This window comes from Scyliorhinus canicula, chromosome 18, assembly GCF_902713615.1.
Source record: "Scyliorhinus canicula chromosome 18, sScyCan1.1, whole genome shotgun sequence".
In the NCBI taxonomy this organism is placed as follows: domain Eukaryota; kingdom Metazoa; phylum Chordata; class Chondrichthyes; order Carcharhiniformes; family Scyliorhinidae; genus Scyliorhinus; species Scyliorhinus canicula.
This window is the reverse complement of record NC_052163.1, coordinates 11,073,769-11,145,857: the sequence shown is the minus strand read 5'-3', so window position 1 is coordinate 11,145,857 and position 72,089 is coordinate 11,073,769. Positions and strand designations below refer to the sequence as shown.

Below are 72,089 nucleotides of genomic sequence, written 5' to 3'. Positions count from 1 at the left end.
CTGGTCCACCCACGTCAATGCCACGACCAAGAAACTACAACAGTGCCTATACTTCCTCAGGAAACTAAGGAAATTTGGCGTGTTCTCAGACTTTTGTATCTCCTGCCCGATGGAAAAGATTGGAAGAGAGAATAACCCGGGTGGGAGGGGCCTTTGATTCTGCTGCCCGCTTTCCCAAGGCAGCGGGAGGTGCAGACAGAGTCAGTGAATGGGAGGCAGGTTCGTGTGATGGACTGGGCTGTGTTCACAACTCTCTGTAGTTTCTTATGGTCTTGGGCCGAGCAGTTGCCATACCAGGCTGTGATGCAGCCAGATAGGATGCTTTCAATGATGCATCTGTAAAAATTGGTAAGAGTCAATGTGGACATGCCAAATTTCCTTAGTTATAGAATCATAGAGGTTTGCAGCTTGGAAACATGCTCTTCCGCCCAACTTGTCCATGCCACCCAGATTTTACCACTAAGCTAGTTCCAATTGCCCGCATTAGGCCCATGTCCCTCTGTACCCATCTTTCCCATAGAACTGTCCAAATGCTTTTTAAAAGACAAAATTGTACCCGCCTCTACTACTGCCTCTGGCAGCTCGTTCCAGACTCTCAGCACCCTCTATGTGGAAAAATTGTCCCTCTGGACCATTTTGTATCTCTCCCCTCTCACCTTAAACCTGTGCCCTCTACTTTTAGACTCCTCTATCTTTGGGAAAATATATTGACTCTTTACCTTATCTATGTCCCTCATTATTTTATAGACCTCTATAAGGTCACCCCTGAGCCTCCTACGCTCCAGGGAAAAAAGTCCCAGCCTATCCAGCCTCTCCCTGTAACTTGGACCATCAAGTCCCAGTGACATTCTAGTAAATCTTTTCTGCTCTCGTTCTGGTTTAATAATATCCTTTCAATAATAGGGTGACCAGAACTGTACACAGTATTCCAAGTGTGGCCTTACTAATGTCCTGTACAACTGCAGCAAGACATACCAATTCCTGTATTCAGTGTTCTGACCAATGAACCAAGCATAGCGATTGCCTTCTTCACCACCCTGTCCACCTGCAACTCCACTTTCAAGGAGCTATGAACCTGCACTCCCTGATCTTTGTTCTATAACTCCCCCCAACTCCCGACCATTAACTGAGTAGGTCCTGCCCCAATTCGATCTGCCAAACTGCATCACCTCACATTTATCTAAATGAAACTCCATTTGCCATTCATCGTCCCACTAGCCCAATTGGTCAAGTTACTGTTGCAATCCTAGATAACCTTCTTCACTGTCCACTATGCCACCAATCTTGGTGTCATCTGCAAACTTACTAACCATGTCTCCTAAATTCCAATCCAAATCATTAATATAAATAACAAATAACAGTGGACCCAGCACTGATCTCTGAGGCCCACCGCTGGTCACAGGCCTCCAGTTTGAAAAACCACCCTCCACAACCACCCTTTGTCTTCTGTCGTCAAGACAATTTTGTATCTAATTGACTCCCTCACCTTGGATCCCGTCAGATTTAACCTGATGCAACCACCTACCATGCGGTACCTTGTCAAAGGCCTTGCTAAAGTCCACATAGACAATGTCGACTCCACTGCCCCCATCTAACGTCTTGGTTACCTCTTCAAAAAACTCAATCAAACTCATAAGACATGATTTTCCACTCACAAAGCCATGCTGACTGTCCCTAATCAGTCCTTGCCTGTCTGGTTGGCGAGATGCTCCAGGGAGTGTGTGTGTCCCCCCCCCCCCCCCCCCCCCCGTCCCCCCGTCCCCCCAACCAACCCTGCTACCCTCATCCCACTAATCCTGTACCCCACTCACCAATCTTGTCTTCATTTATTATATTAAACAGTGTAACTGAATATAATGGAATATATTCATGACACATCCACCATCCATTGGTGACTGAGTGTCCAGCGGCCTGGCTGTGAGTTTTACAGTCCCAGACCATTGGTGACTGAGTCTCCAGCCGCCTGGCTGTGAGTTTTACAGTCCCAGACCATTGGTGACTGAGTGTCCAGCGGCCTGGCTGTGAGTTTTACAGTCCCAGACCATTGGTGACTGAGTGTCCAGCGGCCTGGCTGTGAGTTTTACAGTCCCAGACCATTGGTGACTGAGTCTCCAGCGGCCTGGCTGTGAGTTTTACAGTCCCAGACCATTGGTGACTGAGTCTCCAGCGGCCTGGCTGTGAGTTTTACAGTCCCAGACCATTGGTGACTGAGTCTCCAGCCGCCTGGCTGTGAGTTTTACAGTCCCAGACCATTGGTGACTGAGTCTCCAGCGGCCTGGCTGTGAGTTTTACAGTCCCAGACCATTGGTGACTGAGTCTCCAGCCGCCTGGCTGTGAGTTTTACAGTCCCAGACCATTGGTGACTGAGTCTCCAGCGGCCTGGCTGTGAGTTTTACAGTCCCAGACCATTGGTGACTGAGTGTCCAGCGGCCTGGCTGTGAGTTTTACAGTCCCAGACCATTGTGGATTGCAGAAGGTTTCTGGTTTGGCACCAAGAATCGGCTGCCCAGTGACGACACTGGAGACTTTATCGCCCATTCACTGTCATTTCAGAGAATTTTAAAAGGGGGCATTGCTAGACAGATGTGCACGCGGTTTAAAGAGTGAACACATTGGCAGTAAGTTGGTGACATTGCCAAAGTTAACTTTCGACACAGGTCCTCAACAGCGTGATCCATGGACATGGCGGAATGTGACTCGAGGGAAGTCGGAGTTAACAGGCGGCAGTCATCTGCTGAAGCAAATGAGCTGCAGCTGAGTAGGCCGAAGGCCCAGATAATAGCAGTTTGTTGGAGCAGAGGTACAACAAAGTCCCATTACCAGTGCTTGGGCCAGGATTGGGTAGGGAGTTGTCCAACTGTTAAGGCAGAGTGGCACCTCTGTAAGGAGAAGGGTCATCTTGCCAAGGCATGTCGATAGAATGTAAACAGTGAATAAGCTGGCTGGAGGAAACGGCTGCTCACTCTTCATGGTTGTCGATCAGAACCAGATCAATGAGGGGATCGGTTGAGACCCATACGATCTCCAGGATTTCCAGTGGAAATTCACGGAGGATTACGTTCCAAGAAACATCCAGCAAACATGGTGGTCGACATGATGGCGCGATTCCTGAATCGCTGTACCACCAAGGGTTGAGACAGCGTCAGCAGACAGACGTCAATGGTCCAGGTTTGCAGCCTGACTCAGCAAAGCCTCCCCTTAATAAAGAGGCCAAAAAAGCAAAATACAGCCCAGCCAATGGAAAACAGGCACAGCAAGACGGGCAACAATTCTTCAGGAATGGGAGTATTCACCCACCTTGGGTATTGGATGCTTTGCTTACCCATAGTTTACCTTTTTTTAAATAAATTTAGATTACCCAATTATTTTTTCCAATTAAGGGGCAATTTAGCGTGGTCAATCCACCTACTCTGCACATTTTTTGGGTTGTGGGGGCGAAACCCACGCAGACACGGGGAGAATGTGCAAACTCCACACTGACAGTGACCCAGAGCCGGGATCGAACCTGGGACCTCAGCGCCGTGAGGCAGTTGTGCTAACCACTGGGCCACCGTGCTGCCTTACCCATAGTTTACCTAATGGTATGGTCACTGTTTGAGGTTGTTTTATTCACCATTCGAAGGAGGGTTGGAATGTTTGAATTCTTGGGACGTGGGTGAGGATGGCAGTTATGCCCACCTCTGGTTGGCATGTGTTAATTACATCCTGATTGGGCAGCACGGTGGCGCAGTGGGTTAGCACTGCTGCCTCACGGCGCCGAGGTCCCAGGCTCGATCCCGGCTCTGGGTCCCTGTCCGTGCGGAGTGTCTTGTCATGCTCTGGGTGTAGCATAAGCTGCTTCCTTGATGTTCACTCTGACAAAGGAAGGTTCAGACGTGGAGATAACTTCAACACGTTTATTGAACTATTTACAATTCTCCTACTTGGGTTTGCAACTACTGTTAATCCTTCTATAGCTACTCAGACTGACAAACCAGTCTGCTACAATCCACGTGGTGGGTGTGATGTTGAAACAACCCTGTGTCTGTACTCACTGAGTGTCTCCACTGGAAAGAGGAGGATCATGTGTGCTGTGTCCTTTATGTATGGCTTGGTGTAATGCCCCCTGTGGTAGTGTCACCTCTGTGTGTATCGTGAATGCCCATTGGTCGTATCCTATCTTACTGACCTATTGGTTGAGTGTCTGTGTGTCATGTCTCTGGTGCTCCCTCTAGTGTCTAGCTAGTTTACGTGTACTTACATTAATCCCTTGTGTGTCTATAGCAGGGGTGGGCAAACTACGGCCCGCGGGCCGCATGCGGCCCGCCAAAGGTATTTCTGCGGCCCACCAAGTCATTAAAAAAAAAAAATTTAAAAAAATTTTTTTTTTTTAAATTTTTTTTTTAAGGTTAATGGGGGGGGGGGGGGGCTGTTGGGTTACTTACTGGTATAGGGTGGATACGTTGACTTGAGTAGGGTGATCATTGCTCGGCACAACGTCGAGGGCTGAAGGGCCTGTTCTGTGCTGTACTGTTCTATGTTCTATATGAGGCGCCCAGAATCATAACCGGGTGAAGTAATTATTTTACTTAATATACTATGCGGCCCTTTGTGAATTGTGAATTTCTGAATGTGGCCCTTGCACGGAAAAGTTTGCCCACCCCTGGTCTATAGTGATGCATATCACCACATGGAGTTTGTACATTCTCCCCCTGTCTGCGTGGGTTTCGCTCCCACAACCCAGTGATGTGCAGGTTAGGTGGATTGAACATGCTAAGTTGTCCCTTAATTGGAAAAAATGAATTGGGTTCTCTAAATTCATATTAAAAACAAAATTACTTCCTGATTTTGCAGAAGTTAACAGGCTCTCAGGTTATGTTATAATTTTAAATTCAACCCTACTGCAAATTCAAGAAAACAGAACTTGCCTCATCAAGTTCAAAGGGCTGAAGAACACCGAGGAGATGGAGATGCGAGTAAAAATAAAAGTCAAGCTGCCATTAATCCCACAAAATGAAGGAAATACTTATCGACAGCTGATTGAGTTTCCCTTGTGTGTAGGCTGGAAGTGGAGATGTACCTTAGCAGCAGGGTGTAACCTGTACAAAGGTCAAGAATCTTTGAAGCCATCCCAATTCCAAAGAGATAATCAGCATCAAGTAGGTTAGGAGAAGTAATGTTCGTTTTTGTAATTGCGCCGTTAACATTTAGACAGGCCTTGTGACACAGGGGGTCCGTGAATATTTGATAAAAAGGGAATGGAGACTCTGAAGCAAACAGATTGAGAAGGCCCGACTGCAGCTCCCCCTGCTGGCTGACATGTGTCAACACCACTCCGGAGAGCAAGCCATCAAAACGGCAAGTTTCCTGTTCAAAGCCTTCAGGCGACTTATTGGCATTGAAAGGGCTGAGCCTGAACTCGTCTGGTGTCAGGTTCATCACGGCAGCCTCTGATACTTCAGTGGGTTTCCCCAACCACAACACATAGTCCTCAAACATCACAGCATACGGTCCATAAATTACTACAATGTATATTATAAAATTAGTACAGATTTTATGACCAAGCGGGATTTAGGGAATAGAGCAGGTGTGTTACAGATTATGGGGGTGATAATAATGGCAATCTAATAGCAATAGCAAAGGCGGCACGTCGGCAGAATGGTTAGCATTGCTACTTCAGGGACCTGGATTCAATTCCAGCCTTGGGTTACTGTGTGGAGTTTGCACATTCTCCCTGTGTCTGCGTGAGTTTCCTCCAACAATCCAAAGGTGTGCAGGTTAGGTGGGGTTATGGAGGCCTAGGTAGGGCGCTCTTTTGGAGGGTCGGTGCTGACTTGATGGGCCGAATGGACACCTTCTGCACTGTAGGGATTCTCATGGGGGAAATTAGATAAAGCTTTGCAGATAACTGATAGTGATGGGGTGACATCTGATAGTGAACAAAGAAGAACAAAGAACAAAGAAAAGTGCAGCACAGGAACAGGCCCTTAGGCCCTCCAAGCCTGCGCTGACCATGCTGCCCGTCTCAACTAAAATCTTCTACACTTCCTCGGTCCGTATCCCTCTATTCCCATCATATTCATAGAGTATTCATTGTGATGGGGTAATATCATAGAGTGATGGGGTGATATCTGATAGTGATGGGGTGATATCTGAGAGTGATGGGGTGATATCTGATAGTGATGGGGTGATATCTGACAGTGATGGGGTATATCTGATAGTGATGGTGATATCTGATAGTGATGGTGATATCTGATAGTGATGGGGTGATATCTGATAGTGATGGAGTGATATCTGATAGTGAAGGGGTGATATCTGACAGTGATGGGGTGATATCTGATAGTGATGGTGATATCTGATAGTGATGGGGTGATATCTGATAGTGATGGGGTGATATCTGATAGTGATGGTGATATCTGATAGTGATGGGTGATATCTGATAGTGATGGAGTGATATCTGATAGTGATGGAGTGATATCTGATAGTGATGGGGTGATATCTGATAGTGATGGTGATATCTGATAGTGATGGGTGATATCTGATAGTGATGGAGTGATATCTGATAGTGATGGGGTGATATCTGATAGTGATGGAGTGATATCTGACAGTGATGGGGTGATATCTGATAGTGATGGGGTGATATCTGATAGTGATGGAGTGATATCTGATAGTGATAGGGTGATATCTGACAGTGATGGGGTGATATCTGATAGTGATGGGGTGATATCTGATAGTGATGGGGTGATATCTGATAGTGATGGTGATATCTGATAGTGATGGGTGATATCTGATAGTGATGGGGTGATATCTGATAGTGATGGGGTGATATCTGATAGTGATGGGGTGATATCTGATAGTGATGGGGTGATATCTGATAGTGATGGGGTGATATCTGATAGTGATGGGGTGATATCTGATAGTGATGGTGATATCTGATAGTGATGGGGTGATATCTGATAGTGATGGGTGATATCTGATAGTGATGGGGTGATATCTGATAGTGATGGTGATATCTGATAGTGATGGGTGATATCTGATAGTGATGGAGTGATATCTGATAGTGATGGGGTGATATCTGATAGTGATGGTGATATGGTGATATGGTGATAGTGATAGTGATAGTGATGGGGGCCTCACGGTAGCATGGTGGTTAGCATCAATGCTTCACAGCTCCAGGGTCCCAGGTTCGATTCCCGGCTGGGTCACTGTCTGTGTGGAGTCTGCACGTCCTCCCCGTGTGTGCGTGGGTTTCCTCCGGGTGCTCCGGTTTCCTCCCACAGTCCAAAGATGTGCGGGTTAGGTGGATTGGCCATGCTAAATTGCCCGTAGTGTAAGGTTAATGGGGGGATTGTTGGGTTATGGGTATACGGGTTACGTGGGTTTAAGTAGGGTGATCATTGTTCGGCACAACATCGAGGGCCGAAGGGCCTGTTCTGTGCTGTACTGTTCTATGTATATCTGATAGTGATGGTGATATCTGATAGTGATGGAGTGATATCTGATAGTGATGGAGTGATATCTGACAGTGATGGGGTGATATCTGATAGTGATGGAGTGATATCTGATAGTGATGGGGTGATATCTGACAGTGATGGGGTGATATCTGATAGTGATGGGGTGATATCTGATAGTGATGGTGATATCTGATAGTGATGGTGATATCTGATAGTGATGGGGTGATATCTGATAGTGATGGAGTGATATCTGACAGTGATGGGGTGATATCTGATAGTGATGGGGTGATATCTGATAGTGATGGAGTGATATCTGATAGTGATGGGTGATATCTGACAGTGATGGGGTGATATCTGACAGTGATGGGGTGATATCTGATAGTGATGGAGTGATATCTGATTGTGATGGGTGATATCTGACAGTGATGGGGTGATATCTGATAGTGATGGAGTGATATCTGATTGTGATGGGTGATATCTGATAGTGATGGGGTGATATCTGACAGTGATGGGGGATATCTGATAGTGATGGAGTAATATCTGATAGTGATGGGGTGACATCTGATAGTGAAGGGGTGATATCTGATAGTGATGGAGTAATATCTGATAGTGATGGTGATATCTGATAGTGATGGGGTGATATCTGATAGTGATGGGGTGATATCTGATAGTGATGGGGTGATATCTGATAGTGATGGGGTGATATCTGATAGTGATGGGGTGATATCTGATAGTGATGGGGTGATATCTGACAGTGATGGAGTGATATCTGATAGTGATGGGGTGATATCTGATAGTGAAGGGGTGATATCTGATAGTGATGGAGTGATATCTGATAGTGATGGTGATATCTGATAGTGAAGGGGTGATATCTGACAGTGATGGTGATATCTGATAGTGATGGGGTGATATCTGATAGTGATGGAGTGATATCTGACAGTGATGGAGTGATATCTGATAGTGATGGAGTGATATCTGATAGTGATGGGGTGATATCTGATAGTGATGGAGTGATATCTGATAGTGATGGGGTGATATCTGATTGTGATGGTGATATCTGATAGTGATGGGGTGATATCTGATAGTGATGGGGTGATATCTGACAATGATGGGGTGATATCTGATAGTGATGGGGTGATATCTGACAATGATGGGGTGATATCTGATAGTGATGGAGTGATATCTGACAGTGATGGGGTGATATCTGATAGTGATGGGGTGATATCTGATAGTGAAGGGGTGATATCTGATAGTGATGGAGTGATATCTGATAGTGATGGGGTGATATCTGATAGTGATGGGGTGATATCTGATAGTGATGGAGTGATATCTGACAGTGATGGGGTGATATCTGATAGTGATGGAGTGATATCTGATAGTGATGGAGTGATATCTGACAGTGATGGGGTTATATCTGATAGTGATGGGGTGATATCTGACAGTGATGGAGTGATATCTGACAGTGATGGGGTGATATCTGATAGTGATGGGGTGATATCTGATTGTGATGGTGATATCTGATAGTGATGGGGTGATATCTGATAGTCATGGGGTGATATCTGATAGTGATGGGGTGATATCTGATAGTGATGGGGTGATATCTGACAGTGATGGGGTAATATCTGATAGTGATGGAGTGATATCTGATAGAGATGGGGTGATATCTGATAGTGATGGAGTGATATCTGATAGTGATGGTGATATCTGATAGTGATGGCGTGATATCTGATAGTGATGGAGTGATATCTGATAGTGATGGCGTGATATCTGATAGTGATGGTGATATCTGATAGTGATGGAGTGATATCTGATAGTGATGGTGATATCTGATAGTGATGGAGTGATATCTGATAGTGATGGAGTGATATCTGATAGTGATGGGGTATATCTGATAGTGATGGGGTGATATCTGATAGTGAAGGGGTGATATCTGATAGTGATGGGGTGATATCTGATAGTGAAGGGGTGATATCTGATAGTGATGGGGTGATATCTGATAGTGAAGGGGTGATATCTGATAGTGATGGGGTGATATCTGATAGTGATGGGGTGATATCTGATAGTGATGGGGTATATCTGATAGTGATGGGGTATATCTGATTGTGATGGGGTATATCTGATTGTGATGGGGTATATCTGATAGTGATGGGGTATATCTGATTGTGATGGGGTGATATCTGATAGTGAAGGGGTGATATCTGATAGTGAAGGGGTGATATCTGATAGTGATGGTGATATTGATAGTGATGGGGTATATCTGATAGTGATGGGGTATATCTGATTGTGATGGGGTGATATGATAATAATGTGTGATATCTGATGGTGGAGGTGTGATATCTGATAGTGATGGGGTGCTTTCCGATTGTGATGAACGCTATCCCATAGTGATCGGATTATAGATCATAGAATCTCTACAGTGCAGAAGGTGGCCATTCAACCCATCAGGTCTGCACCGAAAGAGCACCCTACCTATGATATGATAGTGAAGAGGTGATATCTGATAATGATGGGTGATAGCTGGCTGTGATGGGTGATATCTAATAGTGATGGGGTCATAACTGATAGCAATGGTGACATCAGAGAGCTATGGGTGATATCTGATAGTGATGGTGGCATCTGATAGTGATGGGGTCATATATAATGGTAGTGTCATATCTGATAGTGATGGCGTGATATCTGATTGTAATGGGTGATATCTGATGCTCATGTGGATTATCTGTTAGTGATAGGGGAGCTCTGATAGTGATGCCTGATAACTGATAGTGATGGGTACTATCTGGAAATGATGGGCAGATATCTAATATTGATGGTGATATACGTCAGTGATGAAGTGAAATCTGATTGTGACGAGTGATATCTGATAGAGATGTGTGATAGCTGATAATGATGGGTTGAAACCTGATAGCGATAGGGTGATATCCAACATTGATAGGTTATATCCGATAGGCATGGGGTGATAGCTGATTGTGACGGGGTTATACTGATAGTGATGAGTGATATCTGATAGTGATAGGTGATATATGATAATAATGTGATATCTGATGGTGGAGGATTGATATTGGATAATGATGGGGTGATATCTATAGCGATGGGGTGATATCGGAAATTGATGGTGTGCTTTCCAATTGTGATTAACGCTATCCCATAGTGATGGGATTATAGCTCATAGAATCCCTACAGTCCCTCAAGGTTCAGTGTTGAGCCCACAATTGCTCACAATTTACATAGATGATTTGGAGTTGGGGACCAAGTGTAATGTGTCCAAGTTTGCAGACGACACTAAGATGAGTGGTAACGCAAAAAGTGCAGAGGATACTGGAAGTCTGCAGAGGGGTTTGGATAGGTTAAGTGAATGGGCTAGGGTCTGGCAGATGCAATACAATGTTGACAAATGTGAGGTTATCCATTTTCGTAGGAATAATAGCAAAAGGGATTATTATTTAAATGATAAAATATTAAAACATGCTGCTGTGCAGAGAGACCTGGGTGTGCTAGTGCATGAGTCGCAAAAAGTTGGTTTACAGGAGCAACAGGTGATTAAGAAGGCAAATGGAATTTTGTCCTTCATTGCTAGAGGGATGGAGTTTAAGACTAGGGAGGTTATGTTGCAATTGTATAAGGTGTTAGTGAGGCCACACCTGGAGTATTGTGTACAGTTTTGGTCTCCTTACCTGAGAAAGGACATACTGGCACTGGAGGGTGTGCATAGGAGATTCACTAGGTTAATCCCAGAGCTGAAGGGGTTGGATTACGAGGAGAGGTTGAGTAGACTGGGACTGTACTCGTTGGAATTTAGAAGGATCGGGGGGGATCTCATAGAAACATATAAAATTATGAAGGGGATAGGATAGATGTGGGAAGGTTGTTTCCACTGGCGGGTGACAGCAGAACTAGGGGACATAGCCTCAAAATAAGGGGAAGTATATTTAGGACTGAGTTTAGGAGGAACCTCTTCGCCCAAAGGGTTGTGAATCTATGGAATTCCTTGCCCAGTGAAGCAGTTGAGGCTCCTTCATTAAATGTTATTAAGATAAAGATAGATAGTTTTTTGAAGAATAAAGGGATTAAGGGTTGTGGTGTTCCGGCCGGAAAGTGGAGCGGAGCCCAAAAATGATCAGCCATGATCTCATTGAATGGCGGAGCAGGCTCGAGGGGCCAGATGGCCTACTCCTGCTCCTAGTTCTTATGATAAGATGATTGTGTCAGGGTGATGCTGATAGTGATGGGTGATATCGGATTATAATGGGGTCATATCTGATAGTGATAGGTGATATATGATAATGATGTGAATTATCTGATGGTGGTGGGTTGATATTGGATAATGATGAGGTATATCCGAAAGTGATTGCAGTGAGTGATATCCGATGCTGATGTGGTTTATCAGATAGCGATGTTTGTGGAAGAGGTGCAAATCAAGCGAGCTGCTTTGGTCCTGGATGCTGTTGGAGCTGCACTCACCCAAGCCAGTGGAAAGTATTGCATCACATTCCTGACTTGTGCCTTGTAGGTAGGGACAGGCTTTGGGGGAATCAGGATGCGAGTAACTCGCTGCAGGATTCCGAGCCTCTGGCCGCCACAGAATTTATATGGCGATCCCAGTTCAGGTATTGGTCAATGGTAACCCCCATAATGTTGCTAGTGGGGGATTCAGCGATGGTAATACCATTGAATGCCAAACGCTGATGCTTAGATTCTCTCTTATTGGAGATGGTCAATGCCTGGCACTTGTGTGGTGCGAATGTAACTTGCCACTTGTCAGCCCAAGCCCTGATATTGTCCAAGTTTCGCTACAGTTGAACATGGACAGCTCCATTATCCGAGTCTCGAATGGTGCTGAACATTGTGCAGTCATCAGTGAACATCCCCACTTCTGACCTCATGTTGGAAGGAAGGTCATTGAAGTAGCTGAAGACGATTGACACATCCCTGAGGAACTGCTGCAGTGATGCCCCAGGACTGAGATAACTGACCTCGAACAACCCCGACCATCTTTCTTTGTGCTAGGTATGACTCCAACCAGTGGAGGGTTTTCCTCATGATTTCCATTGACTCGTTTTGCTGGGGCACCCAGCCAAGCTCGGTCAAATGCTGCCTTGATGTCAAGGGCAATCAAACTTACCCGATATCTGATAAAGTGATATCTGATGGTGATGGGGTGATATCCAATGCAATGGAGGGGGGGGGGGGGGGTGATTGGTGGTGATGTGGGATATAGGAGTGACATTGGGTGACTCTTGTGGTGTTTGCACTTTCTCCCCTTGGCTGTGTGGGTTTCCCCCCAGTCCAAAGATGTGCCGGGTCAGTGGATTGGCTAGGCTGAATTACCCCTTAATTGGAAAAAAATTAATTGGGTACTCAATTTATTTTTAGAAAAGTGATGGATTGATATCCGATAGTGGTGGGTGAAGTCGGCACAGTGGTTAGCACGACTGCTTCACAGCACCAGGGCCCCAGGTTCGATTCCTGGCTTGGGTCACTGTCTGTGCGGAGTGTGCACGTTCTCCCCGTGTCTGTGTGGGTTTCCTCCGGGTGCTCCTGTTTTCTCCTCCAGTCCAAAGATGTGCAGGTTAGGTGGATTGGCCATGGTAAATTGCCCCATAGCACCAAAATGTTGCATAGGGTAGGCGGGGTTATGGGGGGGGGGGGCACTCTTTCAGAGGGTTAGTACAGACTCGATTGGCCAAATGGCCCCCTTCCACACTGTAGGGATTCTATTCCATGATATCTGGTAAAGATGAGGTGATATGGTTGCGATGGGGTGCTATATGCGAGTGGTATGAGGTATGTGATTGTGATGGGGCGATATCTGACATCCCCCTGGTGCCTTCCTGGTCAACCTTCTCCCTCACACCCTCCATAAACATACTCATCTATTCCTCTGCTGTCCCTACGCTGCCAGTGATCCCCATTTACCGTCACCACTGCACTCGCTGACCCACATTGGCTTTTGTCCAGCAACACTTCAATTTCCAAATTACCATTCTTGTTTTTAAATCCCTCAATCAGTAACAATAAGCCAAAAAGTAGGTTTATTGACTGAGTCATTGTTGCAGCTCATCCCAGTAAAGATCAAAGGCCCTTGTGCCCCCAGTCAATGCTTAAATCTTGAGCGACTTCACCAAAAAAAGCCTATCTGCTCATAATCATATCGCAGTTTGAGAGCACCGTTTGTGTGCAAACTGGTTGCTGCACTTCTGATATTACAACAGCAATTACAGTTCAATAAGTACTTAATTGGTTCCCGTACCAGCCTCCCCGGATAGGCGCCGGAATGTGGAGACTAGGGGCTTTTCACAGTAACTTAATTGAAGCCTACTCGTTACAATAAGCGATTTTCATTTTCATTTCATTTTCAAAAGTGAATTCAAAATCAGTCTTTATTCTATAACTGCACTATACCACTAGGTGGAACTAGAGTACCTTATTTCACACTAGTGACAGCTCAATTAACTACTAAAGTCAAAAGTGATAAAGTAGTGAAATAACGTTACTGTAATCAGGATCATTTACTTTTCCATTCAGCATTTGTTCTAGTATTATTTTAGACACCAGTGAGTGATGCCTTGGCAATGTTTTTCTGCATTATCATTGTATGTAAGTAACGGAGAATTCAGGGTCCTCATTCCTGACCCATCAAACCAGGAACATAACTGACCAATTACCTGACTGAGGTACATCACTCCACAAGCGTTACTAATCATGGTCTTTGCTTATATGTAATACTGGAATGTTATTAAGTCTTTAAGTTGGCATCTCTTTAAAGTGCATAAATACTGTAATGTAGCTTTAAGAAATAATGCATGGAGTTAGAGTTGGGTCACGTTTGTACATTTGGGCACCAGTGTATCTAGCATTATTACTAACCCAGAAGTCCAAACTGGAAGATTTATTGACTAGAAGAACAGCCTGAGGGCTAGAATTGTAAGTAAAGGGCACTAAGGGCAATTTATCATGGTCAATCCACCTAACATGCACATCTTTGAACTGTGGGAGGAAACCAGAGCACCCGGAGGAAACTTAAGCAGACACGGGGCGAATGTGCAGACTCCACAGTCACCCGAGGTCAGAATCGAACCCCGGGTCACTGGAACTGTGAGGCAGCAGTGCTAAGCACTGTGCCACCGTACCACCCCAACTCCATTTTATTGCCCCATACACCTGGTGCCAAATAAATCCTTCAATCACTGTCATTAATACATTCAATGACTTGAGCATCCACAATCCTTTGGGGATGGACTTTCAAAGATCCATAATCCCAAGTGACGAAATTCCTAATTGTCTAGACTTCATAGTTGTGGAAAACGGGCTCTCAGCACTCAAGCTCTGGACCAACCTGAAATGTTTAACCCTTTCCCTCTCCACCGATACTGCCTGCGTTTCCTTAATTTTCTGTACACGTTTTAGAATTCCAACAATCATCCAGTCAACCTGCGTGCACTGGTGCTGAATTCTGTCTGATAATGCATGTGAAGAAGCCTTGGGATCTTTGACAATATTAAAGGCATTATACAATGCTGACAGACAAAAGGCAACAAGTATTTAGTCTGAATATTTTATTATTTTGCTGTGAAAATGAGGATACTGTTCTTTAACCTGTTATGTCCAGTCTACACAGGAGTCACATGAGAACATAAAAAAATCCATTATTTTAAAAGGGGAAGAGCAGGGATATGGCAAGACAAACAGGTAAAAATCACATTTGGTCCCAGTTCTAACCTTAATGGCTACAAGACGCCCAATGATGCATGCTGACGGCTTAGAATGCTATTTCTTCAATACGCCACATTCAGAAATTGAATTAATCAACCAGAAGTAGCTAGGCGAGAGAGCACAGAATCCAGGAATGGAGGCACAAAATACAAGAGGCATAATGTGAGTTCCATCATCCCTTCCAACACACCGAGGCAACGTTTCTTTCATATTTTTTTGTTGCTGAAGCTTCATCTACTGCTGAAATGGTGTTCTGCCAGCCCCATTTAGCAAAGCTCTTTGCAAACCTGTACAGGATTCTTACCTCTGCTGCAATATGCCAAAACACTGCACAAACCTCTCTCCTTAGGAGCTGTAGGCCCTCAATACTCAGTTTTGTACATTTGGAATACTACTTTTAACAGGTATGCACTCATATCACAAACGTCAGCAGTGATCAGACTAGCCCCAGAGCAGTGCCATCACACCCAAAGGCAGCTTAGTCAGACCAAAATGGGTTCTGGATCTATGCTATTGGTATAAAAGACTTGATTAAGAAATTCTATCATGATTTTTTTTTTCTCTTCTGCCATTATTTCCAAAAACAATTTTAGCATACTTAAGGCAACATGGTTACACAGAATAAAAATTACAGGATTTTTTTTTTAAATCCGAGAAAGTACTGCCTCTAAAGATTATATTATATTCTTCTGCCTGGTTGAAACATTATTGTGATCATTCACATTTCCAAGCTTAGCATCGCATTTATGAAACAGATGAGAAGTGGTCAAATCCCCACTGCGGAGTGTCAAGACATCCAATTTGCTCAATGCTTCCTCTTAAAGCAAAACTGCAGTCCCTCTTCCCCCCTCCCCATCAAAGAACAGAAACAAATTAAAATGAGACTGGGGAATGAAACATGTAGCCATGCCTCTGACCTAGGTACAACTAAAAAAAAATGGGTTTGATTTTCTTTTGCCAATGATCTCGCTGTGCAGTATAAATCTAACATTTTTTGTTCCTTTCCAAAAAAAAAAAAGAAGATAACTTTGGTACAGGAGGTGTATTTTTTTTTTTTTGTTTTGTTTCCTCTATCAGATGGACTACTGGTCTTGCATTGATTACTCTTTCCAATTCTTTGTGATATTGAGTTGCCACTCCCAATAGAGGTGGACGTGATTATCATCATCTGTGAAAGTGGATTCGATATGGTAGTTGCCCCTCGCAATCATTCCTTTGGGTGCTTCCTCCTGTGGTGTCAGGTACTCGTATTCGGTGTCGCGTGGACCATAGCTCCCCACCATGTACTGAGTCTTATCAACTGTTCAAAATGTACAAAAGAAAGCATTTTAATGAATCATCCATTTACAACCCAAGTGCCCATGTACCTGTTACTAGCAAACCAGTGGGATACGTGGTTACTTAGCAATTTCCTTCCACTTGCCCCCAACCCAGCATGTACTCAAAAGGCTCTTTTTGTATCGACCCTCGAGTACCCAATTCTTTTTTTTTTTCCCCCAAATAAGGGGCCATTTCGCTTGGCCAAGTCACCTACCCCGCACGTCTTTTTTGGGGTTGTGGTGGTGAGACCCATGCAGACAGACTACTGACCCTTTTCACCACTTAGAAATATAGGTGGTCATTCAGTATCTTGTCCCTGTTCCACAATTCAAGTCAGCCACCTTGGTTTAATCCTCAATATCATTTTCAAACAAAAACCAGCGTTTTGAAGCTTTCCAACTTGCCCAACTGAAATGTTTATGGGGAGGGGAGTTCCCCATTTAACTGAAGAGATAGGAGGATAGAATAGGCCAGCGTCTCGAGCCTGCTCTGCAGTTCAATAAGATCATGGCTGAACTCCTAAATCTCTTTCCTGCTCAATCTTCGGTGCTTAAAACCTTTAGCGTCCAAAGTTCTATCAATTTCAGTCCTGAATAATACTCAACGGAGCATCCACTGCCCTCTGGAGCAGAGAATTCAAAAGATTCACCATGTTAAGTGAAGACATTTCTCATCTCCGCATTTCTCATTCACCTGAAGAAGGAGCAGTGCTCCGAAAGCTAATGTTTGAAACAAACATGTTGGACTTTAACCTGGTGTTGCAAGACTTCTTACTGTTTCCAGAGACAGTCAGAGGTGTTGTGCTCTTGTGGCAATCATCTTCCTTATAGATTTTCAGGGTGTTTTAAGTCTAAATCAGATAACCCCCTTTTGAAATCTACCCTTGAGTAACGTAGAACTCAAAATGTTATGGCTGATTTGCGATTTATTACTTGCAAACAGAACAAATATGATCCCAATCAGCACAAGATTCAAATCACAGCAATGTTAACTATTAATTCCAAATGTATCAAAAATTTGCAGCACGGTAGCATGGTGGTTATCACAGTTGCTTCACCGCTCCAGGGTCCCAGGTTTGATTCCTGGCTGGGTCACTGTCTGCGCGGAGTCTGCACGTTCGCCCCTTGTCTGCATAGGTTTCCTCCGGGTGCTCCGGTTTCCTCCCACAGTCCAAAGGCGTGCAGGTTGGGTGGATTGGCCATGCTAAATTTCCCTTAATATCCAAAACATGTTAAGTGGGGGTTACTGGGTTAGGGGAGATACATGGGCTTCAGTAGGCCTCCTTGTAAGGGCCGTTGCAGACTTGCTGGGCCGAATGGCCTCCTTCTGCACTGTAAATTCTATGAAAAAAATGATCAAAATAACATCCTGTTTTGTCTGAAAGAACAATGCTGTTGCATTTAACATTTGCATTATTGTGAAGAGGAACTAGAGTGTGTTTGTATTTGGTTGGGAAGGAGGATGAGACTGCTTTTCGGAACGGTTAAGAAAAAGCTTTAAAAGATTTGATTTTTCATGGCAATTAATATTATAAACAGACATCTCAAGAGAAAGTGACACACTTGTACTCACTTCTTATTCCTTTCCTCGTTGATGCCTGAACATATTTCAGCCCAGAGACTATTTCTTTATTAACCTGGAGAAACAGAGAGGCTCAGTAAACACACGGACTCTCAGCTATTGATACAATACTTGCTAATCCTTGCAGTAGTTCAAACTTTTGTCACAAGTCTTGGACATAAAACACCGCGCTCGTTCCCGAGAACCAACCTCTGTACTTCAACACACTGGTGTGAAGCACATTTAGTTAAGCTTCAGATCCACCCCATTCTGGGGTAGGAATGGACCCACAAAATTTAAATTGTGTATTAAATAGAGTGGATACAAGGATGACGAGGTGATTTTAAAAAAGTCAAAGAGTAGGCTGCTGCGGAGAGGCTCACGCAGGCTGAAGGCGGAGAGTTGTCACCATTAGTTTGTTTCAACCTACATGGGCAATAGCAGCAAATCTTTGTTTAATTCTTTGACGGGACGTGGGTGACAGTGGCAAAACCAGGTAAGGATGGAAGATTTCCTTACTTAAAAGGAACCATGATCACTGTGAGACTAGCGTTCAATTATAAAATGTATTAATTCAAATTCCACCAGTTGCCACGGTGGGATTTGAACCCATGTCCCCAGAGCATTACCTCGAGCTTCTGGATTGCTGGTGCAGTGACGTTACACCATGTCACCATCTCCTCCAAAATATTAAAATAACCTCCATGAATACTGGAGGATTTTATTTATACCAACTCCCTATATATCCCCACTGGGTTATATTAAGTTTTCTGCCAATTTTCCAAGCTATTCCATTCCATACAGGAAGGAGATGGGAACAACAGGAACAAATCTAAAAATAGAACCAGTCAGAATTCTGAATTTTAAGCTACTTTAGCATAAAGTGGCGGCAGCTCTACAGTCATAACAATGGAACCATTTGTCGATCTGACAAAGCCGGCCATAACATTGCAAATCTGTTCGTAAACTAATGAATCGCTTGGTCCAGACGACTAACGGGTAAGGGGCTGCAGAGGGTGAGGAGTTGGAGGCTACAGCAACAACGCCCAAGTTCACAAAGCCTGGTAACATTTAAACCAGGGGTCTCACTATCACGTTTAAGGTTTTATGTGCAGAAACATACCTTGAAGCTGATTTTTATCCTGTATTCCACGCCCTCTTTCAGTACAAAAGGATTCTTTTTAAAGTTACTAAGGTCACCTGAAAATAAAGACATTTAGTCAAACACACAAGGACAAATTATTTTTTAATTTAAGCAGTTTCATCTTGCACTCTCATTCTGAAAGTGTGCCTGGATAGAATTACACTTTGGGGTGAAAATCACCACAGCACCTTGAAAGAAAAGTGACAGAGGGGGGGGGGGGGGGGGGGGGGGAGGAACGACAATTTAAATCTATGTTTTGAGAAAGCCTTTCGCCTTTCACAGAGATGTGTCTTGACAGAGCTCTTTCGGAAGGGAGCCCTCGATACGGCATGGTGGCTGAAAATAGATCCGTAAGTAGAGGAAAGGAGGGCACAGGCAACCAACCAGTAGAGCGGGCTGTGAGAGCAAGGACAGAATGCATTAGTGGAATGATAAGTAGAAAGGAACAAGGATTTTGAACTCCAGTGGGATTAGTGCAGGCAATCCTGCCAAGAGATAGTTACCTTGGGTGAGTAATCAGATACAGTCTGAAGTTCAGCATCAAACACAAATCTGTGAACAAAAGGTCTAATTCTAAACTTCTCTTGTGTTACAACTTCACAGGCTAGTTTCTGGCCAATAGTGGTTTCCGAAAACACATTCTTAACAACAAGCTTGATGATTGCTTAAATAAGACAGGCTACTGAACTGGCCAAAATCCAAATGGAATTTAAAAAAAGAGACCCGCTTCAACATTTAACAGCTCTTCCCTTTTATTGCTACGTACAAATGTTTGTTCTGAAGCCAACTTAAACCGGGTATCCCCCCAAAATGGAACGAGGGAACCTTCTTTTCAACTTGCGCTAGCGGTTGGAATCCAGAATTCCAACTAAAATGGCAACTGAATTTGCAGAGGTAATCCAGCCAAATAAATTAGACCAAATATTAAATCTTTTTCTTTTCATTAAAATGAGAACAAGTGCAAAACACTGCCTTAGGAAGGAAAAGTGAAAAGCAGAGTTCATGAAATATTAAAATGGGTAAAGATGAAAAAAAGATTGAGGGGTTTAACCAGAATTTTAGATTCAACGTGGCCAGTCATTGTGGAGCTGTAAGTGAAGCTAACATAGTGGGTGCTTATGATGCCTAAACAGTACATTCTAAAGTGCCTTTAACATATTAAAATGCCCGAAGATGCATCAGAGGGATATAAAGTGACATTTGGCACAAGCAATATTAATTAAGGCAGATGGTCAAATGTTTGGCCAAAGTGGTAGGTTTCAAGGCACATCTTAAAGGAGGATAGAGAAGCAGAGATGTTCAAGGAGAGGATTCCAGGACTTAGAACTTAGGCACCTGAAGGCCAGGCCACCACTGGTGGAGCACTTAAAATTAGGGATCGCAAAGCGGTCTGAATTAGATGGACACATATATGTGGAGATGGAGGAGATTAGCGATAGGGAGGGGTAAACCGCTGAGGGATTTTCAAAGGAGGGTGAGAATTTTTAAATTGAGGCTTTGATCGATCAATGTAGGTCAACGAGCACAAGGGTGACAGGTGAACAAGACGCAGTAGAACAGGCAGCAGTTATGGACAACATCAAGTTTAGAGATGGCAGGGTGTGCCAAGGGTGTGCAGAATAGTCAAATCTGGAGGAAACAAAGGTAGTGAATGAGGGTTTCAGCAGCAAATGTGCTGAGACTGGAGCAGATGTTAAGAGTCAACCTAAAAAAACGTACAGTGCTTTGGTCACGCCTTAAGGCTGTACTTAATTCTTTGGTCATCAAGGCACAAGGAAGATATTCAAGATCTGAAAGGGGTGGGACTGATTCTTTGCCAGAGAAGTTAAAGAAAAGCTGGAGAAATTTATTATCAACCTTTAAAGATGAAATGGCAGTACAAACCAGCAAATGGGACAGTAAAGATAGGTCTGAAACATTACTTCAAATTAAACTGCAACCACCATACAAGGAGACAGATTCAAACTAGTAAAACATTGATCAACTTTGACACCTTTTGAAAATGACACACATGGGCACATTTCATGATTATGAAGACCTCGAGCCGGGGGCTTTACTCACCTGTTAAATCCAAGACCAAGGGGTGAGGTGCTGCTGCACACACCAATGTTAATCGAACCACCTGAACATTTGGAACATTTGGGTCTGTAAATGAAGAATAAAACACCACTTAATGAAGGCTGATTGCCAAACACGTTTCTCAATACAAAGCAAATTTAAAGTGGTCAGAACACTATAAAGATCCAAATATCACTTCTCTGATACGGGTTTACAGTCATATTCAATACTATCCTCGTGGAATCGGCAGTTTGTCCAAGTTCAACTCCGTACGAAATCGGAACTGAAGTTTACCATGAGTATATTCAGCTTCTATGTCCTACATTATCTCCACAACGGCTTTTCTAAGCGATACGGCAGCAAAACCTCCTTCAAATAGAGAAGTAACAATCTTTGATCTCAGATTTGATGGAACAGAATTTCTTGGTCCCCTCCCTGACATTTCTCCTCAACCCCTGGCCAGTATCTGATTATACCACAACCATGGGTTACTGAGACACTATACAAGTTGCTGTTGCAACAAAAGGAGTGAAAATTTCCCTTTAAAAGCGACAAACCAGAATGCTATGCACTTGCCTGCGATGAGAACAGTTGGAAACTGTTGACCAATCAACACAAGCTACCAATGCGTTTTTTAAAATGTTAAATGTCCACCTTCCAGGAAGTGCAGTCTCCAAAGAGCCAAATGCACATTAAGATAGTGGTTTTTATTCAGTCAAAGTTTATTCCCCCCCCCCCCCCGCCCCCCCATTTTATCAAAACGTTCCAGGAAATTCAACTGAAGGACTTCAGAATTGCCACACCTTTGAGAATTTGTACTCACAACCACTTACTACAATGCCAGGTCACATTGCCAAAAGTATAAAATTACTCAGTACCTTTGAAAGCAATCCTGCATATTAGAAACACTTCTCTGTCCCAGAGCACCGAGAGCAGATAAAACCATTCTGCCTCCCATGTTAAACTAACACTGAACAAACCAGTTTATCCCATGTTCTACTGTGAACCAAGACAGAAATTATATGCAAACGAGTCTTTGCAGGTAATTAAGTATACAGGTCCAGACAGAGTCCCAGTTTACTGCAACCCATCTGTACCACCGCTTCCCGGTAACAATATCATCTGAAATAACTTGTTTTAACATTGTACGTTTTCACAAATGAGGGAATTCCATTAGGCGTGACAACTGCCTGGGTTGATGACATTACCCCTTTCCCTTCTGAAGCCTGACTGACGCCACAACCTCAGAATTACACCACCATCCATTGTGTTGTGGCACTCAAATCAGGATACCCACGACGCCAGTCACACCTTGCAATAAGCATGGCACAAAATCATATCAATCCCCAACACAGGCTGTACAAATGTAGCTGCAAGGATCCTGCACAACCTGTTTAACGCTTTGAAGAAAGTTACTGTGCTGTTTCCTTTTCCTCCTCCCACTTGAATTGAAGCAAAATTTGAATGGCCTTCAAACCCCACACCCACATCACACACCCGCAGCTAGGTGCAAGTTCAGAAGAAATAGATGACAGACTGATTAAATTAAACCTATTCTCTAGAGTTTAGAAGAATGAGGCGCAATCACAATGAAACAGAAGATTCTGAAGGAGTTTGATAGGGTAGACAGATTGTTTCCACTGGCCCAAGAGTCTAAAACAAGGGAGCACAGTTTGAGGATAAGGGCCTGATTAGGACTGAGACGAGGGAAAGGTTCTTCACTCAAGGATGTGAATTTTTGGAATTATCGACTCCAGAGATTTGTGGCTGCAATAATTGAATACATTTAAGGCTGGGATAGACATATTTTTGTTCTCAGTGAATCAAAGAATATAGGGAGCATGCAGGAAAGTGGAGATGTGAAGACCAAGATCAGCCATTATCATATTGAAGTCTCAGTGGGTCATTTAATCTTCTCCTGCTCTTATTTCTTGTGTTGTGAGGAGGCGGCCATTTGGCCCCATCAGGCCCGCTCGGCCATTCGATAATATCATGGCTAATTGGATTGTGACCCAACTCCACTTTCTTGCCTGATCTACATAAACCATAACTTCCCTTCCTTATCTGTCTTAAACGGAAGACCCCTTCTCTTTAAATTGTGCCCCCTAGTTCTAGATTCCTACACAGGGGAATCTAGAACCAGCATCATTTAGGTTTTAGGCACTAGTTTCAGACCCAAGGTTCTCACCTTTAAACTGAATCTGAAAAGATTACTCCTACCTAGAGGGTCCTTTAAATTCATTCATGGCATGCGAGTATCACTGGCTAAGCAAGCATTTATTGCCTATCCCCAGGTTCCTCAAAAAGGTGGTGAGCTACCTTCATGAACTGTTGCAATCCATGCGGTGCAGGTGAACCCACAGTATTGCTAGGGAAGGATCTAGGATTTATAGCCAGTGATGGTGATGGAAATATAAAGTCAGGATGGGAACTTCCAGGTGATGGTGCTCCAACTGGTCTGCTGCCCTTGTCCTTCTAGATGATAGCGGATGTCCATTTGGAAGGTGCCAAGGATCCTGCAGGTCATCTTGTAAATGATACACACTGCTGCCACTGTAGGTTGGTGGTGGAAAGAGTGAATGTTTGTGGATGGGGTGCCAATCAAGCAAGCCGATTTGTCCTGATGGTATCAAGCTCCTAGAGAGTTGTTGGAGCTGCAGTCGTCCACTTGTGCCTTGTAGATGGTGGACAGGCTTTGGGGAGTCAGGTGATGAGTTAACTACTGCAGAATTCCCAGCCACTGATCTGCTCTTATGGCCAGTGTTGTGATATAGCTAGTCCAGTTCAGTTTCTGGTAAATTGTAACCTCCCAAAATGTTGATAGTGGGGATATAGTGATGATAATGCCATTGAAAATCTTGTTAAAGAGTCATTGACCGGCACGTGTATGGTGCAAATGTTACTTACCAGCCCAAGCCTCAACATTGCCCATGTCTTGTTGAATTTCGACGTACATTGCTTCAGTATGAGTCACCACGAAGGGTGCTGAACATCAGTGAACATCCCCACTTCTGACATTATGATGCAAGTAAGGTCATTGATGAAGGAGCTGAAGATAGCTGTCCTAGGACACTACCCAAGGAGCTCCTGCAGTAATGTCCTGGATCTGTGATGATTGACCTCCAACAACCACGACGATATTCCTCTAAGCCAACTAGATCTCCAATCACTGGGGAGTTTACCCCGATTCCCATTCACTCCGGTATTGATAGGACTTTTTGATGCAATAGAATTTACTGTGCAGAAGGAGGCCATTCGGCCTCGCGAGTCTGCACCAGCCCTGGGAAAGAGCACCCTACTCAAGCCCACACCTCCACCCTATCCCCGTAATCCCACCTAACCTTTTTGGGCACTAAGGGCAATTTTTCATGGCCAATCCACCTAGCCTGCACATCTTTGGACTGTGGGAGGAAACCGGAGCACCCGGAGGAAACCCACGCAGACACGTGGAGAACGTGCAGACTCCGCACAGACAGTGACCCGAGCCAGGAATCAAACTTGGGACATGGAACCCTGGAGCTGTGAAGCAACTGTGCTAACCACTGTGCTGCCATACTTGGCAGCAAGGGGGTGTGGTGGGTGGGTGGGTGGGGGGGGGGGGGGGGGGGGGAGGGGCAGTCATACTCACCTCACCTCTGTAGTTCAGCTCTTTTGTCCATGTTTGGATCAAGGCTGTACTGAGGTGAGGAGTGTAGTAACCATGGCAGAGGCCAATCTGTGCATCACTGAGTAAATTATTATGAAGCAAGTGCCACTGGATAGCACTGATGACGACCCCATCCATCACTTTATTAATGATCGAGAGTAGACTTATTGGATGGTAATTGGCCAGGTTGGGTTTGGCCTGCAATGTGTACAGGACATACTGGGCAATTTTCCACATTGCTCTTAGTGATGGGACATTGAAGCCCCCCACCCCCTCTCATCAAGTGTACATTCTGCACCCCTGTCACGCTTCCTCCAAGTGGTGCTCAATATGGTGGAGCACGGATTCAGCAGCTGAGATGGGTGTGGTAAGTGGCAATCAGCAGGCGGTTTCCTTGCCCATATTTGACCTGATTCCAAGAGATTTCATGAAGTCCAGAGTCAATGCTGAGAACTTCCAGGGCATCACCCTCCCAATTGCATACCCACTATGCCACCACCTCTGCTCTGCCCAGTCAGTGGGACAGGGCACATTCAGGGATAGTGATGGTGGTGTACATTATTTGTAAGGCATGATTTCATCAGGATGACTAAATTATGCTGCTGCTTGATTATTCTGTGAGACAGTTTGTCCATCCGACTCTCAAATGTTAAGTCAGGGCTTTGCAGGGTCGACAAGGATGAATTTGCCCAGTTGATGCTATAATTGCATGGGAAAATCCCAGAATAGAATTCTGGTTCAAAAGACTACAACTTTAAAAAAAATAAAATGTGGAGGAACAAAGTCACAGGATCGCAAATTTGTTTCAATAAGAAAAAAACATTTATTAAACATGAAAAGATTGGGTTATGATACAATACGCCTCAACTCTTCCCCACCCCCTCTCTCTCTCCCCCCCCCCTTAATAACGACACGGTTTTAGGATTAACATGGATTACAAAATTACTTTAATCTACAATGGTCCCATTAGCACAAAGTTCCTTTAAACTCACAAGATGACTGTGGGCAAATACATCTCTACACTCTGAACCCCAACTGAACTTTTGTGGATGTCTCCTCAGAATCCCACAAGATGATTGCCACAGGAGTTTCCAAACTACACTCCCAAAAACATGCTTTAAAATTTTCTCTCATAATTATGCTTTCCCTTCGAGATTTGCATTCAGAAATCCAGACCAGATTTTCCAAATGACACTTGGACAAAGCTTCCACTGTACATTTAAAAACAATCCCCATCCAGGATTTTACACCAACCCACTTGAGATTTCTATGTCTCGGGGCAGCATGGTGGCAGTGGTTAGCACTGCTGCCTTACGGCATAGAAGACCCGGGTTCAATTCCGGCCCCGGGTCACTGTCTGTGTGGAGTTTGTACACTCCCACAACCCAAAGATGTACAGGGTAGGTGGATTGGCCACACTAAATTGCCCTTAATTACAGAAAAAAAATTGGGAACTTTAACAAAACAAAAGTATTTCTTTGACTTGATTGCTGTGTAAACTGCTCACAATTGCTTCAGCTCTCGATTCTCAGACAGTATTAAAAGGGCAGCAGACATTTAATTCACCTTTGATGGCTTCTGTGCCACTATAAATCTGGTTACTGCAATTGTCTCAAACTGCAAAAACTACAGACAACCTGGCTCCTCCCATTAATTCTATAATCTGTATCCCACTAAATTGTCCCATGACCAATCCCGGCCCCGGGTCATGGTATGTGTAGAGTTTGTACATTCTCCCCGTGTCTGTGGGTTCCACCCCTACAACCCAAAAATGTGCAGGTTAGGTGGATTGACCACACTAAATTAACCCTTAATTGGAAAGAAAAATAATTGGGGACTTTTTTTTTAAAACTTGAGTACCCAATTTATTTTTTCCAATTAAGGGGCAATTTAATGTGGCAAATCCACCTACTCTGCATATCTTTGGGTTGTGGGGGCGAAACCCACGCGAACACAGGGAGAATGTGCAAACTCCACACGGACAGTGACCCAGAGCCGGGATCGAACCTGGTTCCGTGAGACAGACAGCAGTGTTAACCACTGCGTCACTGTGCTGCCCGGGACTCTAATTTTAATAAAATATTATCCCATGACCTGCTTAGCTAGGACTGAACACCACTCCCTCACATTATCTAGACCCCAGGGAATTTCCAGCTATTACCTCGTCTTTTCTCTAACTAAGTCCTCTGCAGCCTGGTTATGCGATTCGGCAGTACACTGGACCTAACACTGCTCAGGTGAAGTTGCTCCTAGCAGTTCTGGAACAATCACTTTCCGTACAGCAGTTTGCCTGTGTGCGTGTTCAAACTTTCAATCCCATTTCTAAAGAGGGATAGCGTCTAGTTATTTGACAAAAAAAAACACACCAGCATGTTAGCATTTGTTCAGGAGCAATTCAACGAGCATTCCAGGGAGGCCAGTCTTCAAATATGCATCTTAAGAGTGAATGCTGACAGGTTATTGGCTATGGATGTTGGGTTGGTAGAACAGCCAAGACTTAACCAACCTCACCTGATTGCTATTCATATATTTTCCAGCATGAGTCATTGGATAACAACCCGGCCAAATTTCCTTCTTTCCATAACAGAGACAATAAAGTCCACTGTGATGTCCATACCACTGTGTAGCAAATTTAGTATTGATCGAAGGTTTATGTTGGGGTGTGCACTGGTATTTTCCAGTATCGCAAGATGTAGTGAGCGTGTTAGCTTACTGAGTTAGAGTTCAATAACGTACACTACCTTGCATGAAAAATAGTTGGGAAATGTGTGCATGTCAGTACAGAACATTGAAGTATGATCATGCTGACGCACAAGGCAAATTTTAAAAAGTAATTACACCCAAGGAAACATTTTATAATAATGTTAATTATGAGATGGCTTAATTACAGCATATTGGATTAGCATAAATAGGTTTACTGGAAAACGCATCAGTTTTGTGTTCTGTACAATCTCTGAACATCCAGCTGGCAATTTATCCAGTCTTAAGAAAAAAATCTATTAACGGGTTGTGACATGTCAAACCACTTTCTACCACAAATGGAGGCGACTTACAAAATCTTGAGAATGGCAAAGTCGTGCTGTATGAAATGGCTCAGTAGAGTATTGCTCAGAAACTACACTTCACGTTTTACATCAGCTTCACATTCATTTCAAGCTCAGCTCAAGAATTACTATAATGTGGCCAACTGGGGATTACAAACCATTAACTTCTTAAATTGGAAAACACTGCAACACAAACAAAATAATACATTCGCTGAGAAACACATTCAAAACGTTAGACACACCTGGATAAAGGGGAGAAAATGAGGAGGGCAAAATGGGACTATGAGACACCAAAAGCTGCCGTTTTTATGGTGTAATGATCAACTTCTCCCACAACAACAAGTAAAAGACTAAATGCTGGGCTGATAAAAAAAGTGAAATTAATAACCGAATCTTCCATTCTATTCAAAGATAATGAAGACTGATCTTTTTCAGCAGCCACACGTTAAGCAAAGAGCTAACTTCCATTTACTAGAACCTTTAATGTAGTATAATGACTCAATGCATTTCACAGGAGCATTGTGAAATAAAATTTGACACCATGCCGAATAAGGAGATGTTATGGGGGGAATTATCAAAAGCTTAAAGTATGCGACTGGAAGGGAGAGAGATTTAGACTTAGGGAGGGAACGCCACCTTTTTTAAAGCGGGTGAGTAGGATCATTACGGGCTTTGTGTGGGGGAATAAGGGGGGGGGGGGGAAGAGAGTTGGCGCTGCTTAGGAAGTGGGCGATGGGGGGGCAGCTGGAGGCGACATCATGTAATGGTACTAGCCTGGGAGCTTTGATAACGGCTCCTTTGCCATTCTCGCCATTACTCCACAAGTACGGTGGTGGTGGCGACACTGCGGATCTGGGGACAGTGGAGGAGATACAATAAGGTGGAGGGAGCATAGGTCTGGACCCCGATATGCAACAACCACAGGTTTGTCTCGGGTAGGATAGATGGTGGCTTCCAGAGCTGGCAGAGGGCAGGCATCAGAAGGATGGGAGATCTGTTCATAGATGAAAGCTTTCCCAGTTTGAAGGCGCTAGAGGAAAAATTTCATATGCCGCCAGGAAACGCCTTTAAATATTTGGAAGTACGAGCCTTCCTGAAAAAACAGGTAGTGGCCTTTCCGATGCTGCTGCCACGGAGGATACAGGACAAGGTGGTGTCCGGCACCTGGGTGGGAGAGGGGAAGGTGTTGGATATCTACCAGGAACTACAGGAGGCGGAGGAAACCCCGGTGGAGGAGCTCAAGGGCAAATGGGAGGAGGAGCTAGGTGAGGAGTTGAAAGCGGGTCTGTGGGCAGAGGTCGAGGGCAGGGTTAATTCCTCATCATGTACCAGGCTCAGTCTAATTCAATTTAAGGTGGTCCATTGGGCACACATGACAGCAGTGAGAATGAGCAAGTTTTTTGGGGTAGAAGACAGTTGTATGAGGTGCAAGGGCAGCCCTGCAAACCATGTCCACATGTTTTGGGCATGCCCGGAGCCGAGAGTGTTCTGGCAAGAGTTCACGAGGGCAATGTCCAATGTGCTTAACACACGGGTGGTGCAGAGTCCAGAGATAGCGATCTTTGGAGTGTCAAAAGGCCCGGGAGTTCGGGGGGGCCGAAAGAGGCCGACGTCTTGGCCTTTGCCTCCCTAGTAGCCCGGAGACAAATTTTATTAATGTGGAGGGACTCGAAGCCCCCCCGAGTGTAGATACTTGGGTTACCAACATGGCTGGGTTTCTCAGCCTCGAGAAAATAAAGTTTGCCTTAAGAGGGTCTATGCTAGGGTGTTCTCGGAGGTGGCAGCCGTTCGTCGACTTTCTCGGGGAAAAATAAAATGTCAGCAGCAGCAGCAATCTGTAAGGGGGGGGTGTGGAGTGAGTGCTTCATTGGGATGGTGTGGGAAGACTGGGTTGCGTGGGGTTATGTCTATTTAATTGATATTGTATATTCTCTTTTTGCACTATGATAATATTCACTCTAGTTTGTTTTGTTTTTGGAGTGCTGTAGGAGGCTACGCGTGGGGGGGGTTTAATTGAGGTGTTGCCAAATCAGTCAGCATGCAAGGGTCTATTGGTAAATGTGATTTGTTGCAAGATTGGATCTAGGCTGTCGAGTTTTGGATCAGCTCTAGTGTATTATGCAGTGGGCACAGCCCAAGGAGGAACACATCCCAGCTCTGAACTGTCAACTAAAGAGTCTCTGAACAGCGCTCTATGTTAAAGTTGAAGCCAGGCATTTATTCATCATAACCTAATAAGGAAAAACCTGACTATCCTCTCTCCCACCTGAAGAGCCATTATTAGTAAAGTTTCATTTTCATAAACAAATATGTTACAGGATCTAACTAGGCAAACACCTTACGATATTTAAATTAAAAGGCAGTACTAATTTGGGAAGAAAATGGGAATTGTATTATGACAAACGTTACTGGCAAGAAACTCAGACAGTTCGTTTTCACAGCAAAGGTTACATCATCATTGGAATCTCGGTCCTCTGGAAAGATGCACAAGTATCGAGGGATATAAATCAATGCCAAAATAATCTGTCCAAAAGGTGCAGTCAGTCATGAACCTCATATTAGTGTCTTATTGTAAAACAAATGTAGCCTTCAAGTGAAGACTATTCTCAATGCATGCCCTGCTATTGACAGGATCTATTTCAATTCAAATCAATAAGTGTTTTGATGGGTGCCTCAAGTGAAAAATGTATGGTACAGATCTTTTTTCTTGTGGAAACTATGTGACTTTGTTAGGACAAAATTTTGGCTATTTTAGGAAACAATAATCAAGCCAAGTGCCCAAATCCTTTCCTCTACTTTGTAGCTGTTCACATTCAGCTCGGAGTTGGGACTGTCATTCTGAAACTATAGTTATTAGGTACGCTTGGCAAAAATACTGCAGCTGGAGTCACATCGCAACCACTGCAAAAGCTTATTTCATTGGGTTACCGTTTGGACAACACATTTTGGCTGCTATATTTATGCAGATAAATGCATGCTTTGTTGTGAATCATGTTCAAGAGATACTTTTGCCCAAATTAGGTAAATATCAACTGCACGTCAATAAAAAAAATACCCGAAAGAATCCTGAACAACAAATAAAAACAGAAAATGAGGAACGCCCAATCGCTCATCAGCTGGATGTTAAACCGTTACACAGCCCTTAATCAGAACGAGCGACGGGCTACATCCAAAACAGTTAGCCCATCTGTCAGGTCTAGATACTAGTCGTCTCTCTTCTCTTTCCTCCCCCCCCCCCCCCCCCCCCCCAAACATTCCAGTGACTCCCCCAACCGTGACCTCACAGCACATTAACAACGATTTCTCACCGGTATTCAGTTTTGACAGTACATCTGTAGGATGCATCAGATTGTTGCTTTAAAAACTTGAAAGAACAGATTACAAAACAGAACTTTGGGTATCCTTCAGTACAAAGTTTTAACTTCCTTTCTATCATAGAATTTACAGTGCAGAAGGAGGCCCATCGAGTCTGCACCGACCCTTGGAAAGACCACCCTACTTAAGCCCCATCCCCGTAACCCCATCTAACCTGTAACCCCACGTAACCTTTTTCGGACACAAAAGGCAACTTGGCATGGCCAATCCACCTAACCTGCACATCCTTCGACTGTGGGAGGAAACCGGAGCACCCGGAGGAAATCCATGAATGAAACAATAACAGGAAGATTTGATTTAAATATCTCAGTAAGCTTTGTAATCAATTCAAAGCTGGATCACAATCAAGTAACAAATTGAGTGAGTGCATAAACCAGTTAGAATGCATATTGCCAGAGCTCTTTTATACAGTAATACTAAAATATTTAACAGTAGATGATCTGATAACTGATTACTACACAGCAAGGCAGGCATGTTCTCGGGCTGCAACATTTTTTAATTTATAAAATGATTAGCTTTGCACAAATCTGAAAACTAAGACCAGCAGGTAAGAGCAACCAGTAACGTTTTGAGAGTGGGAAAGCAGAGTGTACCTTTGAAATAATCACCCTCAAACAACCAAAGTGTCCAGGCATAGACAGTCCCCCGATTCAGCCACTTTCATCAGCTTTAAAGAACAGACCTGAAACAATAGAATGCTGGCTTTCGTCCCAAGGGTTCTGGAATACACAGCTGAGGAACTGATGCTTCAGTTATGCCCATCCTTGGTCAGACTCCCGCATGAACTGAGTGTTAAATTTTGGGCACCAATATCCAGGATAGATACATTGGCAGCAGAAGGGGCGCAGTGCAGTCTGATACCAAGGCTGATGCCAAGGCTTAACCACTTTGAAAAAAGGCTTGCATAAATTTTGGTTTTTAAAAAATAAGGGATTGTATAAGGTACATACGGCTCCACGGTTGGGGAATCCAGAGCAAGATGGCATAATCTTAAAATTAGAAACGGGTCATCAGGACTGAAACCAGGAAACACTCTTGCGACAATGATCATGTAAATCCAGAACGCACACTCAGGGCTGTGAATTCTGCCTCAATTTAAATTTTCAAGACTGATATCAATAGATTTTTGTTCGGTCACAGTAATGGGGCGAGATAAAAATCAGAGTTGTAGAGCACAGGGTGGCACAGTGGCTCAATGGTTAGCACTGCTGACCCACAGCGCTGAGCACCTGGGTTCGATCCCGGCCCCGGCTCACTGTCCGTGTGAAGTTTGCACGTTCTGCCTCGTCTGCGTGGGTCTCATCACCACAACCCAAAAAGTTATGCAGGATGGGTGTTTTGGCCACGATAAATTGCTCCTTAATTGGCAAAAAAATAATTTGCTACTCTAAAATTTACATTTTAAAAAAGAATTGCACAGCACAGAATTAAGCCAAATCTATGCCGTTCTCTAAAAGAGCTATCCCCTTAACCACTTACTCCTCTCAATATTTATTCATTCCTTTTAGAAAGCTCATGTGGATTCCACTTTCACCATAATTTCTGATGCGACATTCTATATCTTAACTAGCTGCTTCTTTAAAAAAAAACACCTCCCAATTCTTCTCCCTCATGTGAGAATTGCGCGCTATGGTTACTAATTCACTTAGCAGTTGGAAACAGTTGCTCCCTGACCCATCCTCCTCATTGCTCAATGCTGAACACTTCAACTGAATCACCTCCTAACCTCCATTGTTCGAATGAAAACCCCGCCCATTTCTTTGGTCTATCAACAATTGCAATGATGCCCAGAAAATCCATTTTATGCCCCATTGCAATTCTGAATTACTGAACAATGCAAATATCAGGGGCTGTTTCGCACACTGGGCTAAATCGCTGGCTTTAAAAGCAGACCAAGACAGGCCAGCAGCACGGTTCGATTCCCGTACCAGCCTCCCCGAACAGGCGCTGGAATGTGGCGACTAGGGGCTTTTCACAGTAACTTCATTTGAAACCTACTTGTGACAATAAGCTATTTTCATTTGCATATCTGATATTACACAGAAAAGTGGTAATGCACACTGCCAGGAGGCTTTAACTCATTACCTTTATGTAATTATACAAATTGCCTTCTGTTCATTAAAAAAAAATTGTATTGATTTTGAACCATTCGGAATAGTATTGCATCTCAGTAGCAAGGTTCCGAAAAGTTATTTTTCTCATCCTTTCCTGAAGGGCTATTCCTCGTTGGTATTTCCCCCCCCTTCCAAACTCATTTGCCATTAATTCTCCTTTATTTACTGGGGCAACCTGAATTTATATTGATCAAGCTCCCTTTTTAAAAAAATATTTTTATTCTCCTCCCTTTTTCACATTTTCTCCCAAATTTACACCCACCAACAATAAACAATAATCAGCAACAAATATGTCAATCCCCGTATCAATAACAACGATCCCATCCTCCCACCAGTCCCCAAACATCAGCCCGCATGTTTACATAGGCAAATGACAAAAAAGGAATCAGGAATTACCCTTGGTCACCATCAACACATACAGTCCCCTTCCCCCCTCAACCCTCCCACCTATCCCCCCAACTAATGTTCGATGTTATCCAGTTCTTGAAAGTGCATAATGAATAATACCCATGACTTGCAGAACCCCTCCGTCCTTCCCCTCAGTTCAAACTTAACCTTCTCAAGGATCAAGAATTCCAACAAGTCCCCCCGCCACGCCAGGGCACAGGGTGGAGAGGCTGCTCTCCATCCCAGCAGGATCCGCCTTCAGGCGATCAACAAGGCGAAGGCTACGATATCTGCACCCGTTTCTAACCCTGGCTGGTCAACACTCCGAATATGCCTCCCCGGGACCCATGTCCAGTTTCACGTGCACCACCTTGGAAATTACCCTAAAAACCTCCTTCCGGTAATCCTCTAGCTTTGGACAGGACCAAAACATATGAAAGTGATTAGCAAAATCTCGAACCTGAATCTATCTAAACATTTCTCCCTGCTCCAGCCCATACTTCGCTTCCAGCTCCCTCAATCCTGCAAACCGACCCCTAAGAAAACAAATCTTTTAGTGTCTTCATCCCTTCTCTTCCCATTTCAAAACCTTCCATCCACCTCCCCTGGCTCAAATCTGTGGCTCCCCCGAATCGGCCATTTCAATGAAGCTATTATTACCAGACTCCCTGAGTATTTCCCTGGGGCTATCAGGAGCGACGCTGTTGCTAATGCTTTCAGTCCTGACCCCTGCACAAACTCTCCTCCATTCTGACCCACTAGGAATCAACCCCTCTGACCCAGCTATGCACCTTCGCCACATTCGTCGCCAGTAGTAATACATCAGGTTCAGAAGACCCAAACCCACTGCCTGCCTTCCCCTCTGTAGCAGCACCTTTCTCACTCTGGCCACCTTCCCACCCCATAGGAATGAGATAATCCTTCCCTCGATATTCCTGAAAAAAGCCTTTGGCAGGAAAATCGGTAGGCATTAAAAAATGAAGAGAATCGCGGCAAAACATTCATTTTAACCGCCTGTAACCACCCCGCCAGTGACAAAGGGAGACCACCCCACCTTGCCAGATCTGCTTTTTAAATCAAGCCCCTTTAAAGGTAAAAATTAAATTGCTCCAAAGCAAACCCAGAGGCATAATTTTAAAAATGCACTCAACTGCATCAAGAAATGGATTTAAGGCAGCACGGTGGCCTAGTGGTTAGCACAACTGCCTCACGGCGCTGAGGTCCCAGGTTCGATCCCGGCTCTGGGTCACTGTCAGTGTGGAGTTTGCACATTCTCCCCGTGTCTGCGTGGGTTTCACCCCCAAACCCAAAAATGTGCAGAGTAGGTGGATTGGCCACGCTAAATTGCCCCTTAATTGGAAAAAATATTGGGTAATCTAAATTTATAAAACAAAAAAAAGAAAGAAATGGATTTAAAGGAGAAATAAGACTTCTCTGCCACTTGCACATCAGACAGCCTGCCGCTCAAATGTAAGGTAAGACTAAATAATTTCTTATATATATAGTACAAATCTACATCCTTGATGAAGAGTATTACTGAAGAAATTATTAGTATATATATATATTTAAAAAAAGAGTATATATAAATAAATATTTATTATATATGATGTACAACTTGTCAGAATCCAAAAATCCAAATCTAGAAGGTTTTTTAAAATAAATTTATAGTACCCAATTTTTTAAGGGGCAATTTAGTGTGGCCAATCCATCAACTTTGCACATCTTTTGGTTGTGGGGACGAAACCCACACAGACACGGAGAATGTGCAAACTCCCCACGGACAGTGACCCAGAGCCGGGATCGCACCTCGGTGCCTGAGGCAGCAGTGCTAACTACTGTGCCGTGCTGCCTCCAGGTGGTTCTATATTGTTTCGTCCTCATGTGTAATTCATTTTATTTTGACTGACTAAAGATGTCCAATGCTACACTCATGAAAGGTCAGATTGCTCTTTGCCAATGAAAAGATGATACACTGCAGGAGGCACTCTGAACCAAGCCGGAATATTCAATTCCCAGATGTCTTTATATCCTCATTCATATGTCCCCATTCGAGAGAGAATTAACTAACTTTCCCCTCCCTACTAAGCAGCGCTGAGGCCAATTCTACGGTCACCACAAACTTCCAGCGAGGATCAGATTAAACCTCGGACTTTGCTTGTCTGCAAGATTCAGCTGCTTCCTGGTTACACTCACAAAGTCATCAGGAGGATTATTTGTGGAACATAAATGTTCGTGTGTTTGTTTTGCACATTTTGGACCAAATTTGCTTCCCTTCCCTGGAAACAGTTCTGTACACTGAGAAAACAGAGCTGGGTCTGATGATGGATTAAAAAACAAAGTGGAAGGTGCCGCTTAACTAATACATTTCTTGAATAAAAAGCAGATGGTACAAAAGTAGCTTATACAAAATTGCAGCGGCAGCATGGTGCCGCAGTGGTCAGCACTGCTGCCTCACGCCACCGAGGGCCCGAGTTGGATCCCGGCCCTGGGCCACTGTCCGTGTGGAGGTTGCACATTCTCCCAGTGTCTCTCTCTCCCCCCTCCCCCCCCTCCCCCCCCCCCCCCTCTCCCCTCTCCCCCCCCCCCCCAACGCAAAAGGATATGCAGGGTAGGTGAATTAGCCACACTAAATTGCCCCTAAATTGGAAAAAGAATTGTGTACTCTTCAATTTGTTTTTTTAAAAATTGCAACCTACCAAGAACTTTACTGCGATTCCCCAGCAGTAACTCTTTGTACTTCCTGAGGCTCTCATCATCTTTGTCCAGTTCCTCAATCTCCTGAAGAGTCTTCTGCGCTGGTGCCTTGTAGGTCACTGTAGATTCATCCTCTAGATTCTCGGCAGCAATGACAGCCAGCTGTTCTGCGGTTGGCTCCTGTTCCGCCATTTCTACTTTCTCACAACTATAAAGTGAAATAAATAAATGAGTATCCAATCCATGCAACAGGATAAAAAATCTGCACAAATAAACCACCAGACTTCAAAATTCAGCACAGATAATAATAATACACGTGCATCCTGGAAGGTGCAAGAAACTCAGATCAATTTGGATAAATGGCTTCTGGTAATGGACTGCAGGACTAAACAGGAAATTTGACAAATGCGTTGTGAAAAGCTCGGAATTATAAATCAATGGCTGTTTTCTGTGTTGTCAAATGTGTTCAATATTATCCACTGTTGAACCCGAGATTAATATACTCCGGTACGGTTTGTTTCTATAAACAGAAGTTTTAAAATTCCATCTTAAACAAGTACTGCTCTCCATCATTTATTTAAAAGTTAAAGTTTATGGTTTTTCCCCAAAAAGGTCAGATTAACAGCAAGAGAGCTGAGTATTTGCCAGTGATATCAGCAAGGGTATTTATTAAGGTCAATTATGCAGATGTTTGAGACACTGTAGAGACTGCATTTTTCTTCCCCTCTTCCTCCTCTCAGTACACACATTGTACAAGGAGTTTTGATGGCAAGGTTATTTAAAAGGGATTCTAGGACATCTATAAATACTATAGAGCATGATTAGCTTTCTTATAGAAGAAACCTCATCTCTTCCATTTTCCCCATATATGCCAACAGAACCAACATGAGACCAAGAAAATTGAAATGAATTTGACCTCAGTCCTCCCTACATACCTTCTAAACCAGGAGTAGGATTGTTAAACTGCACATCTTTAATTACATTTTTAAATAATAATCTTTATTATTGTCACAAGTGGACTTACATTAACACTGCAATGAAGTTACTGTGAAAATCCCCTAGTCGTCACATTCCAGCACCTATTCGGGTACCATAAGACATAGGAGCAGAATTAGGCCACTTGGCCCATTGAGTCTGCTCCGCCATTCAATCATGGCTGATATTTTCTCATCCCCATTCTCCTGCCTTCTCCCCATAACCCCCGATTCCCTTATTAAGCAAGAACCTATCTATCTCGGTCTTCAAACACTCCCGTACCAGCCTCCCCGAACAGGCGCCGGAATGTGGCGACTAGGGGCTTTTCACGTAACTTCACTAAAACCTACTCGTGACAATAAGCGATTTTCATTTTCATTGTCATTTTCAGTGAATTGGCCTCCACAGCCTTCTGTGGCAAAGAGTTCCACAGATTCACCACCCTCTGGCTGAAAAAATTCCTCATCTGTTTTAAAGGATCATCCCATTAATCTGAGATGGTGTCCTCTGGTTCTAGTTTTTCCTACAAGTGGAAACATCCTCTCCACGTCCACTCTATCCAGGCCTCGCAGTATCTTGTACTTTTCAATAAGATCCCCTCTCATCCTTCTAAACTCCAATGAGTACAGACCCAGAGTCCTCAAACGTTCCTCATACGACAAGTTCTTCATTCCAGGGATCATTCTTATGAACCTCCTCTGGACCCTTTCCAAGGGTACACAGAGGGAGAATTCAGAACGTCCAATTCACCTAACAGCACGTCTTTCAGGACTTGTGGGAGGAAACCGGAGCACCCGGAGGAAACCCACGCAGACACGGGGAGAACATGCAGACTCCGTACAGTGACCCAAGCGGGAATCGAACCTGGGACCCTGGCGCTGTGAAGCAACAGAGCCAACAACTGTGCTACGTAACCGTAATTATTTATCGCAAAACAAAGGATCATGGCACTAATCAAAAAGCAGAACACTGAAATTGCTGTAAATCTGACAGAAAACACTGGAAATACACAGATCATGGCACATCTGGGGAGTTAACTGCCCTCAGAAGGGAAACTCAGAATACTACAGTGCAGAAGTCCGTTGGACCATTGAGTCTGCAGCGACGCATGAAAGGTTCCTGACCAACCCTAATCCCATTTACCAGCACTTGGCCCATAGCCTTGAATGTTATGGCGTGCCAAGTACTCATCCAGGTACCTTCTAAAAAGATGTGAAGCAACCCACCTTTACCACCCTCCCAGGCAGTGTATTCCAGACCACCACCACTCTCTGGTTAAAATGGTTTTCCTCAAATCCTCCCCCCTAAACCTCCCACCCCGCACTTTGAACTCGTGTCCCCTCATAACTGACCCTTCAACTAAGGGGAACATCTGCTCCCAACCCACGCTGTCCATGCGCCATAGGGAGCAAAAGGTGGGTGGGAGCAGATTAAAATGTTGGTCTATGATGGGGTGGAAGACAGGAGAGATTAATGACAGAAGGGTTAGCCCCTTACTGGGTCTAAGGGAGTTGTGATGAGGTAAGAGCTGAGACCAGCAAAGAAAGAAAATATGTGCCTAGACCTTGCGGGAGGTCAATTCTAAAAGACAACGAACCTCATACATACATAGCCCTGTGGACACAGCTATATTAACAAACTTTCCACAATGCTTTACACGTAAACTAGGGAAGAATTGAGCAAATACCAAAACATAGTCAATACAGTAGGCTCTGACAAGACTTTTGAGAAGGGGAGGGTTAACATGGAGAGAACAATTTCAACAGAGCATAGGTGTCCAATCTTCAGACCGGAAACAAGAGGGCCTTTGAGCAAAATTGGCCATTCACCTAGCAGTGTAAATTCATTTCAACACCCTTAAAACTCTGAAAAAACACATTTCCTCCAACCCGGCCTAGATTCAAACCTAGGTGCCAGGGTGGAAAGATGGTGTAGAACACAGGAAGCTACCCAACCCCCAGCTAATGCATTTCAAAAACATTCTAGTTAGTTCTGCTGACTGTAACTAACCTAGATCACTACAGCAACAGAAAATAGAGTTACGTTATGCCCACAAGGATAAAGGCACAAGCCAGCAATAGGCTGAACACAATACTATCACACATACTTAATTCACAAATGGTTCCAAAGACAGTATAATACTGTACAACATCCAATGCCATTTCATGGAAACTAATTCAAGTCAGCTAAATAAGTTTCTTATTCTCCTTCATTTCTAATGTATAGGTTAACAGCATGAAATATCAGTCACAATGTGAGTTTCTTAGTTTCTGAATGCACTGGAGAATATTCAATATTAAATTTCCAATCTCATTGCAACTACAAGGAATATTCCAATTTATATTCACAGTTACAGTTGCAATAGTAACTGTTTATCTTCAATGGATTACCGAAAAACAGCAATGGAAAGAAAGTATTGCTCGAGTGCAGTGTTATCATTAGTAATTGAGCAGTTAGGCTTTTCCGCTCGAACAGAGGTGAATCTGATCTAGTTTTAAAATAGTGACGACCGTTGACGAGGTTAAAACAGAGATTGGGACTTCCGGTGGCGGCTATGAAGGAGGAGTAAGTCGCACATTTGGTTGGCTCCCGCTCAGGTCGGACTTTTGGACCTCTTTCTTCCCCCCCCCCGATGTTTTACCAGACTTGATTTGAAAATTGATGACAGAGGGCAATTTGTGAACTGAATTCCTACATCGGTGCATGGAGAGGAAGATGAGAGCGTGCTCACAATGGCAGAAACAGAAGGACAGAGAAGGCTTGGCTGAAGCTGCACCGGAAGCACAGTAAGAAGTCTTACAACACCAGGTTAAAGTCCAACATGTTTGTTTTCAAACACTAGCTCCTTCCTCAGGTGAAATGAAGAGGTATGTTCCAGAAACATATATAGACAAATTCAAAGATGGAGGAAGCATGGCGGAGGACTGGATACTCTGGCTTGTCGACCCAGCGGTCAATGGAGCAGCTGATGGCAAGTTGTCCAGGAGAGCTTCGTCAAGCAGAAAACAGGACTGCTTGGACTCGATTAAAGAGGCAATTGCATGGCTGGAACTTAGATTGGATGCCCAAGATCGGGCAATCCAGAAAGTAGAGAGAAGCACCTGGCTGACCAGGAGGAACATCCAACACGGTGGAGTTGGAGGTGGGGATGCTGAGAGACCAGCAGAAAAGGCTCCTACAGAATAGGTCCCGTCGGCAGAGCTCAAGAATTGTCGGTCTCCCGGGAGGGGCCCGAAGGAGCGGACGCTGGGGCATACATAGCAGCCATGTTCGAGAAGCTGCTGGGGGATGAGGCATTCTCCTGACCTTTAGAGGTGGGCAGGGCTCACAGAGCGCTCACGAGAAAGCCGCAAATGGGAGACCCTGGTTTAGACCGGTCAAGCTCAAAAACGGGCAGAGTGCCAGCAATGGCTAAGGAACTAAAAGGGTTCATGGAGCGGATGGGTGGGGGTGGGGGGTGGGTGGACCCATGGAGATTTGGGCAGCCAAGAGTAAAGGAGTTCTCCTTTTACTCATACATACCTAAAGCGTACTCCCGGATTGATTTCTTTATTCTGAGCAGGGCTCTACTGATGGGGCTGGTGGTCACTGGGTACTCGACGATCACAATCTCAGACCATGCCCCGCACCGAGTTGACCTACAGGTTAGTAAAGACAGTAACCAGCAACCGCACTGGACGTTAGACGTGGGGCTTTTAGTGGACGAGGGTGTGCAGGCAGTTGAGGAAATGTATTCAGAATTACCTGGAGGTCAATGACACGGCGGAAATATCGGCAGCGGCGGTCTGGGAGGCATTGATTGGGGAGGACCAGACGGGGTTCCTTAAGGGAAGGCAGTTGGAGTCCAATGTAAGAAGGTTGCTAAACGTGATCATGATTCCCCCGGAGGTAGGGCGGTGACGATAGTGTTTGCAATGGAACGCAGACGAAGGCTTTTGATAGAGTAGAATGGGAATATATGTGGGAGGACTGGGACGGTTCGGAGTTGGGCAGGCTTTATTGACTGGGTCAGTTGCTGTATCAGCTCCTGTGGCGAACGTACAGACGAATAGGATGCCATCAGACTATTTTAGGCTACATCGGGGGACGACACAGGGGTGCCCCCCTTCCCACTGTTGTTCGCGTTAGCTATAGAGCCGCTGGCAATTGCGCCAAGAGCCTAGAGGGGCTGGAAGGGGTTGGAGAACACAAGAGTCTCGCTTTACACAGGTGACCTGCTCCTGTATGTTATCGGACCAGTTTTTTTTTTGGGGTGGGGTTGGGGGGGGGGGAGATCATAAGGATTCTGCGGGAATTTGGCCGGTTTTCAGATTACAAACTAAATCTGGGGAAAAGTGAGATGTAGGTGATCCAGACAAGGGGACAAGAGAGGCGACTGAGGGAATTTGTGTTTAGAGTGGTAGGGGGAAGTGGTTGCGCGGGAATGGGAACATTTGCACAAACTTAATCTGCCTGTCTGGTGAGCCAAATGAAGGACAACTTTCGGAGGTGGGACGTGCTCCCGTTGTCACTAGCTGGGAGGGTCCAGACGGTTGAAGATGACGGTCCTTCGAGATTGCTGTTTGTGCTCCAGTGTCTCCCCATCTTTATTCACGGGACCTTTTTTAAACGGATATAACAAGTTTTCACCGGGCTTTGTATGGGCGGGCAAGATCCCGCGAGTAAAAAGACGAGACGCTTGAGCGGAGCCGGGGAGAGGGAGGGCTGGCGCTGCCAAACCTCAGTAACTATTATTGGGCAACGAATATAGCATGATCAGGACAGTGGGTGGTGGGGGGGGGGAGGGTTGGCATGGGAGCATATGGAGGCAGCCTCATGTAAGGGCATTGATAACGGCACCTCTGCTGTTCCCGCCAGCATGGTACTCCATCAGCCCCGTGGTGGTGGCGGACCTGAGAGTCTGGGGGCACATGGAGGAAGCATGTGGGAGCAGAGGGAGCATCGGTCTGATCTCCAATCTGCAATAACCACCGATTTGCCCCGGGAAGGATGGACGGGGGGCTTTGGAAATGGCAAAGAGCAGGGACCGAGAGGATGGGGGATGTGATTATAGAAGGGAGCTTTCCTAGCTTGAGGGAGCTGGAGGAGAAATTTGGATTGGCAAGGGGAAATAATTTAGGTACCTGCAGGTGCGGGACTGCCTATGTAGACAGGTCTCAACCTTCCCCCTCCTACCACAAAGGGGGATACAGGATAGGGTAGTTTCCAGACTGTGGGTAGGAGAAGGGAAGGAGCTCATGAAGCTCTATAAGGGAGCTCATGGGGTCAGAAGACACGCAGACTGAGGAGCTGAAGCCAAGTGGGAAGAGGAGTTAGGAGGAGAGATGGAGGATGTCCTCTGGGCGGATGCGTTGAAGTAGTCAACACGTCTACATGTGCCAGACTCCGCCTGAAACAGTTCAAGGTCGTTCACCGGGCTCACATGACAGTGGCCCAGGATGAGAAGGTTCTTTGGTGTAGAAGATAGGTGTGCAAAATGTGCAGGGGGGCCAGCGAACCATGTCCACTTGTTTTGGACATGCCCAAAGCTCAGGGGATTCTGACAGGGGTTTGCAGACATCATGTCCAGTGTTAAAAACTGATAGCCCGAGAGTAAAACATTTAAAAAGTTTCCAAGAAATCGGCCAAGATCTATATACAAATCCGTTAATGTTAATTTTAATCCCGTCCGTGTGGAGTTTGCACATTCTCCGCGTGTTCTGCGTGGGTTTCATCCACACACAAAAATGTAGAGGGTAGATGGATTGGCTGTGCTAAATAGCCCCCTAATTGGAAAAAAAAATAATTGGATACTCTTAAAATTTAATGTTAATTTTACTTCATTATGATATATACGACACACCTGAAAGGAAAAGATACAATGTCAATTTTCCAACTATCACCCATTGATGGACACAGCTACATAAGAGTTAGCCCTAAAAGCTCCTGTCGACAGCTACAAGACAACGGTTCATAAAAATTAGATACACCGCTTTTCCTGATATGCAAACAATAATTGAAGCTAATCAAAAAAGTTTATTTCACTTTGAAACACCCATCTTTTTAGTGCTAAAGTGCTAGAATGAGTTTTGGCTCCCCACAATTAATCAATGGTATGCAAACCCCACACAGGCATCAGCAAATGTTGCTCAAACAAAGCAGCAAATTGAAAGGTCAGGTTTGAGCTTATGCAGATGAAAAATTAATTGGAGTCAGCACTGCCCGAGTGCACCCAGCAGCTAAGTGAAGATAGTTATTGATCAGCGGGAAAATGGGAAAGGATTGCCATGTAAGCAGGTGGATAGGCTTTAGAATAACATGGTATTCACATAAATGCTTTGTGAAAATCACAGTCACACTGCAAGCCCAGGAACAAACTTCAGCAGAGCACTCTTTCCTATTTAAAAGACCTCTGTGCATACTTGGCTGGCCACCCAGAAAAGTCTGCAGCTTCAAAGTATAACCACCAAAACACATTCCCAAAAGGAAAAACTCTACTCTCAGATACTGTATCAGGCTCAGGCTCTTTTTTCAAACCCAAAGGGGCAAGTGCAACAGGAGCACTTTGCCCGGACTCTTTCTTTAAAATAAATTTAGTTCACCCAATTCTTTTTTTATCCAATTAAGGGGCAATTTAGCATGGATGATTCACCTACCCTGCAAATCTTTTTGGGTTGTGGGTGAGACACCCATGCAGTCACGGGGAGAATGTGCAACATCTACACTGACAGTGACCCAGGCCCGGAATTGAACCGGGACCTCTGCAGTGTGATGCAGCAGTGCTAACCACTGCACTGCTGTGCCGCCCTCGTGCCCTAGCTCATAGTAATATTGCGACACAGGCTGGCCATTTTACTGGGTGGCACGGTAGCAGTCGTTAGCACTGTTACTTCAACGCTCCAGGGACCCAGGTTCTATTCCCAGCTTGTGTCACTGTCTGTGCAGAGTCTGCACATTCTCCCCGTGACTGCGTGGGTTTCCTCCGGGTGCTCTGGTTTCCTTCCACAAGTCCCGAAAGACATGCTTGTTAGGTGAATTGGACATTCTGAATTCTTGCCTCAGTGTACCCGAACAGGCACCGTAATGTGGCGACTTAAGGGATTTTCACAGTAACTTCATTGGTATGTTGACGTAAGCCTACTTGTGACAATAATAAAGATTATTTCAGGCATTGCCATCTCAAAATGACAAATCAGAAAAAATAAATCATTTGCCCCAAAACATTTTGCATTGATGGAAAAAACAAAGACATGTCACAGTTCATGATAACAAACCACTGAACAGCTCAAAAAGCCATTTTAGCCACTGATTCTTCGCAGCTCTTTTGCCAGAACAAACCTCTCGCCATGGTGATGCACCTTCCTCTGCTTAAAATACTTGAACCATTAAAAGGTGCAAAGCATTCCTTGCTCCAACAACCATTACTTAAAATTTCTAACCTCTGAACCCAGCAATCATTTTAAATTAAAGGCCCTTCATCACTAAGAAAATAGTCTTCCACATTCACTTATCCCACCTTTTCACTCTCCCCTCACTCCACCATCAGTATGCAAAAATAAAACACTTTCTTCATTTTCTTAGAATTGCTATCTATTCTTCTCTTGAAGCTGCTAGAAATCTAGTTCAAGATAGAATACTAACTGAATTTCAGATCCTCCTGGCCTTCATGATTCAGCGGATTAGCAACTGAAGAGGCAATTAACATTCAACACTCACATGCATAATAACCAGTTATGTAAGTATCGTTGGCAGCCAGTGAAACTTCTACAGCAAGAAGTTAATATGAGTGAAAACCGACAGCCAGTGGAGAACTTTTTTAAAAAATAATAAAGTCACACTAAAGCAAAGGCGCAAATCAGCATTTTATGCAGCAAATCCACCATGTTTTCCATGATGGGCCTGCTTCGAATAAGTGATACAATTATCCAACGCCGCGACAGAGGTTTTATGGGAATATGCAATGCCATGAAAGACAGACATGTGATATAAATAAATGAACGGCTTAGATTTTTGCATTTTTCAGAAGGAATGTCAAGGTCGAATTTCAATCGACTACAAAGTAACATTATGTAAAGCTGAATAAATTTGACTTGAAAATGTCCTAAGCAAATGAAGTGGGTGGAGGGGGAGAAAAGCAACTTCTTTTTCACTCTAATCTCCTGCGATGCACTGCAACCCATGATAGTCAAACACACACACAGGGCTGCAAATACAATTTAGGAATTTTTGAAAACACCGCATCCACTTTTACACGCACTTCAGTAACAGTCAATGCTAATGCCTGAAACACATTCAACTGATTACGAGCCTCTCTCTTTTGTGAGGGGGTGGGAGAGATTCACTACCGTGTAAATAGAAAACTGAAAGAGATAAATTCCTGGCTGGCTCAACTTGGGAGTATCGACCCCCTGAACTGAAGAGCCTCAGAATACTGTTCAGAAAGCCAGCATATGCACCAGCCACTCAATGGCTAGAATACATTACTTGTCAAGGCTGGATAAACAAAAATTCTATTGTCTTCCAAAATGAGTCAGTATGGTTTTATGAAGGATAAATAGCGTTTGACTAATTTGCTAGAGTTCTCGGAGACAATCCTCCAGAATGTTGACAGCCTCATGGACTTGTGGCGTGTTTCTAATGAGCTTTTACAGGTGAGGCACAGAAGTTCAGTCTCTTCATTTGGAGTCAGCTGGGATCAAATTCAAAAGTATTTTTCAGCCACCTCTTCCTCTTTCAAAATCTGAAACTACTCTGGAAAGTAGCAACAAAAACTTTGATCAGCACAGCCAGATACGTCTATTGACAGATCCCTTACTAACATTGTTCTCTACGATGTGTCATTGCAGTGTAGGGATGATGATTGCTTTCAGCAGTGAAGAAATAGAAGCTTTCCAAAGGTGATTGAAAGTTTGGCAAGTGCGAGTACCGTCAAAACTACTACATGTTACCTACACTGCTATGACACATCGTAGAAAACAATGTTAGTGGCGCCATGGGGATCACAGTAACATCATTGCACTGTTAATGTAAGCCTATTTGTGTTTCATAGAATTTACAGTGCAGATGGAGGCCATTTGGCCCAAGTCTGCACTGGCCCTTGGAAAGAGCACCATACTTAAACTTAAGCCCACGCCTGCACCCTACCCCTGTGACTCAGTAACCCCACCTAACCTTTTGGGCACTAAGGGGAAATTTAGCATGGCCAATCCACCTAACCCGCACATCTTTGGACTGTGGGAGGAAACCAGAGCAACCGGAGGAAACCCACGCAGTCACGGAGAGAAAGTGCAAACTCCACACAGTCACCCGAGGTGGGATTTGAACCCGGGACCGCGGCGCTGCGATGAAGCAGTGCTAACCACTGTGCCATCCACTAATAAAAATTTTAATTATTAATGGGATAGAGTATAAAAGTAGGCAAGTTTTGCTGCATTTGTGCAAGGCATTGGTGTACGGTGTACAGTTTTAGTCCCTTCTTTGAGGGGGGTGCAGTCGTAATAGAGGCAGTTGAGGTTAATTAGTTAGATTCCAGAGATGAGGGACTTGTCTTATGAAGAGAGATTGAGCAGGGTAGGCCGATACTTTCTCAAGTTTAGAAGAATGAAGGGAGATCTAATTGAGGTATACAAGACAAAGAGCAGATGCTTCCTCTTGTAGGGAAATCCAGAACGAGTGGTCATAGTTTCAGGATAAGGAGTAGCAGATTTAAAACAGAGGAGGAGAAATTACTTCTTTCAAAGAGTCATGGAATTCATTATCTCAGAGTGAAGTGGATGCCGGGAGTTAGAGTAAATTTGAGTAGATAGATTTTTAATTAATGGGTTAAGAGGAGAATGGCCAAGAAAGTGGAATTGAGGCCGAGAGAAGATCAGCCATAATCGCATTGTATAGCGGTGCAGACTTGAGGGGCTGAATTGCAGATTCCTGCTCCTAATTCTTATATTCCACGCTCACAGCCTTTTCACAATAGTACAATTTGCTTCGTAAGCCATATGCACAGATACAGTTTTGGAAAGTCTGAACTATCAACTTTAGCAGGCCGTTAACATACAATAGGCTAGTCCACTTTAATTTCCATCTATTTGCTGCTTGTACAATTACTAACATACACATTTGGAATCGCTTCTTGTCCAAATTGCGTCTGGTAGCATCATAAAATGTCATCGTACATTTGGAATGCACAAGGGAAAAAGTGTTATAACACAGTTCCAAGTAGGCTATCTCTCAAACAAAAGATGCATTGGCAATCTGTTTCAACTAGTGGTTCTGATTTATTAAGCTGCCTGTAAATATTCTACTTTGCCAGCACATTAGAGCTGCATATTGGTTTTTTAAAAATAATTTTTATTCAAAATTTTCATAAAATATCAACAAGTAAAATAATTTTTTTGCAAAAAAGAGAAAAAAAACAGTCGTCGTCCCCCCCCCACCACGCAAAGGAAGAGGTAAATCAACACCCGCCATTCACACAAAACACGTCCCCCCCCCCCCCCCCCGTGTACACAGAGAAAGAAGTAAATCAACGGCCACTATTAGCATAGAACAACTGTGCCCGTCCCTTCGGTCCAAAACAACGAAACAAACCCCCCCCCCCGGTTGCTGCTGCTGCTGGCCTTTTCCTATCGTTCTGCCAGGAAATTCAGAAATGGCTGCCACCTCCTGAAAAACCCCTGCACTGATCCCCTTAGGGCAAATTTCACCTTCTCTGATTTAATAAACCCCGCCATATCGTTGACCCAGGCCTCTACGCTTGTGGGCCTCGCATCCTTCCACTGAAGAAGAATCCTCCGCCGGGCTTCGAGGGACGCAAAGGCCAGAACACCGGCCTCTTTCGCCTCCTGGCTCCTCCGCAACCCCAAATACTGCGAGCCCCCAGCCCGGATTGACCCTGGATCCTACCACCCTTCCAAAACTCCCCCAGCGCAGGGCATGCCCAGAACATATGGGCATGATTTGCTGGGCTCCCTGAGCACCTAATACACCTGTCCTCACTCCCGAAGAACCGACTCATCCTTGTCCCAGTCATGTGAGCTCTATGCAGCACCTTAAACTGTATGAGGCCAAGCCTCGCACAAGAAGAGTTCACCATCCCCAGGGCATCCGCCCACGTCCCCATCTCTATCTCCTCATCCAGCTCCTCCTCCCATTTACCCTTCAGCTGCTCGACCGAGGCCTCATCCATCTCCTGCATCACCTGGTACGCTGCCGAGATCCTCCCCTCACCAACCCACACCCCCGAGAGCACCCTGTCCTGGATCCCACGCGGCGGCAGCAGAGGAAACTCCGCCACCTGCCGCCTGACAAACGCCCTTACCTGCATGTGCCTAAAGGCGCTCCCCAGGGGGAGCCTAAACTTCCCCTCCAGCGCACCCAGGCTCGCAAACTTCCCGTCTACAAACAGGTCCCTCAACCTCCTGATACCTGCCAACTCAGGAACCCGCCATCAATTCTCCCCGGGACAAACCGGTGGTTGCCCCGTAGAGCTGCATATTGGTTAAGCACATACAATGATATTAATGTTCAAATGAGAAACGGCCTCTCTCTCTCGCCTTCTCTTAGCACTGAAAATATTAGTCTTTGAAGCATTGAAATTTATCTGCACTCCACAAAACAATTTCATCACAACATCAGTAGAGACGCAGCTTTTTCCCAAACTGGATTACTGTAATGAAAACATTTTCAAAACTAGGCAAGGCTATCCATATGGGTGAGAGCTTTCTGTCCCAAAGTGTTTTGTTTGTTCAGTTGGTCTATTCAAAATTGCTGCTGGATCTCTCCATCATTGGGTTTAATTAACTTGAATAATTTGATATGTTCTAATTGGGTAATTTATAAGGGGCTGGGGCCAGGGTAGGCACATTAAAATGCCAGCCTACTACTGGGAGTGATCAGTTCATTCTCATTCATTTGAATTCAATGTGTCAAGAAAGTCCTTGTGTACAATTCTATGATGCCTTTGACAATTGACAAGCGGTAATTACTTCAAAGGAAAATCTTGAAGAAACACAAGCCATAATTTGTTACAATGCAAAGGGAGATTTCCATCATGATCCCAGAATGCATGCTAATAGATAATACTCTTTATTGACACAAGTAGCACTGCAATGAAGTTACTGTGAGAACCAACAAGGCATTAATAACCTCCTCTGCACCTCTTCAGTTACCCCACCTCCAATCACTAGTTCAGACCCCAGTGTGTCCTCGTGCAACTGTACTAATGAACAGATCAGCCACATTGTTAAATACAAACATAAGTATGGCTGTGCATGGAGCTGTGCTGACCCTTGTTTGGATCCTTCTGACCTTCTGACCGTGATTGACCCAGTGTCCCTGGATACTGACCTAGGTGCAGCCGTTACGCCTCACCCCAGCAACACCCTCAGCCCGGTGACATTTGGCCATCGGATGCAGGGCCCAGCGGCACTTCTATGGGGCTCCTTTGAGTGGCGGTATGAGGTGCGCGACCTCGAACCAGAGGGTGCTCTGTCCCAGCCACAATTCTGGAGAGAAGCATCGAGGGACAAGGAGTCAGCCTGGAGGGGCCTCCAGAGTTAGAGGTCTCCCCGGCGTGTGACCCTCTCCCCCGCAAATAGCGTCAATCCAGGTTCTTTCCCATCGATCACGCCCAGTCCCTGAAAGAAGAGAGGCAGGGGGATAGTGAGGAAGCTGCTGCTGTTCCCCAAGCAGGGTGCTTCGGGGTCGGACGGACCCTAGAGGGCCCGGTCCACCCAATAAAATTTAGCACCCCAGACTTCTTCAATTTCTCAGGGGAGGGGGTCAGCAATAATCCTCTGCTTCTTAGGTTCTTAGCGGGTTATGGTTTGGAAGACCCTCTGTCCCCAACCGCCGTCTTTGGGCACCTCTGCCACCATCCCGGACCTGTTTCCAGAGTTATTTTGGGGGCTTTCCAGTGACCAGGTGGCGGGGGCAGAGCAGGCATCTGCACTACCACCTCCCACTGGCCCGGGACCCCAGGAGCCCGAGGAGATGCCACCTATCGATTATCCCGGCGGCGGCAGGATCAAGGCAGCCCTGAGTTGGTTGGTGGGCCCCGAGTCACCCGCAGCACTGTGTGGTGGAGGATTCGTGCCCGGAGGGCCACTGTCCAAAGCCTATCAGCCCCCAGTGTCAGGAGCGCAGGGTGCACAAGACACTCCGTCAGGGTGCGGGTCTCACTCGTGCCTGACACTATGTCGCCCCTCACTCCCTCTGGGGAACTCCCAGAATATGGCACATCATAATTGAAGGTTCTTTCGTTTTTCTGCCTCCGTAGATAGTTGAGGCAGTGCCCTATTGGGCCCCCCCCTTCACCAACACTCCGACTCCCTCCCTCTCCACCACCCTCCTTTCCCCTCTCTCCCCACCACCTCCCTTTCCCTTCTATTTGTACAGAGGCGAGGGTATCTGGTCTCTCCAGCACAAAGTTTAGTGCTTGTACCATTTGTTTTTTGTATAAACGTGTTGTGAACTGTTTTAATAATCAGGGTATCCACATCCCCTCCCCGTACATTGGTACTGAGGGGAGGATATCCTGTTTCTCCAACTCAAAATCAATGTTTGTACCGTTTAGCCTTGTATATATTTTTTAGTGTTTTAATAAAAAGATATGGCCAATCCACCTACCCTGCACATCTTTGGACTGTGGGAGGAAACCGGAGAACCCGGGGGAAACTCACATGGACACGGGGAGAAAGTGCAAACCCCACACAGTCACCCGAGGCCAGAATTGAACCCGGGACCCTAGAGCTGAGGCAGCAGTGCTAACCGCCCAATGTACCAGACACCACCATCACCATCCCTGGGTATATCCTGAACCACGAGCAGGCAGACCCAGCAGAGGTGGTGACAGTGGTATAGTGATGAGGTAGCTGCCCTGGGATTCCTCAACATAGACTCTGGACCGCATGAATTCTCATGGCATTAGTCAAACATGGGCAATGAAACTTTCTGCTGCTTACCACCTAATGCTCCTCTCCTCCACCATCCCCCAAGATGATGAATTAGTACTCCTCCATGTTGAACATCACTTGGAAGAACACGGTGGTAATGGCAAAGAATGTACTCTGGGTGGTGAACTTCAGTGGGCTCAGTAACCCCACTGCTGACTGTGTCCTAAAGGGCCTAGCTGCTAGAATGGGTTTACGGCAGGTATGAAAGATCAAACGAGGGAAAAACTTACTTGGCTTTGTGTTCACCAATATACCATCACTGATACATCAGTCAATTACAGTATTGCTAGAAGTGACCAGCACACTGTCGATGTGAAGGCAAAATCTGCCTTCTACATTGAGATACCAACCGTTAATAAAAAAAAAACCATGGCTACAAGAGGTCAGAGGCAGGGATTCTGTGTCGGTAACTCACTTCCCGTCTTCCCAAAGCCCTGTCCACCACCTATAAAGCGCAGTCAGGAGTGTGATGGATTACTCTCCACTTGCCTGGATGAGTCCCAGTTCCAACAACAGTCCAGAAGCTTGTCACCATCCAGGACAAAGCCAGTCGCGTGATTGGCACCTCATCCACCACCTTAAACATGTACTCCCTCCAACACTAATACATGGTGGTAGTACATATACAAGATGCACTGCAACTCACAAGGCACCTTTAACAGTTGCTTCCAACCCCGTGACCTCTAACACCAGAAGGACAAGGGCAGCAGATACATGGGAACACCACCAGCTGCAAGCTCCTCTCCAAGCCACACACCATCCGAAAAACGACATCACCTTCACTATCACTGGATAATCCTAGAGTTCCCTTCCTAACAACACTGCATGTGTTCCTACAACATATGGACTACAGCAACTGAAGGCAATTCGCTGACACCTTCCAGGGAAATTCAGGGTGGGCAATAAATGTTGGCAGAGCCAGTAACACCCACAATCCGTTAAATAATTTAAAAAGTAAGAGAATAGGAAGGATGTACGAGGGTTTTGAAGGATGGAGGCAAGAAGGGGGCTAGGGACCTCACATTGGAACACCGCTGGGAGATTGGTCTGTACCTTCTAGACTCGAATATTCATTTTATTCCCCAGAGATGTGAGCCTGCAATCGTAGGCTTGATGTCAGATGACACCTTTGTCAGATTACAACCTTTTTCAGATGAGATAATCGATTAGGCAAATTTAGAAACCATTTACTGTGTTGGGGAAGTGATGACAGTCGAGGTGATGCTCCTTTGCTAATTAGGGAGCATTTATACAGAACATCACCCTCACGAAAATTAAACAGATCGAAAAGATCTAATGAAAGGGAAGATTGTATGTAGCCCATGGAAAGAGCCTAATGGCACTTATTCCAAGTCTATGCTTAATGTTCTTATAAACATCTTACTTTTAATTTGTTCCACTGTAGACGAGGTGAAAATATTTCAAATCAAAGCAACATTACAGTCGACCACAAGTGACACATCACTTTTCTATGGAATGCATGAAGAGTCATGGAGGATGCAACCAACAGAAAAGATTATTAGGAAGCCACTCCCAAGCCCAGTCAAAGTAAACTATTTTCACCAGGAATTAGAACGTCTATTTCTAACACTAGGTGCCACTGACTGATTTAAAGTAGTTACATCTGGCATTTTTTTCCTCTCCAAGATTTCTATTGGTAGCCCAACAGCGCGATTCAAATGACTGGTGACTATTTTTCCCCCGGAGATTAGTCATCCACATCCAGTAACGGTGAAACAGCAGACAGGGGAGAGTGAATTGCTCAAATACAATCCTGAAAGGTGTTTATAACAGTACTTTGAGTAGATTTTTGAATTACAGAAGATTGGAATAGATCACTGCTGGAAGGGTGATTAAGGCAGGGGGTGGGGTGGTGCCTGCAGGATAAAGTAGGTTAGTTCTCTTCAAAGCCAAATTCCACAATATCAGGAGAGAAAAAAACAATCTGCAGCTCCTGGAGTGACAGGAAAGATGGATCAGGTAGGTTTTTCAGATGAAAGCTTCCAACCTTCTCTTTCTGTAGATTAGCACAATATTCACAGATATATAACAGGAGCTGGTTTAGCACAGGGCTAAATAGCTGGCTTTTAAAGCAGGCCAGCAGCGTGGGTTCAATTCCCGTAACAGCCTCCCCGAACAGGTGCCAGAATGTGGCGACTAGGGGCTTTTCACAGTAACTTCATTTGAAGCCTACTTGTGACAATAAGCAATTTTCATTTCAAAGCTTACTCTAAGTTAGAATTGTGTTTGAGCACAATATTCACAGATATATAACTAAAGATTTCACTACGTTAGAACGCTGACGTGATGTCTACCATGGTGACCACAGTATAAATATCTGTAAATTATAAAACAGTAATTTAATTGAGAAGCTCATATTCATCAACTAAAAGTAGCTCAAGTCTCACCCAATTGGGTTTTACTGCCCTGCCATGTGTGTCCATTTACAGCATATGGCATCACAAGCAATCTTGTCAATAATCTAATTCCAACAGTGTAAACCTTTTAAAAGGAAAATTACAGAAGTAGCAACGTACATTACATAGAACAGTACAGCACAGAACAGGCCCTTCGGCCATCAATGTTGTGCCGAGCGAATGATCACCCTACTCAAACCCACGTATCCACCCTATACCCGTAACCCAACAACCCTCCCCCCTTAACCTTACTTTTATTAGGGACACTACGGGCAATTTAGCATGGCCAACTCCACCTAACCCGCACATCTTTTGGACTGTGGGAGGAAACCGGAGGTCCCGGAGGAAACCCACGCACACAGGGGGAGGACGTGCAGACTCCACACAGACAGTGACCCAGCCGGGAATCGAACCTGGGACCCTGGAGCTGTGAAGCATTATGCCTAACCACCATGCTACCCTGCTGCCCCACATTGCTGAGAATGCTTTAACACTTTGTTCTAAATTACACTGTGAGCCAGATTGTTCAGCCACTTCAATGGGAACATCCCTACATTTCCTTACTAGCTCCAAGATATTCCAGCATTGAAATCGAGATGAGCAGGTTTACAAATTCATGCCTGTGCACATGTGGAAATGCTAGCACCAATCTCCTGTGTCCTTTTCTGTGATTGGCTTTGCTCCACGTGTTGCACAACTGATTAAAATGGCGTGTCTATGCCTGACCATAGACTTGTCAGTGCTTGACTCCAGCCCAGTTCCTTATTCAGGCTTCTAAACACAGCACCAACACTTGCATGATGATTTTTTTTCCCCCTGCCATTTCCTTATTTACAAGAAAAAATTTCCAATGTCAAAAAGATGAAGCCTGACAAAGAATCTAGGTCACACAACACAAATCTTTGTTATTCTGAGGGTCATGAGAAAGTTAGCTGGTGTTTGTTTGCTTTAGCATCGATGCTAGTGATTAACCATTTCATTAGTACCAGAGTTCTACACATGGAAATGAATAGGGACAGGTTGCTGTGTGTATAAACCAATGAAACCTCAAGGGTGGAAACCAGATTCAATTAGCAACGCAAATATTTGGTGTGGCAAAGAAAGACATCTTCACTGGCTAAACCACTGGATTAGAAATCCCATCAAATCAGCTAGAGACTGCAAAAAAAGGTTCAACAATCGTTACAAAGCTCTTGAAAAGGCAAGTGCGAATCAAGCTAAAGCTGTAAATATTCCTTTCACCAGGCTGGAGTAAATATTGCCTCAGATATTTCCAGAAGCCCTCCATAGATTCGCACCTTGACAGAGAGAGGCATGTGCACCCTGATATCCCTTGAGCAAAGCCAGCGGGTGCTCCTTGCTTAAGGTCTGGGGAAGATTCCAGACAAAGCATGGTCCAAAGAGTCCTCAGCAGAACAGGTGAAGGAAGACTGTGCGTCACCAATGGCAAAGATGGAAGACGGTTCCATCTTTGCCATTGGAAGATGGCAGTGGGAAGCTGGTCCCAGTCATTTGGTGGTCACCAAATCTGACCACCAACCTGTCAAGGCCATGTAGACAGTAACATCACGCCAAGGTCCCCACATGTCACACAGGAGCATCAACCAGGGTCCATTTGCAGAGCCATGTAGTGATGGAGAATTGGTAAATGGCAACCCTGGGAGTCCTTAGTCAGGAATTTGCACACAGATGACACAGAAGGTGGTCGGATATCTGTGTTGGGACAGAGGGGTCTTTGGACAGCATCATCTATGACCGAGAGGTCCACTTCACGATACCTTTTTACACACCCAATCAGCAAAAGGATTGGAGGTATAGTTCAAAAAAGTGGCGCAAATAAATGTTGCACGTCCCCCTCACTGGGAAACCATACTGCATGATCACCATCTCTTGTGATTAAAGAAAGAAACATTCCAAGTTGCAAAATTCAACATCATGTCATGCCCAGAGGTATGTCCTATCCATAAACTTTAGAAACATGAACTGTAGGAAGCAGTTTGGAATCTCCATGAACTATTTTTCAAAATAGACTTAAAATGCTGCAAAAGACGGCTGCTGAGAGTCACCCGATTTGACCAGTGGATTCAAACTGCTCTTTCGCGACAGTGGCGAAAAGGGCACATTTCAGGCTCCTCTGCAGGGTGAATGTCAGTATGCAAAGACCCAGGTTGTGGCTAATTCACTGAAGCCCAACACCATAATTGAAAAGATAGCTGTGAAGGGCCACATGGTGAGGCAGCCATGTTGGTCACTCTTTTAAAAAAGCCTCAATTACTATCTGCAGCATTCAGAACAACTGCAGAGTCAGCAGCAGCACAAATTGCAGCAAATATATCTTTAAAACTGGAGACAGCAACATCTTAAGGTACCCAAACCTGTTCCTTTTCAAGTCCAGCAGTACAGAAAACCAACCTCCCGGTAACAAGATTAAAAGTAACTATGATCTTCTGAAAATCCATCGCTTCAAAGGAATACTGAAAACAATTTTGATATATGGCACCAGCTATTGAATCCATCTAGACTACCCTTCAGGAGTGAAATGACCTACTTTACCTGGCCGGTAATGTGTTTCTCCTAAGACAAGCCAATCACATTAATGTCAAAGTATTCTTTTGTATAGTTTTGTAAATGCACTATTCTCTTGAACTGCTTTTCCCTCGAGCGTGTATCTTTGAGTGGTGAGTGAGACACGTAGCATTTAGAGTTTCAGCGTGAACTAATGAACAAATAACCCTCATTGAACCTATGAAAAGCTTACTGCTAATCATTCAAATTCTCCACGCACTCCGGTTACAAAACACCCACATCTTAATTTTCAAAAACACACTTTTTACATACAGCCCCCTGTCCATAACAGTTCGCAGCACTGCTGCCTCAACGGCACCAGGAATCAGAGTTTAACTCCAGCCTTGGGTGACTGTGTGGAGTTCGCACCTTATCCCAGTGTGTGTAAGTTTCCTCCGGGTCCTCCAGTTTCCTCCCCCAATCCAAAGATGTGCAGGTTAGGTGGATTGGCCATGGCAAATTACCCTTAGTGTCCAAAGATATGCGGGTTAGGTGGAGTTACGGGTATGGGTATACGGTGGGGAAACCTGGGTAGGATGCCCTTTCAGAGGGTCGGTGCAGTCACGATGGGCCGCATGGCCTCCTTCTGCACTGTAGAACTCATGGATAATCTCAAGAATGACCAACTGGAAAGAAACACTGCAATTGTATCATGAGTTATCAAAATTCCAAATTGGCATCAAGGTCAGTGAGAACCTACCTTCTGGGGAGGAGCAGGGGGTACACCTTCTACTGGAAAGGGCAACAACGACAATTGTGTCCATGAAGGTTGGCTTACCATCCAGTATAGGATTTTGAACACACTGACAAAACTCCACAATGTACAAAGACTCATATGACACTTTACTACAGCGAAGCCAAAACCAATATGTCACTGTCATTAGCACTTTTTTCCCCAACCCTTGACTCCAATAAATATGTTAGGAAAAGTTCTTTCACGACTCTGAGGAGTCTTCACTGCTAACCCAAAAGAGGAATCAACCATCCTTTCTAGGGGACTCTAGGGTTGGCCGTGACTCTGACAAACCTGGGATGGGGACCATTGGTAAAATCTAGGTGGAAAAACCCAATGCGAATGGCATGCTCTCCGGCTGACAAAGTGTGCTCAGTGTGGCCTCATTGTATCACCAGAAACTCTCATCGCATTAAACCTGACCAAAGCATTTGATTTGGTCGCTCTGTGGATCATACTCCAAATATTCAGATGTCTAAAAAACTTCATTGCAACCCTGCAATTGCTTCATGATGATATTATGCCACTGAATCTGGACTGGGATCAAGTGAAGCTGTGTGATAGCACCCATATTATTTACAATCTACCTAACACTGCCCGTCCTTGAATGTTGCCAAAACAAAAAAACTCATGTTGACCCACACCTGGATAGCCAAAAATTCCATCTTCCATATATATTGAAAGTGTGACTCTGGAATATGCTGAGCAACTTGGCAGTCACATCTCTCAAAAGGCTGCCCAGTGATCAACATCAGATCAGCTGCGCTAGGGCAACATTTTACAAACCATGGCAGCGATATTTGACAACAAAGACCTCCACGGGGTCCAACAAAAGTACAGAGCAATTCTTATCACCATGCTCCTGTACTACAGACAGACTTGGACAGTGTATCAGCCACGCAAGAGCACTTGACAAATTCCAGCATCAATACCTCCATCACATCCTCTAGCCTTAATCGAACGACCTTCAAACAAGTGCTGGTGTCCTTCTTGAAGCCAGCTCCACAGGCAAAATTTCTACAGAATCAACTTCTATGGTCTGGACACGGTGTCCAGATGGCTGAAAAAAAGTCAATGATCTGACTCACAACATCTCAATGAGGCAGAGGGACAGCAGAGAAGCAAAGAAATCAAATCCAACATTCTGGATCCGGCTACCTCTGGCCCACTTGGAAGGCCCAGAAACTATCAAAGCTGAGTAGACATTGTCCACTAATCAAAGCAGTTATCGACAACTTCCAGAAAAACGACGGCTACAGATAGAAGCCATTTAGAGTGTTTACCCACAAAAAATTAAATCAATAGAACTATACTCAGTTTATATCGTAAAAACAGACCCGTCTGGAAGAAACTGTAGAAATTATAGAGGCAGGTTTATTTAGAAACAGAGCATTGAGCTGTTTTAATGCATGTGAGGAAATTATTTCTGAAAAACAGCACTGTACAGTACAGAAATAATAATTTGTTGGAATTGGCTCAGTGACGGAGTTATGGAAAATTAAATATAAATCTCAAAAATGGCCACTCTTTATATCAACAATGGTACCTAGTGGCATTGATTAAAATAAACGCATTATTTAAATTACTGGAAGAACAATATAGACATCCATTTGTATTCAGGTGGCACAGTGGCAAGCACTGTTGCCTCACAGCACCAGGGACTCCGGTTCAATTCCAACCTCGGGCGAGTGTCGGTGCGGGCGTTGCACGCTCTCCCCGTGTCTGCTTACGTTTCCTTTGGTGTTCCGGCTTCCTTCCACAGTTCAAAGATGTGCAGGTTAGGTGGATTGGCCATGCTAAACTTCTCCTAGTGTCCAAAAGGTTAGGTGGGGTGGGGACAGGGCAGGGGTGTGGGCCCCGCTGGTGTGCTCTTTGGAGGGTCGGTGCAGACTTGATGGGCCGAATGGCATCCTTCTGCAGCGTCGTCATTCTATGATCTAAAATGCTAGCGGGTTGCAGGTAATGTTTGGTGATGTGCATTCGAGTTGCAGCACTTACCTATCAGCAACCATCTTCAACATTCTCCCAAGGGCAACAACTCCTTGTTAATGCATAGTTCCACAAGGACCTATTACCGCAGAAACCACCGGAGACGTCATATAGCTGTACACAATCCTATCCTCAGGCTGAGGGTGGAGGTGGTGACTCACACTATATTGCCAAAAAGAGCTTAGAAGAATTTGTATTCCCCAATAAGCAGCCACCCAAAAGTTGTATTTATAAATGAGGCACCATTGCTTGTATTCAAGCTTCAATCCATTTTCAAAGCAAATTCCCCCACACAAGTACAATACAGCACAAATGGAAAGCATTCAGGCCATTGATCATGTGCCAACTGTTTAGCAAGAAAAGCGCACCACTACAGACTATTTAAATATAACAACGGGGAAACAAATTTATTTAGGTGAAACCAAGTGGGCATCAATACACCTGGGGGTTCAGAAATGCAGCAGTTATGTTGACACATTAGGTTATCACTTTGAATGTGGCATCTCCTCACCCATAATAATTCACTTGTGTAATTTCTTCCTGATTTGATATTGGCTTATGTAAACATTCAGAGGATAAGACACGAGTGAAATTAAAGCTGCATAACTTTTTTGAAAAAAATCAATATCGACTTAGTTTCAGGTGACAAATGCATATCATAATCAAGGCCCAGCTGGTAAACATGATGTAATTGACCCAGCTCAATCCTCAGCGGCAACCCAGGGTTCAACTGAGATGTCAAACGAACCTCAATCTAAAGGTGAATCCATACAATTTGGTTATCAATTGCAATTATCATGAAAAGTAGCCCAAAGTGCTTCTCTTTACTTTCATACTCAGGTGATATTTAGATTTACAAATATTCATGCAGCTATTTTAGAAAAAAATATTTAAGCTTTCAAAGACAAGTAACTACCATTTTACATTCAACAGAAAAAATGCCACCATCAATGTCTGGAAACAGGAATGGGATCAAGTAGAATTCCAATTCAAAGATTGAAAAGTGAAGAAATAGCTATCCTTTGTTTTAAATAGATAAGCAAACTTTTCTACTTAAATATGTTGATGCAGGCAGCCCTAAATAAGAGCAATTTTTGACCAAAGAAACAAAACCAATGTTCAATGAAAAAAGCTTGAAGAGGTGGTTATCCAAACTGAAAATCAGCACCAGGCACCATGGTACAACTATTCTGCGGCTCACAAATAGAAGTGACAGCCAGTGTTAAAAACGAACATCTCCAGAGCAGTCAATAACATAATTAAAATGTAATTTACAATGTATCCGATAATCCCCACAATGACAGTGAATAAGGTCAAAAAGTAACCAGGCCCCCCTGTTTGCATATTTCGCGATCAAGAGCTTGTAGACTTTCCAGGTATGCCTGATTACACCAACCAGTTGCCATGGCAGCACAAGTTAGTTGGGTAACTTTTGTTAGGAAGTAAATTACACAATAACACATCAGAATTGGTTCCGCTTAATTAATTATTGATTAAGAACACATTAAGAAATGTGACATTAAATTTAAACAATTACAGATCACTCCTGAATTTCTAAGACGCACTCACTCATTGAGAGAATCTCCTGCTTAAGTATACGTATCGTATTAATAGAAGTAGCCAAAAAGGAACATGTCTGTCTTTAGCGGAAAGAATAGTTTAACCTCAAAAGATGTCTGCATAAGCAATTGATACAAATTGAAGTAGAATGAAACTCTAAATCCAAGCACCAAATTTTATTTGAACTCATTAGTTAACTTTAGTGTTCAGAACATTTTTAAAATCATCTACAGGAGTCAAAATATTTCTTACTCTGACATCAAAAGGTGAATGAACTGACTTAAAAGTGATGCAATTGCCTCTGGTATAGTACACAATTCGAATAGTCCGCTACAGAAATCTACTTTTGAAAAATGCCACTTCCTTCTCCTCCTCCATGGGGCTCTTGACATCATAGCTCATTTCCCCACAGACCAGAGGCTTTTTGCCAATTGTTGCCCCCATTGCTGTAAAAGGTGCCAAAGACAATGGCTTGGCTACAGTCAGTGGGCTGGCATTACTTGGTCCCTGCAAATGGGTAAAGTCTGCCTCTGTATAATAATCATTTTTATTAATTTTTTTATTGTCACAAGTAGACTTACATCAACACGGCAATGAAGTTACTGTGAAAATCCCCTAGTCGCCACAATCCGGCACCTGTTCGGGTGCACTGAGGGAGAATTCAGAATATCCAATTCACCTAACAAGCACGTCTTTTGGGACTTGTGGGAGGAATACGGAGGAAACCCACGCACACACAGGGAGAACGTGCAGACTCCACACAGACAGTGATACACGCAGGGCATTGAACCTGGGACCCTAGCACTGTGAAGCAGCAATGCTAACCACTGTGCTATAGCGCTACTCCTGGGTTGAGGCTGAAAAATATATTATACTGACAGTCACCAACACTGAGCTCTTAAAAGATTATATAACACAAAACCAAAAACTGGCCACCCGAGAACAGCTGGCTGTCAAAGAATCCACAATTACACACAAAAGTACCGATATCGTACTGAAAAGGTGTCATAACACTATCATATTACAAAACAAGAGTACAGCAATTAGCAAAAAAATAGATATAAAAGAACCCGACAATAGTTCTAATTTTTCACCTAAAGTACCATGGAATCAGACCTCCAAAACCATGCCCACTTATCTTTTAACAACTGCAAAAATCACAAGACAAAATCTAAAACTTCCTGAATCAGATTTCAAAAGGTGACTGACAATTCCTATTTAACAGGAAAATAGTTACAACTATCTAATCTCAACTAGGAGACAAGAGCTTCAAAAAGCTTTTGCCTGGGACAGGCCGTCAGCTGAAGAGATGAGAAGAGAAAAATGAATGAGTGAACTGTCGTCTCTAAAATCCCAACGCTCCTGCTGATTGGCAAAGAAAAAGCAGTCAACAGAATATAAAAAACATTGCAGAATTCCATTAATTATAGATTCTCTCAGGAAACTAACTGAGCGTATGTCATTTATTTTATTTTTAAAATAAATTTAGAGTACCCAATTCATTTTTTCCAATTAAGGGGCAATTTAGCATGGCCAATCGGCCTAGCCTGCACATCTTTGGGTTGTGGGGGCGAAGCCCACGCTAACACGGGGAGAATGCGCAAGCTCCACACGGACAGTGACCCAGAGCCGGGATCGAACCTGGGACCTCGGCACCGTGAGGCAACAGTGCTAACCACATTGCCACCGTGCCGTCCGAGTGTACGTCATTTAATAAAAGGTTTGAAGATAAAGCCACCATGCTGTAATACTGTATAATATTTCTATAGAGCTCCCAAGCATTTGCTGAAAAGCTACAAAACACTGGAGATGTGCATGCAAAACCAAAGCAATTTGTCATGCAAACCCCTCATGTGGTCCAACTTTGTAACCCTGCCAGGTTCCTTTCTCTTCCATCAATGCCCATAAATTGCTTTCATTTAAGATGTTGCAGAGTCAGTTCCAAATTCTGTAAATTCCGGTCACCTGATTTTACCCTGAACTCAGTTTCCCTACAGGTTTCAACACACACATCTCCTCTTTCTCACCCCCGCCCACCCCAACTTGCCCCCGTTGTTTCAAGAACCATAAAATAAAGGGGCTGGTCGGGGAGGGGAACAAAAATTTGCATAAAAAATACAACAGTTCAAATGAAATGAAAGAAAGCGGTAAAGACTGACAAGAAAAAAACTTCAAGAATAAAAGTAAAGAGCACGTAACTGATTAAATGGATTTAGAAGGAAGTAAAAATTGAAAAACGAAAACGGTTGCAATTCTGACGTGACGCTGTAGGCTCTTGTTCAAAGAATTCCAACTGGAGCATGTGAATATTGCTCCTGTTCACTACTAGGTGTTTGAATTAATACAATTACGGCAAGCATTTCCAATATGAACCTGATCTTAACAGTGCTCCCTTGCAACGTCACAAAATTAAACGGTGCTGGCTTTGGCAGAGACAAGCAACAAGATGTTTCTGTACCCAACTCATTCATTACCTTGTGGCCAACAGATATTGGACAACACTGAAGTACTGTTTACGTTAAAAAAATTCTAGTTTCTAACATTTAATCCAGCAAAAATCAGGGAAAAGAACTGTAAATGGGTTCAGTTTTAAGATCAACGATTGGGCACTGAGCTCGGATTATTCACTGCCATTCGTACATTTGTGTTCTTGTACTTGCATTGAGAAATGACAAAGTATTCAGAACTGGCATAAAATTTATTCTCAACTCAAAGCCTCATTTACAGTTTGTGTCCAAGGAACACTTTGGATCATTTATATGGTAATAAATATTGTCCTTTGGCAATATTTCCACTCAAGACACAGGGCCCTGCACCCCCCCCCCCCCCACTCCATTGCCAATGTGAAAATTAAGATGAATGGTGAGATTATCACATTAGAGAAAGCAACACTGTCAACAGCAGAGTTTTTCAAAGCTGGCGCAAGTGTATTGTGACAGATGTATGCAAGCAAACAAACTAGGAAAAACTTCTTATCCAGCATATAGTTAACATGCTATCAAAACAGTTTATGAAGTGCATGCAAGGTGCTTCCTCCATAATCAAAACTAGGACAATTAGCCAGTTTGCCCATCAGACCAAACACTATCACAATATCAACTTAAAGACTCATTATTGTCAAAACATCACAACTTTAGTATCTCACAGTAATTGTCTCAAGTTGGTACTGCCACAATATTTTTCTGACTTTGATGTTGACTGTGTACCCAACTAAAATACTGAACACAATTTAAACATTGATTTGATTGCCTCAGCCTTCCAGTTCATCTGGCTCCTGCTCAAATAGGACCTTGGCATATGTATGCATGTTGCTGTGTTCTGTCGGTACATCGTAAAATACTAACAAAGACAGCAGCTGAAATATTAAAATAAAAGTTTCTACGTGATACTTACAGTCAGAACACTTGGTTTCTGAAGCATGTCTGCTAAAACGTCACTGCCCCATAGTAACATATTGTAACATAGTATTACAAAGCAAAATTACAGATCTGTGCAAAGGTTAGCAATCAATGAATGTTACAATGGCAATTTTAGTAGTGTAAGTATGCTGTACAGGACATTCAGATCACTTTATTTTCTCGGGAATTAATTGGATGCAAGTGATACCAGAAAATGTTGAAACTGGACTCTATATCTCGGGGCTTTTAAAACATCCTGGAACGGATTTTTGAGAAATACACATTATGTATACTGCTTTGTATGAAATGTTTACTGCATCATACGAGAACTAAACAGAAAACTTCAATGACTATTGGAAATTAACAATTAATATGTTTCAATTGTTTTTCATTATTTTGTTTCAAACCCAGAAATTGCTAGTGACAGCAACAAATCATCACATTCAAACAATATTCCTTGGTGCGCTATTTTAGCAAGTGTTCATCCACTAGTTTTAACAGGTTGCTGGCTAATGAATCAATAATAGAATGTAAAGTAACTGCCTTGGAACCATTGTAACAAAATGTTGCCACCTGTATCATCTTGAAATTGTCTCATTTGCTGCAATCTGCTTTTGAAGCCTCTACAAGCAGAATTCGGTTCACAACTTCTCACGCTCAAGACAGATTACAACTCAAGTGTAATCTGTGCACCATTACTTTTTTTTAAAATTTAGAATACCCAATTTTTTTTTCCACTTAAGGGGCAATTTAGCGTGGCCAATCCACCTAGCCTACACATCTTTTGGGTTGTGGGGGCGAAACACAAGCAAACAGAGGGAAATGTGCAAACTCCACACAGACGGTGACCCAGAGGCCCGGGATCAAACCTGGGACCTCGGCGCCGTGAGGCTGCAGTGCTAACCACTACGTCACTGCGCCGCTCGGTGTGCACCATTACAGAACAATTATTCCGCAGTTCATTATTATGCGATACTTCAAAATTTTGGTCAAATGAACGATTATATAGCTTCACCTGCAAAACAATTTTTTTAAAATTTAGTGCACCCAATTCATTTTTTTCCAATTAAGAGGCAATTTAGCGTGTTCAATCCACCTATCCTGCACATCTTTGGGTTGGGGGGGGCGAAACCCACACAAACACGGGGAGAATGTGCAAACTCCACACGAACAGTGACCCAGAGTCGGGATCGAACCTGGGATCTCGGTGCCGTGAGGCAACAGGGCTAACCCACTGCACCACCGTGGAAAACAATCTTAAATTAAGCCTTGCCTTCTATAGTGGTCAAAAGAGACAGATTATTTGGGAGGTACCATAGGTCTATCAAGGACCATTTGTAATCATAGAATTTACAGTGCAGAAGAGGCCATTTGGCCAATCGAGTCTGCACCGATCTTTGGAAAGAGCACCCTACCTCATAACCTCACCTAGCCTTTTGGACTCTAAGGGGCAATTTAACACGGCCAATCCACCTAACCCGCACATCTTTGGACTGCGGAAGGAAACCGGAGCACCCGGAGGAAACCCACGCAGACATGGGGAAAAAGTGCAGACTCCGCACAGATAGTCACCCGAGGCCGGAATTAAACCCGGGACCCTGGAGCTGTGAAGCAGCAGTGCTAACCACTGTGCCAATTGTCTTATCTATCTGCATTGGATTCTGATCTATTTATAAAAAATCATGAAAATATGGATTATATACAAACAAAGCTTAAGTATATGATCGGGTTTTGGTATACGAGTAAAATGCGGCATATATGATTACATAAAAAATACATTCATGAGGGATAAACATTAGCCCTTATAGTTAGTCCGTATTTATAGCTTGGTTTCCAGTTCTGATGGTAATTATGATTAAAATATATTTCCAATCTCAACAATGCAAATTTGAGAGAGGAGGAAATAGTGCAGATTCTGGGCATATCCCTATTGGGAGCAAAAGAGTCTACAAAGTTCTTAACAGCCAGTTCGAGAAGTGTCATCTGCCTGCCTGTCCGGTTAGAAAAATGGAAACCGTCATGGACATTGAACAACAGAAATAAATTGGATCAGAACTTGAAACAACTGAATGGCTAAATGTAACCAGGTAGCTATCTATTCACAAGAACCTACTTTCCACTTTGTTTTCAAAAAAGTAGACTGCTATGACAGATCATTCCTGCCAACACTTCAATAAGGTGGATAACTGTTTACGGGACAGATTAGGGGCCATTTCTTCTAGGTTAAAGCCCTAAGATTGTTCTGATTAAAGTGTAAAGTTATGCATTTCCATACAGCAAGCGAAAGACAAATTTAAAAAGCATTAAGATTTTATACTAGTGCTCTTCACAAAGCTGTTAATTTAGCAGTCATTTAGAGCTGGTTCATTAGATTTGTTTTAAACTATTCATCGCAACACAGCTTGGACTCCTCAAACAATAAGTTGAACACACCAAATGCTTTTATGACCCAAATATTTCTAATATCACCAAGTTACGTTATTACCCCATTTCCTGGTTACACCCATCCAATTTACAATCAGTGGTATAATGTAATTTGTTCACATTTTGTCATTTAAATTTGTTAAAATATACACAATATTCAGAACTAATAAAACATTATCCAAGTCTACCAATAATTGTGTGCCACTGCTTCCCAAGACTGAAATTGCATAAATATGCCATGAGCTTGCAACATATATGTATTAAAAGCATGCCACACCATGCAATACTTCCTGTCAGTTGCTCACTTCCCCCTTTACTTTGTTAACACCACTACCGCTGCAAGGTTGCACTGAACTCAAGATCTGCCAACATGTTTCCTCTGGCCAGGGAATCATCGGCAAGGGAACAATAAGAGTGTTCTCGAAATGTGGGGAGGCACATTAAGCCAAATTTTAGAATTGGCAGAGTCTGGCTTGCTTTTCCAGAAGAAAAGCAGCATCTTTGATGGGAAAGATTGGTAAAGTTATGCAGGGCCATTGGAGAAAATATAAATCAGCAGGAATTAATTTGATACAGCTTTTGATGAAGTCAGCCCGAGCACAGGGTGTCCTCTTTCTGCATCTCATAAAACGTATTCAGTCAACTTGGAGCCTCCTCGACAGATACCAGAAACAGGACAGAGAGAGGACAAATGGAATTACGATCTGAAATAAGGGAATGACTACATTGTAATAGGGGTACCTAGCTGGCAAAGCTTTGTGCAGGCTATCTCGAGGAAAAACAAAAAAATGTACAGGAAAAGACAAGAAAGTGGGACCTAGAAACAATGGCTGTGCTGTAACCAATGATTCTCTGGTGTCAGAATGCAGATCGTGCTGCTTGCTTTGATCACAGGATCCACCATGCCTGCCAGGACTTTATAACTAAACCTTATTTGCAAATGCTTAGAAGCTGCATGAACAATATGGCCGACTGCTCGAGGCGGCTGCAATCTGCTTCCCCAGCCAGTAACACATGAGCTTGATGGCCAGCATACTACCCCATACAGGGGGAGGGGAGGGGGGGAGAGAGCAACCCTTCTGCTCCCCAGGATGTACAACAGTGAGGGGCTTTTTGCGCTCCTGTTGACTGAGCCGATGAAGCTCCGGCAATGGCAACTGGCCAGCTCCGGCTCACGAACACGGAAAGAAAATGAATTTGAAAAGGGGCAGCAGATCGCCGGTAGTCAGAGTGAACATTTCCGGGCGCCAAGGCACCGCCTTAACCGTAAGAAAGGCTGAGAGAAGGGGGAGGAAATGGGGCTGCTGAGAAATAGACGAGGAGCTTTCCCTCACTCACACTGACTGAGAGCCCAGGCATTACTTTTATAAATTAATTTGGAGTCTGGTGTTTAATCCAACAGCAGCTCCCCGGCGGGTTGGTGCAGATTCCGGTTATTTACCGATCAGCAATCATCGCATTTTATTGAAAAACTGCAAACCAGGAAGTGACCCGCCATGTTCCTGCTCGGCCAGCAATCATCAATACCCCCCCCCCCCCCCCCCACACCAATACCCCCCCTCACACACACACCAATACCCCCCTCTCACACACACACCAATACCCCCCTCTCACACACACACCAATACCCCCCTCTCACACACACACCAATACCCCCCTCTCACACACACACCAATACCCCCCTCTCACACACACACCAATACCCCCTCTCACACACACACCAATACCCCCCTCACACACACACCAATACCCCCCTCTCACACACACACCAATACCCCCCTCTCACACACACACCAATACCCCCCTCACACACACACACCAATACCCCCCTCACACACACACCCCCCTCACACACACACACCCCCCTCACACACACACCCCCCTCACACACACACCCCCCCCTCACACACACCCCCCCTCACACACACCCCCCCCCCTCACACACACCCCCCCCTCACACACACCCCCCCCCTCACACACACCCCCCCTCACACACACCCCCCCCTCACACACACCCCCCCCTCACACACACACCCCCCTCACACACACCCCCCCCTCACACACACACCCCCCTCACACACACCCCCCCTCACACACACCCCCCCCTCACACACACCCCCCCCCTCACACACACCCCCCCCTCACACACACACCCCCCCCTCACACACACACCCCCCTCACACACACACCCCCCTCACACACACACCCCCCTCACACACACACCCCCCTCACACACACACCCCCCTCACACACACACCCCCCTCACACACACACACATACCCCCCCTCACACACCAATAACTCAACACACCAATAACCCCCCCACACACACACCGATAACCCCCCCTCACACACACCGATAACCCCCCCCCACACACACCAATAACCCCCCCCACACACCAATAACCCCCCACACACACCAATAACCCTCCACACACACCAATAACCCCCACACACACACCAATAACCCCCCACACACACACCAATAACCCCCCACACACACACCAATAACCCCCCACACACACACCAATAACCCCCCACACACACACCAATAACCCCCCACACACACACCAATAACCCCCCACACACACACCAATACCCCCCCACACACACACCAATAACCCCCCACACACACACCAATAACCCCCCACACACACACCAATAACCCCCCACACACACACCAATAACCCCCCACACACACACCAATAACCCCCCACACACACACCAATAACCCTCCACACACACACCAATAACCCCCCACACACACACCAATAACCCCCCACACACACACCAATAACCCCCCACACACACACCAATAACCCCCCACACACACACCAATAACCCCCCACACACACACCAATAACCCCCCACACACACACCAATAACCCCCCACACACACACCAATAACCCCCCACACACACACCAATAACCCCCCACACACACACCAATAACCCCCCACACACACACCAATAACCCCCCACACACACACCAATAACCCCCCCTCACACACACCAATAACCCCCCACACACACACCAATAACACCCCCCTATATATGATCGACCCCCCCCCCAACATCTCCTACCCATACGCACCCCCCCAAACCCACTGACTCCCTCAGCACCGCTCAGACCCCTCCCCATAATCCCCGTTTTAATTCAGCAGCAGATCCGATAGAGGGGGCACAACCCCAGCGCGCTCCCGAGGGGGCACAACCCCAGCGCGCTCCCGAGGGGGCACAACCCCAGCGCGCTCCCGAGAGGGGGCACAACCCCAGCGCGCTCCCGAGAGGGGGCACAACCCCAGCGCGCTCCCGAGAGGGGGCACAACCCCAGCGCGCACCCGAGGGGAGGGGGGGCACAACTCATGCGCGCTCCCGAGGGGCGCACGACCACCACCCCCGCGCGCTCCCCAGAGGATGCACCACCCCCGCGCGCTCCCGAGGGGGGGGGGGGGGGGGCACAACCCCCGCGCGCTCCCGAGGGGGTGGACACAACCCCCGCGCGCTCCCGTGGGGGGGGGGGGGCACAACCCCCGCGCGCTCCCGAGGGGGTGGACACAACCCCCGCGCGCTCCCGTGGGGGGGCGCTCCCGAGATTGGGCACGACCCGCGCGCTCCCGATGTGGGGGGGGGCACGACCCCCCGCGCGCTCCCGAGGGGGGGGCACAACCCCCATGGGGGGGGGGGCGGAAGTCCTTTACGCGCCCCCGATGGTAGCACAATCAGCGCGCTCCCGGACACTTGGGGGGGGGGGGGCTGACGGAAGGCCCCAATCCACCTGCCCGCTCCCTTACCCTGCTGCCTGGGTGGATGGCTGCTGACTAGGTGGATAACCGGCTCTCCCGCTCTCCGCTCCCACTCCGTCTCCGCCCAGCCCCAGAATGAGCGGCTCCGCCCGACTCTCCGACTGGCCTGGGGCCGTCAGCGCGTCACTTCCGGGACAACCCGCACGCCCCCAGCGGCTACCCGCCCGCACTGCAGGCAGCTTGGGCCAGGGCCAGCAGACACCCAGGAGGCCACTGCAGGGCACTGCCAATGGGGGGCTGGCTGGGCAACCAAAATAAAAGCAAAATACTGCGGATACACGAAATCTGAAATTAAAACAAAATGTGTGGGGGACTATCAGCCGGTCTGGCAGCATCTGCAGACAGTTAACGTGTTGAGAACCCCACTGATGTTACCTGCCACAGTGTCTCAAAGCCCCGGGGAGAGTGTCTCAAAGCCCCGGGGAGAGAGTCTCAAAGCCCCGGGGAGAGAGTCTCAAAGCCCCGGGGAGAGTGTCTCAAAGCCCCGGGGAGAGAGTCTCAAAGCCCCGGGGAGAGAGTCTCAAAGCCCCGGGGACAGTGTCTCAAAGCCCCGGGGAGAGAGTCTCAAAGCCCCGGGGAGAGTGTCTCAAAGCCCCGGGGAGAGGGTCTCAAAGCCCCGGGGAGAGTGTCTCAAAGCCCCGGGGAGAGTGTCTCAAAGCCCCGGGGAGAGTGTCTCAAAGCCCCGGGTAGAGAGTCTCAAAGCCCCGGGGAGAGTGTCTCAAAGCCCCGGGGAGAGTGTCTCAAAGCCCCGGGGAGAGACTCTCAAAGCCCCGGGGAGAGTCTCTCAAAGCCCCGGGGAGAGTGTCTCAAAGCCCCGGGGAGAGAGTCTCAAAGCCCCGGGGAGAGTGTCTCAAAGCCCCGGGGAGAGTGTCTCAAATCCCCGAGGAGAGAGTCTCAAAGCCCCGGGGAGAGTGTCTCAAAGCCCTGGGGAGAGGGTCTCAAAGCCCTGGGGAGAGGGTCTCAAAGCCCCGGGGAGAGTGTCTCAAAGCCCCGGGGAGTGTCTCAAAGCCCCAGGGAGAGTGTCTCAAAGCCCCGGGGAGAGTGTCTCAAAGCCCCGGGGAGAGTGTCTCAAAGCCCCGGGGAGAGAGTCTCAAAGCCCCGGGGAGAGTCCCCCGGGGAGAGTGTCTCAAAGCCCCGGGGAGAGTGTCTCAAAGCCCCGCCGACTGTGTCTCAAAGCCCCGGGGAGAGTCCCCCGGGGAGAGTGTCTCAAAGCCCCGGGGAGAGTGTCTCAAAGCCCCGGGGAGAGTGTCTCAAAGCCCCGGCGGGGGGAGAGTGTCTCAAAGCCCCGGGGACAGTTTCTCAAAGCCCCGGGGAGAGAGTCTCAAAGCCCCGGGGAGAGTGTCTCAAAGCCCCGGGGAGAGTGTCTCAAAGCCCCGGGGACAGTTTCTCAAAGCCCCGGGGAGAGTGTCTCAAAGCCCCGGGGAGAGTGTCTCAAAGCCCCGGGGAGAGTGTCTCAAAGCCCCGGGGAGAGTGTCTCAAAGCCCCGGGGAGAGGGTCTCAAAGCCCCGGGGAGAGAGTCTCAAAGCCCCGGGGAGAGAGTCTCAAAGCCCCGGGGAGAGGGTCTCAAAGCCCCGGGGAGAGGGTCTCAAAGCCCCGGGGAGAGTGTCTCAAGCCCCGGGGAGTGTCTCAAAGCCCCGGGGAGAGTGTCTCAAAGCCCCGGGGAGAGTGTCTCAAAGCCCCGGGGAGAGTGTCTCAAAGCCCCGGGGAGAGTGTCTCAAAGCCCCGGGGAGAGGGTCTCAAAGCCCCGGGGAGAGGGTCTCAAAGCCCCGGGGAGAGTGTCTCAAAGCCCCGGAGAGAGAGTCTCAAAGCCC

General features: G+C 45.2%; 1 protein-coding gene across 1 annotated transcript; it reads right to left on the bottom strand.

Annotated features, from left to right (window-relative positions):
- Window positions 1-14,971: 14,971 nt before the first annotated feature.
- arhgdia (Rho GDP dissociation inhibitor (GDI) alpha) lies at window positions 14,972-70,404 on the bottom strand. The gene is made up of 6 exons (XM_038776797.1): window positions 70,267-70,404; window positions 36,488-36,693; window positions 21,229-21,312; window positions 19,147-19,223; window positions 18,036-18,099; window positions 14,972-16,443 (listed from the first exon to the last, which is right to left on the bottom strand). Exons 2-6 carry the CDS (start codon window positions 36,675-36,677, stop codon window positions 16,244-16,246), a joined length of 615 nt encoding a protein of 204 aa, XP_038632725.1. The 5' UTR covers window positions 36,678-36,693; window positions 70,267-70,404; the 3' UTR covers window positions 14,972-16,243.
- Between the last annotated feature and the right edge of the window lie 1,685 nt (window positions 70,405-72,089).

Bases quoted from the DNA above. Each gene is read 5' to 3' on its own strand.
- arhgdia (XM_038776797.1), bottom strand. From the start codon at position 36,677: ATGGCGGAACAGGAGCCAACCGCAGAACAGCTGGCTGTCATTGCTGCC. The intron at 21,313-36,487 runs GTAGGTTGCAAT...CTTCATTTACAG, and splicing joins GAATCGCAGTAAAGTTCTTG to ACCCAAATGTTCCAAATGTT. The intron at 16,444-18,035 runs GTGAGTACAAGT...CATTTTGAACAG, and splicing joins AACGAGGAAAGGAATAAGAA to TTGATAAGACTCAGTACATG.